General features: G+C 33.2%; 7 protein-coding genes across 7 annotated transcripts; 3 read left to right on the top strand and 4 right to left on the bottom strand.

Annotated features, from left to right (window-relative positions):
- Positions 1-810: 810 nt before the first annotated feature.
- LOC139093782 (MATH and LRR domain-containing protein PFE0570w-like) lies at positions 811-4,677 on the bottom strand. The gene is made up of 2 exons (XM_070644609.1): positions 4,383-4,677; positions 811-1,681 (listed from the first exon to the last, which is right to left on the bottom strand). Exons 1-2 carry the CDS (start codon positions 4,457-4,459, stop codon positions 811-813), a joined length of 948 nt encoding a protein of 315 aa, XP_070500710.1. The 5' UTR covers positions 4,460-4,677.
- A 3,105-nt stretch (positions 4,678-7,782) lies between these two features.
- LOC139093781 (repetitive organellar protein-like) lies at positions 7,783-11,867 on the bottom strand. The gene is made up of 2 exons (XM_070644608.1): positions 11,827-11,867; positions 7,783-8,371 (listed from the first exon to the last, which is right to left on the bottom strand). Exons 1-2 carry the CDS (start codon positions 11,865-11,867, stop codon positions 7,783-7,785), a joined length of 630 nt encoding a protein of 209 aa, XP_070500709.1.
- A 715-nt stretch (positions 11,868-12,582) lies between these two features.
- Positions 12,583-17,286, bottom strand: LOC139093779 (uncharacterized). Its single transcript, XM_070644607.1, has 3 exons — positions 17,242-17,286; positions 13,462-13,517; positions 12,583-13,396 (listed from the first exon to the last, which is right to left on the bottom strand). The coding sequence occupies exons 1-3, from the start codon at positions 17,284-17,286 to the stop codon at positions 12,583-12,585; spliced, it is 915 nt and encodes a 304-aa protein (XP_070500708.1).
- A 2,916-nt stretch (positions 17,287-20,202) lies between these two features.
- Positions 20,203-22,312, top strand: Art3 (arginine methyltransferase 3). The gene is made up of 4 exons (XM_070644437.1): positions 20,203-20,297; positions 20,351-20,580; positions 20,638-21,440; positions 21,501-22,312. Exons 1-4 carry the CDS (start codon positions 20,279-20,281, stop codon positions 21,994-21,996), a joined length of 1,548 nt encoding a protein of 515 aa, XP_070500538.1. The 5' UTR covers positions 20,203-20,278; the 3' UTR covers positions 21,997-22,312.
- A 2-nt stretch (positions 22,313-22,314) lies between these two features.
- Rpn11 (regulatory particle non-ATPase 11) lies at positions 22,315-23,816 on the bottom strand. The gene is made up of 2 exons (XM_070644438.1): positions 23,608-23,816; positions 22,315-23,379 (listed from the first exon to the last, which is right to left on the bottom strand). The coding sequence occupies exons 1-2, from the start codon at positions 23,630-23,632 to the stop codon at positions 22,472-22,474; spliced, it is 933 nt and encodes a 310-aa protein (XP_070500539.1). The 5' UTR covers positions 23,633-23,816; the 3' UTR covers positions 22,315-22,471.
- Positions 23,817-24,108: 292 nt separating this feature from the next.
- On the top strand, positions 24,109-27,568 carry Ced-12 (engulfment and cell motility Ced-12). The gene is made up of 3 exons (XM_070644486.1): positions 24,109-26,347; positions 26,891-27,042; positions 27,107-27,568. Exons 1-3 carry the CDS (start codon positions 24,358-24,360, stop codon positions 27,131-27,133), a joined length of 2,169 nt encoding a protein of 722 aa, XP_070500587.1. The 5' UTR covers positions 24,109-24,357; the 3' UTR covers positions 27,134-27,568.
- Positions 27,569-28,003: 435 nt separating this feature from the next.
- On the top strand, positions 28,004-28,934 carry LOC139093634 (TBP-related factor-like). Its single transcript, XM_070644403.1, has 2 exons — positions 28,004-28,173; positions 28,245-28,934. The coding sequence occupies exons 1-2, from the start codon at positions 28,126-28,128 to the stop codon at positions 28,845-28,847; spliced, it is 651 nt and encodes a 216-aa protein (XP_070500504.1). The 5' UTR covers positions 28,004-28,125; the 3' UTR covers positions 28,848-28,934.
- Positions 28,935-60,948: the final 32,014 nt, after the last annotated feature.

The raw sequence follows: 60,948 nt of genomic DNA, 5'->3' as shown, positions 1-60,948 counted from the left end.
TAATAATGTTAAGGGCATGAATCTTAATTGACCGTGAATTTTCTTTACTTTCGTTGGTGCTCATGCATATGGATGAATGAAGTGATTAAATGCAGAGTTGGAATTGTGGGAATTTTGGTGTTTTTGTGAGTGTAGGCTTGAAGGGCACAAGGGGTCGCGAATAAAGCTAGAAATTGGCATGGATTTGGTATGGAATTGAATCAAAATGATGAAATCTAATAGATAGGCATCTGATGAACATTGAACCTTTGTTGTCGAGAACAAGATGATGAAAATAGACCTGTAATGATCAGTCTGATACATTAATATATGGTGTGCCTATCCCGAATAGCACAATTCGACTAATCGATCTAAACTTCGACCCCAACCCAGCGTGACTATGATTTAGTGTCAGATTTGCTTTGAATCAAGTACTATGTCACAGTCAAACCAGCCTGATGTTGGATTTTAGATCGATTACAACCCGATTTGCTCTATTGGAGTTTATGACTCAATACACAACAATTTGCTGTATTTCGATACTTTTTTTGGTTCAATTATGCGAAATTACTCTTCGTAGAATGATGAGTTTCTAATGAATCCTAGTACCAACCAGCATGAAGCGACAAATTTCATTTATCGGAACAATTCAGTATCTAGCATCTATTACTAAAGAGACACATCCAGTAAAGTGTGAATGGAACAATTCAAGTCACAATTCCCAACTCTGTAACACAAAATAAGCATTTAAAATTCAACATAATTAAGTAACCATAATACAGCAAGTCAACATTCAATTGTACGCAATGTAAAACTTAAAATTAAAACTTTTTATTGTCCTTTTCTTTTTTGTAATAAATTTTTGGTCTGCTGCTTTCTACTATAATTAATATCAGCTAAAAGTTTCGACTTATCAGCTATATTTTTATTAAATTTTTTCGACATAAGTCCGGAATAGATATCATCTTGCCTGCTCACCTCTGCATTTTTCGGCAATGTACTGTAATAAGCTGGATTAAGTGACGTTGGATCAACATTCAAAAATTGTTGATGAACATTCGATTCAACATCCACATTCGATGTTCCATAAACCTGAAATTTTTTCGAGTCATCATGCGGATTCCGTTGTGATGGCCTAATTGGACGATTGCTCGATTTACGTGTGGGAAAATTTGCGTAGACTTTGTCAGAATTTGAGGAATCATAGTCTTGATTATAATTGTGATTTCTGTGCTTTTTCTTCTCTTTTCGACTGCTTAGTGCTGATGAATTTGCTTTGTTTGCTTTATGCTTCTTATACAAATCTTCTTCATAATTTATGTCTTGTTCCTCATCTTCAATATGCTCGTCATATTCTTGATTATTTACATTTTCATCGTCATCATCATCATCCGGCTGATATTGTTGCTGTAATCGTCTACGCTTCTCAACAGCTTTTCTCTGCTGTTCATGACGCCACTTCTTGAAATCCTCTTCATCGATTCTAAACTCACTTTGATGTTTTTTACCAGTATTAAGTAGTGGCTGTGGATATCCGCCGTTAATCAATCCAATATTCGGGTCATTACGTGCATGCAAATATGAAATGGAATGTTCGGGAATCTCAGTGTGAACGACCTTTGGATGAAATACGTGAACATATTTAGTCTTTATATGTTTATGTTTATGAATTATATCCGGCACATGGATTTTTAGATGAACACTAAAAAAAGAGATTGAGAAGAAAATTGAGAAATTAGTTAAATGTAGGTGAAATTATGATTGTATTGAAGGTGTTGAGGATGGATGAGGCGCATATTTGATGGTCAATGTCAAGTGTTGAGATGGAAATTTGATTGTTTTGATGGATGGTGATTCAACTGACCCAGCAGTTAAAAGTAATATTATAGGACAGTCGGGATGTGACTGCATACGTCATTGTGTAAAAATGCACAAAATTCTATTTAAAGAGATGCCAAATTTGATACTGGATGCCGTCAAACTGGTGATTCAGCCCTGTGGTCCTGTAGACCAAGATGCATTACCTTTAATGAGGTCCTGTGCACAATTCATCTCTTAATGAGAAGCAGAGGCTGTCAAGAAGTCGATTTTTATGTCGCGTAATAAGTAAACGACCCTTAATTAGTATCTAAGACCTCAAACTCCTTGCAAATCCCTCACAAAAGCAACCACAGCTATGAACTACCCAACAGAACAAACTGCATCAATATTACCTCACTCATATTCGCAAAAAATCTGCCTGCTTCATAATTAATCCGAATTTATTACTCTTATTGACCCACTAATATCCAATGAAGCGCACGTGAGATAAAGCATAAAAATTTTAAAATTTTGAGAGCTATTGTGACGCTAGAAATTTCATTAAACTGAAAATCCACAAGAAGAAAATATTTTCACTGATCGGAATGGGCAATAGCTCATTACATCCACAACGTTCACAAACAATAAAATTGCTTTAACTTTAACTAATCTTCTTTTGACTGTTTTTCCAATGAATGGATGGCTTTTTCTTCACTTTATTATGCTGTAATCATCTCTACGTCTATTTTCGATGACCTTATTTTTGGTCTAAACAATTTGACTCTCAAATTATCTCCGGATTTCACTTGCTTCTTACTGTTGACCATGATTTTGGCTTCTCTTGTTGTGACTTTTCGGGTAATTCAAGCCAAAATGTTATCATGGAGGTGTACTTTTGTGATTTTGGAGAAATTTATTGTGACTATGGCTTATTAATGCATTCATTTATTATTGTCTAATAGAAGACATTATGGCTAATTTGATCTTTAAATTGTTATCATTTGTTAAAATATCTCTACATTGATCAGCTGTTAAATGAGGTGTTTTTATGGAAACAGCTATTATGTTGAGTTTATGGACAGTCAATATACATATTTGTGGATATTAATCTTTGGATCAGTGCTGTACAAACTTTTTGCGTTATAGTACAACTTCATGGTACGCCCTGACCAATGCCAAACATGACATACCGTTCATGGCAATTAAGAATGTTCACTGACGCAATATTGTACCGCGACACACAGTTTAAACAACACTGCTTTAGTTCATTTGTTTTGAAACTTCGAGAAAACTCCATGCTTCTACTTTCGATCATCAACTCATTATTATTGTTAAAATTTGGAATTGTTTAAATACATTGCAACTGATATCCGGAACTGTCAAAGTAATTAGTCTGGTAGGTATACAGAAAATGATGTATTGTTGACTTGTGAATGAATGTGTGAATGTGATGAATTGACTTAAGTATCGATCAATTTTAAAGCAGTAAGGAGATGTGCATGATTTTTGTAATAACCTAGGCTCCAAGTCAGAGCATGGTTCCAGTAAGTAAATAAATAAGAGATGAGCATCGTAGCAGTAAATAGATGCGCAGCATTGATAACCATACGTGATGATGGCTACGTGACTCGCTATTTTGGCCCATTTTTAAGGCGAAAAATGAAATTTGCTTAATTTTGTTTACAAACAACTGACTTAATTCGTTTGTTTTTATTCAATAAACACGATTTCATTTAAATTGGTCCAATTTAATCAACTTAAGTAGCATCAACAATTTGAGCATTTAAGTTTCTCAAAACAATTTGATTTCAATTTAATTGTGGACTTCCTCATTTGATTTTCACAAATTTTGTAAAGAATTATTTTCTAGAAATATGCCATTTCTCTGAAATAGACCACAAAAATCAATATCCAACATAAATCTAACGGAAAGCATTATAATTTCAATTTGGTAAATTCACTGTTGCTTGTAAGTAAGCTTGAATTTTGAATGACCAAGACTTGAATCTTTTTAAAAATTCTAATGAACATTAAATGAATCAGATATGACACTTGATAAGAATGATTAATGCATTTAAGACTTTTTTCTATTTGTAGAGCGACTACTATAACTTTTATGCTGCATTGTGTTGAAATTGTGCATGTTAAGTCAGTGTTTTGACTATTTATTCTATGTAAAATTGATAAATGCCTAGTTTGGTAGCTTTAATAAACTTCAACGTCTGTATTTAGCTATGAAACATTTAAAAATGCCAAAATAACTAGAAATTTAGTGATTTTGACTCATTGCTTGAACTTTTGACTAAATCAAGTCATTCTTGTATCCACAAAATTGCACACAATATTCAATAAGGATTATTCAATTTGAAAATGTCCACACTGAATCTCAATAATCTCCAAAAAAAATTCACATTCTAATCATCAACAACACAATTTCTTCTGCAACAAACTTCTCAATATCCAAAGTAATTCCATCCATAGACACCCCATCAATCCCATCTCTTAAACTCCTTATATTTGTTTCTAATTTCATCTCAAATGCCTCATGTAGTTTATTATAAATTATAATCAATTTGACATAAACCAAAAAAATATTCACTCACTGATCAGTTCTTCCACATTCCATAGGTGCAAACAAGAATATTCCGACAATAACTTGAAACAATTCATTTAATCTCATGATGTTCTATGTATATATATATTTTTTTATTATATTTTCTCTTCTTATTCTTATCCCGAAAACAAAAGAATCTTTATTTATTTCTCGTTCCTTTTTAATGTTTTTTCTCTTTCACTTAGAAATGGAATTTTAATCTTTTTCAGAATATTCACTTTTCAATTTATCAACTCAGAAGGCAAAAAACCTGCTTTACAGACTCTTATTTTCTTTATCTCACATCAGCGACTTATACGCTACAACTTGCTGTAACCAAATGATTTTGAGTGAGTTTAAGATTTTCAGTTTTATATCAAATCATAAGAAATGCTACAACGAATGCAGAAGAGACACAAAACACAAAAAAATACTTTTTTTCTATGTGTAAGCCTTTTGAATGCGGCAGTAGAAAATGTAACAACGGAGAAGAGAGTGAGAAGAAAAGACGAAATAAAGACAGACCACAAGCATGAAAACGAAACTGATACTGTATATTATCGTTCGTATCATGACTTTAACAGGAAAACCCTATGAATGAAGAAAAATTTTGCATTTGTTAAGCAACTATTAGACCAAATCGATGTTTATTGATGGAAGCAGAAGCAATATTGCAAGAACTATATTTTATTCATGCATTATGAAATAGTCTATAGTAAACAATTTTTCCGTTATTGAAGCTTCCGTCTGGAAATAGCAGTAAATCTATCAATTTCCAATAACTTAATTAATAATAGTATTAATGTGTTGAAAACCTAGCAAAAGTAATAATAGTGCTTTGATGGCTCACTTCATAAGGCGAGGATCACTAAAGCTGGTTGTTCAATCCAGTGGCAGGTATCTTAACCTACACGAGATATCTTACTCGAGACTGTACTCGGATAGACAAGGCTTTCCTTTGCTTTGCTATTCTATCCTATCCAAGGTCCCCTTAAGCTGAAGGAAGAGTAGGGTAAGTGGAGTATGCTAAAATATTCCTGCCTATCCGTATAAGGCCAGAGGTAGGGTAGAATGACACATCTCGAAAAGGTTAGGAAACTGACTCCAGCTTTAGTCATGACCTACGTTTCCATGAGTTCAAATGTCATCGGTCTTTTTACGCCAACAAATCCTATCTTAGAGATCCTTGGGTGAAGGAGGAGTAGGGTAGAGTGGGTACGCTAAAATGTCGCTGCCTGTCCGTGTAAGGTAGGGTATATTATTCCGGGTAGAGTGAGGTAGCATATCTTGCCCTGAGGTTAGGTAACCAGCATTTACATCAGACAAAACCCATGTTGGAATGAGGTCAAATTTTCCGCTAATCCTACGCCTTGTTCCTACATCAAATTTAGTTAGAATGAGGAAAAGTACGGACATCTTTAAATAAAATTGTGGGTTCTTATTAAACAGACTATGATGCACTGCTATTAATTCCATATGCAATTGATTACTTCATGCACAAAAAAAACAACAAAGCCATCAAGAAAGTTGCAACAAAACGTTTTGTGGTATCAAATATTATTTTATTCTATTATCTCAGCAGTTCCGCAAAATTAATATCATGTAAACGGTAGCATGATTCACAATATTGTGTAACATGAATAAATAACTATTATGATATACTTAGTCATAACATAATTGTGATGCCTGAGAGCACATTTCAACACATGATAAGAAATTTAATAATCTTTCAACCATTAACAGTTCAATAACCATTAACAAGATAATCTTTTGTTTAATTTCGTAAGGATTTATGCGATTAAAAGCCAATAATTTATTTTGGGTATGTGAGAAACTTTCACAAAAAGAAGGGAAGGGAAAACAACAGCAAGTTTCATGTCGAACGTAAACCATCAATTTTCGATATGTTCGCCAAATTCCGAAAAAATAATCAAGAAGCCAGAAAAGCATGAAAATTTTCGATATATATGTGAAAAACTTTCATTTTCATCCGTGTGTAGAGCTTGAGTGCATTAATTGAAGGCGGAAAATAATTCATTGATTCATGAAACGCAAAAAAATCAGTTCTTTTATTATTGTTATTAACATCTATCATAGTTTCATGTTATTGTTAAATCATACGGAATTATAGACCCTTGGACAAATGTTGGGGTGGGTTTTTGGATGTGAAACTGTTTACAGACGTTCTTTAAACGCGGCAATAGGCCCCCATGCGCCTCAGCCAAGGAATTAAGGCAGTAAGTTATGCTTGGAACTCTGTTGGTTCTGACATATGTTCAGTTAGGCTTGTTGTTTGCATCAATTAGAAGGAATTGGTCTCATCTTTGAATGTTATGAGTTCGCAACTAATGCCAATTGAAACTGAATGACTCGCGAGCATTAAGGATTGGCAACTTGTGTCCAATTAGTTCTCTAAATTTATCTTTTAGAAGATTTGAAGTCATTGAGCTAGAACTGATGATTGATGAGCTTATATTTAAGTCTTTTACCCAACTGAGAAACTCAAGTGACAAATAACTGAGTCATCTTTATGTTAAGAGCATTGTAAGAACGACTGTGTATTTCGGCACACTAGTGTGACATGAAAAGTCTCAGGTATGTCTCAACAATGCTTCCAGAAACCCAAAATTTGATGATTTTGTAAAAATTTATTGATTTAATTTGAAAAAAGTTAATGAAAAATAACTAAAATATCAAATTTAGAGCTACCTTTTTTGAGATTTTGGAGCTAAAGAAGACCTTTGCAGTCAATCATTCACAGAGCATGAAGTCCACTCGGATTTTGTATTGAAAAGTCGACTCAAGTGGATTCCAGTCCATATCATGTTGACTCATTCGAGATCTGATCATTCATTGCATAATTTCTAAGATTCTGTTTAATTTTTCAATTTACTGAGTAGTCCCTGAACATCCAAGACATGTAATGTCCATTTGGACAACCTTTGAGTTCTATTGAATGATTCAAATCGCTCTCAAACTAATGAAAAACCTAACAATCACCCCAAATAGCACAAGTTGGATTATCGATTCAAAATCCGACACTAACGTAAGTCTGATGTGACGACTTAACGTTTATTGTTACAAATTTGAGTTTGTGACACAAGATTCAAGATCGATTAACCAATTAGTGCTATTCAGATACTATATAAGCATCAAAAGATCATCATAAGATCATCAAAAACCTAACAACATTTCCCCAAGGGTCGTTATTAACATTAATTTAAATGTATACAAAAAACAATACTTTCAGCACAACTATCAATTACTTATCATCAATCAGAATTCATATTATACTTATCACCTAGATACCTGAACAACACAAACATTTTCAGACAGTAACTTAGTAACTTTATGATCATTGATCATTTCCTCATAAAATTACGCAATACTGCCTTGTTTCCTGTTATTTCTTATGGATGTGTGTTTTGGAAGGAGTAGCTACCATGTTCGCTTCCATGACTGCTTCCATGGCTGCTTCCATGTTCGCCTCCATAACTGCTTCCATGTTCACCTCCAAAATCAGATGATGAGTCTGATGATGAGACATCAGGATGAACATGCTTATAATGATGATGAAGATGTTCATGTGAAATTTCCTCTTTGTAGATTGGCTTTGGCTTCTTAATTTCATATTCTTCGTGAACTTCTTTGTGGATTTCAGCAGGCTTATATTCCTTATGAATCTCTGGCTTGTGATGGTATTCCTTATGAATTTCGGCTGGCTTGTGATGGTATTCCTTATGAATTTCGGCTGGTTTATGAATGACTTCCTTATGAACCTCTGGTTTATGATGGAATTCCTTATGAATCTCAATAGGCTTATGATGATATTCCTTATGTATCTCAATTGGCTTATGGATTTCTTTAATGATTGGCTTTATTTCCTCTTTGATGATTGTTTGCTTATGATGTACATGAAGTGGCTTAATTAAAGTATGGGTGTGCTTTTCCTTCTTTAATTTCACTGGTACATGGATTATGATTTTTCTATGACGGCCACTGCATACATACGAATTACGTACAGATGAGAATTATGGAAAAGATAGCAAAATGTCAATTATTAAATTGCAAATTGATTATAATGTGTAATTTGAAACTCACGCTTCTGTCTCAGTTATTATTATACATAATATAACGAACAGTGAGATCAACTGGAACAAAATTAATCATTATTTTGTAGGCATTGTATCGTTTTTGTAATTTTATATCATAATATTTTATGTTTAATAAGACGTGAGGAGATTGATTGTGGTTTTCTGGGAATTTTATTAGAGAACTATGGATTGAGTTGGAATTTTTATTGCTTTTTTAATAGGAAATTAAGGGGTTTTTTCTAAAATTTCCAGAAACTTTCTTAATATGCTCTTAAATGGGTCTATTATGCCTTGGAAGCTTTGGAATATATTCACAAATATTCACAAGCAATCCCAAATTTGTATGAATTATTCTCAACATTCCAGAGTATCCAGACATGGTTTTCTATTAATAGAGACCTTGTACAATCAATAGGCAAGCAGATGAGCGATAGAGCTTGCTCCAGACATCATCAATGGCATGTCATGGCTCACAATCGAACTGGTAAGTAAAGTCTTTCACTTATTGGTATAAAATATTGAAAATTTTGCTTAATTTAGCATTAATTCCAATTTTTCAATTCATATTCTTCCTTTTTTGTTAATTTTTAATCAAAATTCATCAACAGCACTAAAATTCAGTCCATAAATTCCGAACAATTCACAATAAACCACAGCGTTATCTCCTCTTGTCTTTCACTATAACTATAATATCACCATTAATCCACTGCAATTTAAATCTTACCGTAAATTTTAATTCCATATTTCCTTTTGTAATATTAAAAATATCCGATTTTAATGAAAATTAAGCACCAAAACTCTATAAACTTAGCCACGTTATTATACTGAAAGTTGGATGATTTGTAATTGCATTTTCGGAACTGCACAGGCTTTTATGAGAAATCTACAAAAAAGTGCATTCGCGCTCATCTTCAATAGCTATTCATATGGTATGTGTGAGTCTTCATCCCCTCTCTTGATGATGCGCTAAGTACTTGTAATTAGAAAATAGCGTGAGTGAGAATACAAACACAAAATGTGTATTTAATATTTTTAGGAAATTTTTTTTCGCGCGCAATTTTGCTGTGTGATTGAAAATGTTTTTTGTTTTGTTTGAAGAAAAGTAAATAAACAGTGAAGTTGTGAGAAGAGTTTGAGGTTTGATCACTTATGGTTTTGAACGATTGGGTTCATTAGCATGTTAAATATTGATGTCTATTCCATTTTAAGTCTCGAATTTCCGTATCAAATTCATGCTACGATGACCACCTCGTCCTAAGAAGTCATCTCGTCCAGCTTGTTCATTGACCATCAAACTTTAGAGATTATAGTCACTTATTCGCAGGGCATACGGTGGAGGAAAAGGGAAACATCTAGCCCAAGCTGACATGAGTCTAATATGACGTCAATTTTCACCAAATCTGGCCTTAGATTAGAATCATGTCATTCTGGCTTGGGATTTTCCGTCATTTTCACAAAATGTGCTTTCTGGACAACTAACTGAATTTCTGCATGTCTAGAAAATTTTCATATAACTTCCCGAATCAATTCAAAAGTTATCAATAGGCGATGAATGTAGAATTAGCTTTTTTTTGCCCACTTGTACTTGTACCGACTGGATTCTTAATTCAAAAATCTTAAATCCACACTAATCGTCCTATTTATCTTCAAAATCTCTAACAAAAGACATAAACCTTCAATATTTCCCATAATTATCATATTGTCACAAATTTAATGCCAGCCTATTAAGACTGAGACTCTTCGCTACGCATTCCACGCATTCTTCTCATTTTAAAATACATAATATGAATGCAGATAATTGTGGCATGAAAAACATAAACAATTGCACAATAGTGTAGTGGCATCTCAAATATTACAATTTTTTTTATAATAGACATGCTGAGAAATTGGAACAGAAAGAAAACATAAGTTAGTAATCGAATCATGTACATGTACATCATGATTATCATAATAGTAGTTGCATATATGCACAAATGTTGCATTTTTTTCTGTTGATGCACAAAGCTATTCTTTAATTGTGGGGTTGAAGCATGGTGGAAACATTTTTCGTAAGGTTGGGTGTGAAATTTTGAGTTTCTTTGTGGTGATTTTGGGAGAAATTGGATGAAATTTGTAAGAATTTGGGAATATTTCGATAATTTACATGAATTTGAGCCAACTTTTGTATGAAACTTATGTTCAATATTTAGCCCTAGCAGACAAATAGCTTATTGACAAGATATTTTATGGATTTACAGTACCTAAAATCGGTCCCTTTGCCTGTTAAGTCAGGAAAAAATTTGTAACTTCAATTGTGATAATTCAAGCATCTTATTTCATCAACTGATCAACAATTAATGCTCTAAAATTGAAAATATTTCCAAAAATCCCTAATTACTACCAAAATCATCGCAATTTAATTTATTAAGTAACAAAATGTAAACATCAGTAATAAATTGCTGTAAAAAATCAAATATGAATAGTTAGTCGTTTTGTTGGCGTGCTTAATTTGCGTTTTACTGCTCTAGATTCATGCAAATATGGAATAAGTACAAAAAAATTCATTTCTTTCATTTCCATGAATTAATTCAAACAGAAAAAAATTAAAGAAAGGCATTGAAAGTGCTTTTTTTTTGAATTTTAATAAATTCATGATTAATTCATATTCATGTTGCACATTTTAATGACCGAATGTCATTCAACTTCAAAATATTATTTCATGTTTTCAATCCGGAACCTTGAACTTAAAGGAATATATTAAAATGCTTTAATGATGTAATTGAAATTATTTTTAAAACATTTTTCACGGTTATTAAAATTTAATTAATTTAAATAAGAACAACGGAAGTGGTTGTAAGTTATCTATCATCACCTGCAACTGATGATGACTTGTGTGTTCAAAATACTTTAATATCCAGTTAAAAGTTTCTTTAAATTTGATAAATTACTCTCTTCAAAAATGATTAATTGTTATTTCGAACCCTCCACAAATTAATCTACGAACTGGCCACTGATGTAGTTTTTGGATGAAATATGATTAAGAATTAAAAAGGCTTCCAGTTACATAAGTATGTAGATGAATAAGATCAGTGGTTTTTGATAAGAATTGAAAATTAAAGTCAGAAACCCGTGACATTCCGAATAGTACAAATCGTTAAATCAACCCAAAAATCGACCTTAAGGGTGTACCTGACTTGGTACTAGCAAAACAAAACCACTTTGTATCCGAAATGTGTAATTTGACGAAATGTGCTGCTTGGGAATAGCTTGCATATTCTAATTGTCATGTGACATCCAAAACACGTGAATTGTTTAACCTATAATCAATTTCTGAACCAAATTCCACAGAGAATAGATCACCAGTAATCAGTTCCAAATTACCATAAACAAATTATTCCCAAGAAGTCACTAAACATTCCCATTCTCACAAACTATTCCGCTTATCTCCAAATGACACAAAAATTCAAAAGAAGTCATCCACGCTTTTTCTGTTCTTCTTGCAGCTCAACATGAAAAATGTTCTACACGCGATGCGACAAACCCAAAAAATTACCATACAAGATAAAATGGCTTGAGTGTGATCATGAAAAATGAGTTCCAGTTCTGAAAACAAAAGTGACTAATCATGGAAATATTTTGGAATTTTAAAGTTGTTTTATTCATCGTTTTACAAAATATAAAAATAGCTTCTGTGATAAGACAGAAATGTCTCTTATTTTATAGTTCGGATTAAGTTTATTAAGTTTTACATCTAAAATGAGAATTGTTTTCAGTCATTAAATTCTTAGTTTTTTGTTGTTTAAGGTTAAGTAGAGTTTTTTGGGATTTTATGGAAGTTTTGGGGATTTTTTGGAGTTTATTCAAGTGTAATTATATGCATTTGGCCGTGTGACAGTGCTACTAAGTGACAGGAACTGAAGAGCATAGCTAGATAGCTTCCAGAATGAAATTCAAGGTTCAATACTGGATTTGGAATCACACTCGTGTGATTTGGGTTGTATCAATCGATAAATTAGCGATATTTCCTGTCTAATGGCTCAAATTGCTTCAAAATCTCTTCCATTCCATTTTCACCTAGAATACCCCACAAAATTCTAATCTACTCTAAATCTAATCCAAATTCAATAATTAATTCTATTACTTTGCTTCTTCCTCAATATCATCAAACACTAACGGCGTTGCCTGCGTTGTTGTAGTCGTGCTACTCTCAGTCGTTGATGCTGCAACCGGCAAACTCTCATCGGCTCTCTTCTCAGCTAAATTTGGTGAAACTTGAACAGCAACCGGACACATACATGGAACGAATTTTACACTATTTTGTGGTGCAATTGGTGTGATGGATGTTGGAATGAACTGATAAGTCACTGGATCAGCTGTATATTGTTGGAATTGCTGTTCATTGTTGATCAATCGTCCTGAGAATTGATTTGCTGATGCGTCGTCATATCTGTAGTGATATTGTTGATTATTGTAGTAAGGAAATCCACCATAATTTGAGTTTTGTTGTGGCAACTGTCTCTGAATTGACTGTCCATAATCACTACGTGAAAATGCACCGTAATCGACTCTACCGAATGATTGTGGAATTGGCTGTGAACCAGAAAATTGAGGTGATTGTGTTGTAGTCGTTGTGGTTGTTGGCTGTGGCGTTGTTGTAGTTGTCGTCGTTGTTGAAGTTGTTGACGGACTTGTTGGAGCCTGAGTTGTTTCAAATTCTTGTGGAATTTGAGTATTTGGTGCTTGTTGCTGTGACAATGACTGGATGGATGATGAGAATGGATATGAGCTTCTTTGTGATTGCTGATTTCTTACTTGATAAGTTGTAATTGGTGCTAATGGTTGTGGGAAGGCTACTGGATGGTAAGCGAATGCACGGATATATGAGACTGGATATTGCCGAAGGTTTGGTGGAAGTGGTGTGGATGGATTTATTGGAAGTTGAATTGGTTCTCTAGATTTGTTTAAATAAAATGAAATTTAGTTGCTGGATTTAAGTTGGTTAAGTTTCGTGCTTACCTATTCTCTCGACCCCACCAAAAAGCATCGCACATACTTAGAAATCCGATGAGAAACTGTAAAGAAAAATATATTTTTAATTTTATGGATTTGTTATAATAAATTAAAGTAATAAAAATTAAAAGGAATTATGATTCACATGAGTTGTTGATAAACTTCCAAGCGTTGAAGTTAAATCGACATGATATATTTTATTAGTTTTTTTATAGTCTTAGCCTCATTGCACCTTTTTGTTGTAGGAATGAATACGTTTTTATCGTGTTTGGAAGATTTGGCATGATTGAATGATATTAAGGTAAGTTTGAAATAAAGTTTTTGAATTTTAAAAAAGATGAAAAATTCGTTAAAATTTCTATTTTTTTGCAGAATGAAAAATTAAAAGTGCTATTAGAAACTATTTTGAAGATCCAGCTTTCGACGAATGTATTAATGGACAATCATTTTCAAAAAATTTCTATTTTGAATGCGGCTGTAATTTTTTTTTTTTTTTTAAATATGAAATGGCAGAATGGCGTGTGTAAGGGTATTTTAAGAGTTTTTGTCTAATTTATAATAAACCGAAATTCTTAAAAAAAAATGACGAATTCCATTTGAGATTTTATGTGATTTATATCTAATCTTAATTGATATTAAAATGCCAAATTTCAAGAAAATGAAGTAAGTTTTACTGAATTTTAACTAGAAATTAGAGTAAATTGAGAACACGCTCGCGACATGCTTAACTAGTATATTTAAGTAGAATAAGATTTTGGAATCATGTTCATTGTCTATTAGAGTCGAGTTTAATTTGGAATTGAGTCTCCTTTTTATTCAAAATTCGAGTCGACTTCGAAATTTTCCAAAGTCTTGCTTTAAGTTTATCATCAATTAAATTAAAAATTGATGTCTTTTGGCTTAATTTGCTTTAAAGACTTTTTAAAAAAAAAACCTTTTAAATTATAAGCCTTTTAATAGCTTCTTAATATTTTAAAATTTAATTTTCATTTTCATTAAAATTTATTTTAAATCTTTTAAAATTTATTTAAATTGGAATTGCCGATTTCGCAGAATCTTCTGATATTATTTTTATTATTTTAAAGCTCTTTATTCAGTTTAACTTCATATTCATGATCTATGAAAATTCAATTCATATAATTTTCATTCATATCGCTTCCCATTTCACTCTCATATTAATTTCATTATTTGCAAAAAAAAAAGCTCATAATTATTCTAAATGATCGGATTTATGCTCGATGTAACTTAATCAAAGGAAATTGAACTATTTTTTTAATCGCACGTCTAAGACGAACCGCGGATTGTGTAATCAACATATAGTCTCTGTAGCTCACATGTGATTATCATGTTTGCTGTTTATTTAATTAACCAAATCGCTTCTCATTACACAAATTGTTCGTTTTGGATTAAAAATAACGCTTATGATTCCGACACGAAAAAAAAACTTTTTCTTATTGCCTTTTTCCTCTTTTTTTTTTGCTTTCTTTCCATTTTTGCATAAATTTTAAAAAAAACTGCTTTTTAATTTAACTAAATTAAAAATTCACACACCACAAATTTTAATCCAGACATTTGAATTTTGTTTATTTTTTTGACTAATTAAAAAAAAATCTTTTTTTATGCACTAAATAATCCAATGAATAAGTCTCTGCTGCTGCTGCTGATGTCCAACTTTCGTCTTCACTTAATATCCACTGAATTCACACTTGTAAAATGTTGAAAAAATTATGTAACTAAAATTAGTTAGAACAATTTCTTTTATAGTCGAAAAAGACATCTCTCCCCACCACATTTTATATACTCATTGTTCTTATGGTGCATTAAGAGATATCCCTTAACCATTTCCCTGCTTTCTTTATAGAGAAAATAAGAAATGATAGAAAAGTAAGTTGAGTTAAAAGAGTGAACGAAGCGCAATTTTGAGAAAGTTGGTTTGGAGAGCTTTTGAGTTGAATTTTTGTCGGATGACACATGAATGGCACACTTTGAGGTACTGACCGGCTCATTCGACCCTACCAATCAAAATATAATTCTGAATTATCTGTCTTATTGCTCAACTGTTCACTATTGACAATTAAGAGTTGTTACAATGGCCATGGAGCTCTTGATCGGAATAATATAGTCAGTAAGTACCGCTACGACGTCTTCTTGACAGCAAAATGTATAATTATCGTGAAAACAATCTCAGCTCTCACCGTGATAGCTAGTTTTGATCCATTTTTTATGGCCTGAAAAAAATTTGCTAATTGCGCTCGAGGCATATTTTTTAAGAACCGATTCTTTAGAATAAAGTCTTAATGAAGTAAGATATAACTTCATCACTCCCCAAAAACATTGTTTGAGTATGTTCACCATAAGACCAGAGCCAAGTAAGAGTTTAAGATTGAGAAGTGGAGTTTAACGTGAGTCCGTCATAACGACGAAGACACAAGGTACATTTTTAGTCTTTTTCATGAACAGCACAATGCGTAGGGCATCGTTTCGACCATATTAACAAAAAATTGTGATGTTGCTCTGGCTAGTCACGGTGACAGCTGATTTCGACTCATATTAACTGCGAAAACGCAATTCACCGCATTGTATTGCTTGGTTTTGACGTCATATGTCATCTTAGTCATCCGTAGTTCTACTCTGCCAGCCATACAATACCATGTATCAGTATCAAATAAGAAAAAGAGAAAACCATCAAAAGACAAACTGCACTCCAGTTCTCAACACAGCTTAAGTTACAAAAGAGTGAAAGAATAAAAACAAAAAAACAAAATTCTATCAAGCTAGCCAAGTGGTTTCTTTTATTCCTCTCTTATTTTATTCTGTTAATTTATCACACGCATTGAGAACATTTTCGTTCTTTTTATTTCTTTACATGAGATACATAGATATGAAGAGAATAGCATAAGACTTTAAAAAATACATGATACGTACGCCCGAAATGCATTTCGTAAAAAAATATTAAAAAACTTCATAAAAAGAACGAAATTCTTGTTGGTTTATGTCATATCAATCAATTTCGGACAGTATTTTAATTATAAATGTCATCGGAAAAAGTCATGGATCAGAACATTTCTATAATAATGATTCAGGTTCCTTTAGAACATTTCAGACTTAAAGAATCTTCGGCTTGATTATGCTTTGAAGATTAAAATTTCAAAAAAAAAATCTTTAAGGGAGTTGAATAGAAGCAGAAAGTGTTTGTCGTTGGGCGGATAAAAGTCATGGTTGGCTGTGGAATCTTGATAAGAATTAAAATTTTTAAGACCATAAAGAATTTTAATTTGGAAAATGAGTGATAAATTGAGTTTTTGAACTGTAGGCTGTGGTACTGAAAGTTCATGTTTGTGGTTGGCTTTGGATGTGTGCATCTTCATGGTTTTTGTTGATAAATGGTGATTACACCCACGAGTAAACAAAGCTGTTTTTAAATGACCGCAAAATAATGTAGAATTATGAATTTTCTCATGAATTTTGGACATAATTTCTTCTATTTCAAATAATTCAAAGCTTCCTACATTAATTGTTCAATATTAGCATCCAATAAATTATTTATTAGTTACTTTAATCAGGAAATTCAATTAAATACATTCTTTGAAACATTTTTTGCAATTTAAACTTACAAAATGTAAACAAAAAGGGTGTGAAACTATGCCTGCAAATTAAATTTGAATCCTAAATGTCCGTTAATTTTGAAATTGTCTTCAATTATAAAAATCATAGCAGAAAAGCATGAAGAAGTGAAAATGACACTTCTTTCTGCGTCAGTCAACAAAAGACTATCCAAGAACTAACCTTGCGTGCAAATAATTGATTCATAGGCTTTTCTAAAATTTTCATTTCCGCTAAGCACACACTGCTGATCACCAAAATATCCAAAAATTTCACCTTTCTAATGAAGATGTCACTTGCTTACATGTATTCTATCACATTATGTTGAAGAATGCAGAGGAGGAATTGAGACATGACATGTCAATTGATGTAACAAGTAAATTATAGAGCACAAACCATATACTTTTTATGTCAAATCATTGCCCTTCGGCATCTTGTTTGATTCTTTCTTTAAAAATGTCTTAATCATGATATCAACATAAGAATTACCTGTTGATGATGATTTTATGCTTTTTGTTTTATGTTTTTATAGAGTCAACATTAATTTGTTCTACAGCATTAGCTCGAAATGAATGGAAATTTCTTGGTTTGAGGAAGTCTTTTTGCTTGATCATTTTGAGGCATAGAAATGTTGACTTTATTTGATTATGGATGAATGAACTGTAGAAATTGATTGACAATGTTTTGGTGAATTTTATTAGTTACGGAATGTGTGTGGCTTCTTTTTGGATGATTTGCTTGGGTTGCTTGGATATTACACACAGTTTAGGGACATTGAAGTTGATTTTAACAAACAAATGATTAATTTTTGATTATTGTAAACAAACTAAATGTTTATAGGAAAGGGGTTTGAAACTACACTTAAAAGAGGAATTTAACTAAGCAACTTCGAATTCAATTTAAAAATCCAATGACCGTTGATATATTCTAAATAATTACTGTAATAAAATTCATTTTAGAGGCATTCTGGCTAACCAATAATAATCCTTGTCTACAGCACCATCAAACCACATCCACTCGCACATGTAAAGCACTCCAACTCACAAACGACCATGACCTTTCAGTTTCATTTTCACTTCACGCATTGAAATCGATTGTTTTTCCTCATCGCGATTTATTGAACATCATAAACTCATTTATCAAAACCTGAATGGACCAGAATTAGTAAATTGATAGCTTCTATTTTTCATCAGTACAAATACAGCTTCCAGTTGTATGTTATATGCATATTACTAATGATTTCAACCAAATTTCAAGTGAAATGATCTTTTTTTTTAAGCATAACAAAATGAATTTGAGAGCAACATGGTGCAAACACAATCAAATAAAAATCATGCAGTTGGAAATCAATCAGTAATGTGAATGAAATGATGTCTGGTAATGGATGAGGTTCCTTGTGATGGTTTTTTGGGAATTATTGGGTGTTGTTTGCTTGTTTGGAATGTTGATGAATGGATAACTTGTTCTGTTCATGAATCCTAGAGTAGACAATGATAAGGAATGAGTTTTAGTACTCAAAGTAGATATTCAAACTAAAGAATTCAACTTCCTTCAAATTTACAACCAAAACTTCAAAAATCCCACAAAATTTCCCCAAAGAACATCCACAAATCTTCAAAAATTCCACATTACATTACCCCACAGGTGGGTGATCAAATTGAATTTGAGTAGATTAATGAATTTTCATGCTGACTGCTTAAATTTTCATTGGTCCGAAACAAATTCTTTAAAGATTCTTATTTTTTTTGCCTTAATCGAACACTTGCGGGTGGCGCTGAATTCTTCATTTGTTTTAGAATCAAAAAAAGCAATTTTATGCATTGATGACAATGGATTGTTTTAGGGTTAGAATTCTTTACGGTCATGGCTGATGAGTTTGTTTTAAGAATATTTTAACCTTTTTCCTTGTGACCGTGGCTTCTTCTTGTAATTGTGGACGGCACGCAACCATTCTAACACATCATTATTATTACAGTTCATTCTTAGAAATTACATAACATTATTTTTCGATTTTTATCTATTTTCAAACTTTAAGAACAATGAATGATGGCTGAAAAGCTAATTTGCTGATGAAGCTAAGCCCGAGATGGCCATAGCATGGTTAGTTCAATCTGTAGTCGATTTGTGCTCTAATTTAGAGCTATTAATAACATAAATTCACAATAATGTTTATTCTTTGGAGTTTAACAACAGACTGACAAAAAGGGGTCTTCAACTATGTACAATAAATATTATTCAAATCTCAAATGACCGTTAAAGCATATTTCAAATGATTTCTCACTGAAAATCTCAAAATAACCATGTAATGTGCTACCCGGCACTAAAGCAAGCCCCACAAAATGTGAAAGAACTTTCATCAGCACGCTAAATAATTCTAAACAAGAATGAAAGTAATTTTGCTTTTGGCCATTTCATCGTCATAGAATTGTTATTAAAATCTATTTCAAAGAGAGATACCCAAAAAAGAGACTCTAATTAACTTGCAATAGAAAATTATAGGTTTTTGGATTTCTTTTCTCCTGACTTTTTATTTTATCAACACAGTTTATTCATTAGCTTCTTGTTTGTAGACAAAGGGCTAATGAACTCTTTTGGATGATTAAAGAAATGAAGAATTCCTGTGGATTTTAATTCATAATAAATAGTATTTACAGAACAATACGCATTTAATTCTTAGAAATTTCATGTTAAGCCTGGAATATAGTAATTTGAACTTGAAAAATTGAGAGTGAAAAGGTGTTCGATGTCATGGTGGGAATTGAGAAATTTTTTAATAAATTTTGTCTCATTTATCAATTTTTTATTGGGGAATAGATAGTATTGTGGATTAATGTCTTTCCTTGAATGTGTAATTATGTCATTTAACAATGTAATCAATTTCAAATATGTTTGAAAGAAATCAATGTTATTCTTAATTTTTAGGACGATAAAATTGCCAATTTTCTTTATACTCCTGCATCAAATTACATTTTTGATATAGTATTTCCAATTTTCTGCTGATTCTATATGTAAAATTCATGATTGCATCATTTAAATCCATTTAAATTCAATTCTTTACAATTGTTGATATAAATTGTTTCATTGCTATAAAAATCCTCCAACGTATTTTAAAAATTCAAATTTAAATGTTTATAGCAAATCCATGTGTTAGCAAAACAGTAAACAAAAAAACTTGGAAAATTCTCATCTCCTCAAATATTTAATTAACTAAGCATTTACAATGGCATCTGATGATGATGGTGAGTAGATAACTACCCAATACGTAACATCCATTAATTAATTTCCCTTACAGATCTTCCTGAATTGGTAAACGCAGACAATGTAGAATCTTCTGATGATTCGGACGAAGAGAAATGGGAAGAAATTAAAGATGACAATGATGAGGAAGAGACAGTCTGTCTATTCTGTGAAACCAAGTTTTCGTCAATAGAAAAAGCAGTTCCTCATTTGGAGCAAGTTCATCAATTTGATTTGAAAACTTTAAAGGCAAAATATTCTATGGATTTCTACAGTTATATTAAGGTATGGGCTTATAACATTCTTTATCATTGGATGTACTGAAAATAAGAATACTTTTAGCTAGTAAACTTCATCAGATCCAACAAAATCACAAATCCTAAGGATTTAACGTCCACAGACAATTCTCCATTGTGGCTGGATGACAAATACATGAAACCGGCTGCAGACTATGAGTCATGGCTGTCATACGATTTTGATGAACTTGAAATAAGTGGACCAACTTCAGAAAATGACAAAATCATTGAAGATTTACGAAATGAGTTGAGAACTAAGGATCAGTTACTGCAACAAGCACTTGATGACATGGAAAAGATGAAGGAAAGCTACAAAAGATTAATAGGAAAAGAAGAACCAACCACAATTGTACAAAAGAAAAAGAATCATGGAACTGGAGTTGCTAGTGTAAGCCTCGATGCTGACAGTTCCTATTTTGAGTCTTATTCCCACTTTTCCATCCATCACTCAATGCTCAGCGATACAGTCAGAACCGAAAGTTATCGTGATGCAATTTTGAAGAATCCTGATGCATTTAAAGACAAGGATGTGCTTGATATTGGCTGTGGAACTAGCATTTTGTCACTTTTTGCAAGTCAGTCAGGAGCCAAGAATGTCTATGCTGTAGATCAGTCAGACATTATTTACCATGCGATGGAAATTGCACAAATTAACAATTTTAATAATGTAAAGTTCTTAAAAGGACGATTAGAGGATATTGAGATGCCATTTGAGAAGGTAGACATTATAATATCGGAGTGGATGGGTTACTTCCTGTTCTTTGAAGGCATGCTTGACAGTATCATTTATGGACGGAAAAATTATCTTAAAGAAGGTGGACTTATATTGCCGAATAGATGCAATGTTAGGTAAGAATCGCTATGAATAGCTATTAAGCATAAAATATCTAATGCCTCTATTAATTCCAGCATCGTCGGCTATGGATGTGAAGACCGCTACAACAATTTCATCAAATTCTTTGATAATGTCTACGGCTACAACATGAAATGCATCCTTAAAGACATCCTTCGTGAAGCTCATGTCGAAAAATGTCATGATGAATTCGTGCTGACCAAACCCAACATAGTTTGTGAATTAGACATCAACACATGCGATTTAAGCTACTCAAACTTCACATACGATTTCTCACTGGAAGTGACAAAAGATTCCAAAATGACATCAATTGTTGGATATTTCGATACATTCTTTGATCTGCCACAAGAAAATGTCTCATTCTCAACATCACCGGCTGCAACTCCAACACATTGGCAGCAATGTGTATTTTACTTGGACGAACCTGTCGATGTGAAAGTTGGGGATGTTGTGACTGGAAAGTTTATTTGTCAACGAGATCGAAAGGACTTGAGGTCGTTGAATATTGAAATTAGGGTATTTGATAAGGTGTTCAAGTATGAATTGAATTAAATAGGAATTAGTTAAAGAGCTTGAATTACTATTTTTGCGTACAAGTTTTACGTAAAAGTTCTACGTACAAATTTTACGTAAGAATATTTACGCACAAGTTTGTGTAACTCAAATTTTTACGTACAAGTTAACGTTACGTAGAACTTTTACGTACAACTTTTTCATCCAAGTTTATACATTTACGTACAATTCAATGTTACGTAAATTGCTTACGTTTACGTACTATTCTTACGTATAACTTTTACGTAAGCATAAAATACTAAAAATCACCAATTTATATCCTGAAATTCCCTGAAAAATCACACAATAAAAACAATATTTTCATCTAATTTAGAATTTTTTATTCACAAAATCATAAATTGCATGAGACATGGTTGTTTTTAATCAGTAATGGATTAATTAATGTATAGTTTACCGAATGAATTAAACGTTCACAATTTGAAGGATTATCATCCAAGGGAGATAGAAAATAGACTTACTTAAATACGACAGTGTCAAGCATAGCACCTAAACACTGAACAATATTATTGGACATGAGTGTATCGACTTTCTCCTCTAAGTGCCGTTTTGGATCCTGTTTGCCTACATTCTTAATTGCCAATTGTTCAGGTGTCATCTTCTCTTCCTCTTCTAATGCCTTATTGTAATTCTTTGCTAGATCAAGCATCTCACTTACCGTACCTTCATTAATGCTACAATGATCCTCATAATTAGCAAGTGTAAGTCCATCCATCCATGATTTCTTGTGCAAATTAAGGAGCATCTTTTGTTCCAATTCATTCTTTCTATAATTGATGCTTATTGAATAATAGTGACGATTAAGTCCATGAATAAGTGCTTGTACAGATGGCTTCTGTAAATGTCCCAAATTTGATGTCGTTTGTCTAGGCTCTTGTCCAAGTACTAACATGTTTGGATTAATCAGACGAAAAGCATCAATTACAACTTTGCCTTTAACTGATTGAATTGGATCAACGACAACAGCAACAGCACGTTCACTTAATGCCTCAAATGATTGTTGAGTATTAATATCGACACCTGATAACCAACATCCAAAACCAGGATGTGAATGATACCATCCAACGACCATTTCCGGTCTTCCAGTCTGTTTAAGCATATCCAACATTTTAGCTTGAAAAACTGGATCTACAGCTTCGACTGAAACACCTGTACCGGTTTGTGGCATTGCAAATACGTCAATAACTTGTACTGTATAGTCATCGACAAATTCTCCTAACATAAGACCCATTACTTCCATTGGAACTCCAGCTCGTCCGTGCTTTAACATTTTCAATAAAGCTAATGATGAGATATAAACTTGTTCTGCTGTGTCTACAACAGGAGCATCAGTCGGCGGTGGTGGCTGAGATAAACCAGGTAAGCCTTAAATAAGGAAATTTGTTGTTAGACATAGATTCAAGGGATTTTATGCAAATCATTTTCATTGTTCCATTAACCTCATTAATGACTACTTTTTTATGCACTTTTTAGGGATTAATTGTGAAATTCCTAATTATATAACTAGATAGTTCAATAAAATACCCATTAAGCAGTCAGACGAACTATAGAAACAATGAAAATTGCACAAACTTAACACAAAAATTAACTTACGTCCTAAACTCAACAAACGATCCATTTTTCACAGTTTTTTGATACTTTTAACAATGTTCTTGATGAAAATTCAATTGATTTTGATGTAGCACTTGGTTAAATTGTAGATTTATTAATTGTTGAACCTTCACACAGCACTAAAACTAATTAATTTTAATAAAGTTTACTTCAGATACGGTGATTTAGCAGAAATTTGTAAGTTTTGAAATAGTCGGCTAAGATGGCATTTGTTTTGCATAAATCGGTTAAATCATTTTACATTTCAATTTTATTTCGACCGTTAATGTTATTTACTATTTGGATGCTGGATATACGTTTTGTCGCTAATTCTGGGAATGTCAGTGATCCAGCAGAAGCTGATGTGAAAACCTAACATAAAAGCTGATAATAATCAATATAATGAATGTTTTTCATGATATTACATGTAAAGCAATTCCGTGGATAAAATGATGAGTTACCGACGTCAAGCAAGTCCATTGGGTAATATAGCAGGTCTCCCAAAGAATCATAACAAATAGTTCTTTTCAGTATTAATTTTTATCAATTTTTGTGTGATTTTAGTGTCAAATTCCTACTAAACTAGCTTATTTTTATCCTTAACTTAATTAATTAGTGTTCATCAAGTGAAATTACCAAAACAGCACTGCTCAAACAGCACAAAATTGACAAAAACAAAATTTTTATCATAAAAAGCCAAACCCAAGAAAAAAAAACAACAAAAAAAAAAACATCCAGCATAAATCGTGATTCATGCTTCCGCCAAGAGCAATAGCCGTAAAGGATGCGTCGATAGTAAAGATAGCAGTAGAGCCGCTATCTTCCGACTATCAACCGCAATTAATAGAATTCGATCAAAAGCAACCACTTGCTAGTATTATTAGTGATTTATGCACCAACTGGAATATTCCGGATTATGAGAATTACTCATTAAAATTTACAGAGCAAACAAATGCTGGATTTGTGACAGAAAAGAATCGTACAGATGTCAAGAATGGATCTGTATTAAGAATTAGTTTTAGTGCATCAAAAACTGTAAATGATTATCTTCAAATACTTCGTACTGGATCATTAATCGAACATACAAAATGCCTACAAAAACTCTCAAATCTCTCATCCGATTTATCATTTGCAATTGAGTTCATCAATAAATCGGGTCTCGATCTACTCATCGAAATGATTGAAGATGAAAAGTGTTCAGGCGAGAAACTTGAATTTGCATTAAAATCATTTGTTGAATTAATGGATCATGGAACTGTATCATGGGGTATACTCAGTGATGTATTCATAAATCGTAATATTGCCTTCATTAATCCATCGCCAACATTTCTCTCGCATCATATCATTGAATCATCGTTATCAATACTTGAGAATATTGTTCAAAATAGTCCAAGACGTTCACTTGTTGAGCATTCAGTTACATTTGAGACATTATTGAAGCTCTTGCGTGAATCGTCGCCAATCATACAACAGAATACAATTGCACTTGTTAATGCTCTGTTTATGCAAATGAATGAAGCAAAACGTCGTGTTATTGCAAGTACATTCAGCACAAAGCAATATCGTAGCGTAATTCTTGACAGTTGTGTATTAAATGCTCAAAATCGGACAGAAATGGCTCATCAATTAAGCATCTTACAGTCATTAACACTTGGTATGTTGGAACCGCGTATGAATGATCGTAATGTTGATGCTGATGCTCAGGAAAAAATTAAGGAATTGAGAAGAATTGCATTTGAAAGTGAAGGAATTGAACATGATGCGTCGTCAACTGGTCCAAGACGACAAGGACAACAGACACAACAGCATTACAAGAAACTTGGATTCAAGTATGATGTCAATCCAGTCCAAGACTTTGCAGAATCGTCACTTTTAGCACTTGATTGTATGATTTATTTCGCCAGGAACCAGACACAACATTACACGAAAGTTGTGCATGAAAATAGCTGTCGATTGGATGAATATGAATGTCCATTTGGACGTACAAGCATTGAACTTGTTAAAGTACTTTGTGACATTCTAAGAATCGGTGAAGAACCGCCAGCTGGTGAGGATCAATTCCATCCAATGTTCTTCACACATGACCATCCATTTGAAGAGTTCTTTTGTGTCTGTATTGTTGCACTCAACCGAACATGGAAGGACATGCGAGCCACAAGTGAAGATTTCTCAAAAGTCTTCGATGTTGTCCGTGAGCAAATTGTACGTTCACTAGCAACACGTCCACGTGATTTTGAAAACTTTAAGATACGAATGGCTGAATTGTCATATGCGAAAATTACTGAGATGCGACAACAGGAGAGGACAGCACGTGAAGAATGTGAATCAACAGCATCTGCAATTGTATCACTTAAGGAGAAACTTCGTCCTGAAATTATGGCATTGATTCGTGAACAGAGACTAGGATTTCTTGTTGAAGGAACTAGATTCAGTAAATTTGTACGTGGAAATCGATCAAAAGATAAGTTTTGGTATGTCCGATTGTCACCAAATCATAAAGTTCTTCATTATGGTGACTGCGATGAGAAAACAGTTCCAACACTTGACGAATTGAAAAGCGAGGTTCGTGTAAATGACATGAAGCAATTACTCGTAAACAAAGAATGTCCACATGTGAAGGAAATTAAGACAAGAGGCGGTAAACCAACAACTTTATTCTCAATTGCATATGACGATGGTGGAGAACAAAAAACGCTTGACTTTGTTGCACCTGACGACACAACGTTTAATTATTGGATAGATGGTGAGTTTCTATGGCTAACAGATGTGGAGCGTTATGAATGCATTGCATTGTTGCTCTTGAAGGTTGTCATATTACGTAGTTCTAAACATTTAACTCTGCTGACTTGTGTAACAATGAGTTTCTATGCTGAAAAGCTTTGTAGGCATCAATTTGTTGTATAAACTTTCTGCATCTAAATTTATTTTACGTAACTAAACTGTTTGTTGCAAGATTTATGCTTATGCAAGGTAGACTATGAGTTTTGAACATCTGGGATATCATGTGTAGCTATGTGTGAAGCTGTTATCATATCTTATGGTTTTTCAATGCTGTAAGAATTGTTGTCATATTGACATAACGGCCTGAAACAGCATTAATTACTGATTTGATTGCTACTTCAAGGTTGCTTAGATTCTCAGCTTCAAATTGTAACGTTCATTTGAGATTTGAATAATAATAAGTTGTACATAGTTGAAAACCCCTTTTTATACAATAGTTCAGTCTGTTTTTGAACTTCGAAGAATAAACATGGTAAATAAAATAATCCGTAACTCTCTTTTCCAGGAATATCATGTCTTTTGGAACAAAAGATGATTAGTAAGCAGATGGAAGAAGACTTTGAAACTCTATTGTCTGTGGAAATAAAGTTAAGATTACTAGATACTGAGGGAGTTGATATTTCCAAAGATGCACCTGAAATTCCACCGGAACCTGAGGTAAATATTGTCAGATCTTATATACTGTATGTTAATCCTTAATTCTTCTCATTCTATATTCCAGGACTACGAATTTAACTTTGAAGGCTAGAAAGTTGGGTGCCAACACGTGAATCTTTTGATGCCAAAGCAGTTTTTTAATTTTATTTTTAAAATTTCCTTTAAGTCATTCTTAAAATTTAGTCAAATAACAAGACAGTTGAGTCAACAGGAAGTGACCATACACGGAAAGAAAAGACAACAAAATTTTCGGTTCTTTTACTTCCATTAATTTTATTTTTATTGTATACGGCCAGTGACAGTTGAAGATCATTGGATAATGTGAATGACAAAGTATATTCATTTTGAGATTTTTTTGTATGTCTATTTTAACCATTTTAATGACTTCCATTTTTAATTAACTATAAGTAAGACATTATTTCCACTATTGAAATGATTATTTTAATCAAATTTAGACTTTATGTAGACTTTTTCTCGTGCAATCAATGTCCGATTAATAAAATTATCAATTTTTTTTATTCAATAATACTTTGTTGTGTCTATTTTATTATTGTAGATTAAGCTGAATTGTGTAATTAAGGATTATTGCTGTTCTTTTTCATAACGGTCAAAATGTATTTGAATTTCGTAACAGTTGAAAAGTTTCTATAAATGCAAAACTTTTGTTTACACGCTTTTGGTTGCTCTTTGCCGGCTCTTTTATAATGTCTAATCAAAGTTAGTTCTCTTACAACAATTTGTGCCTATCAACACCTAATTTAGTGCTTAATTAACAATAAATTTGAGAAAAACATAAAATTTAACATTTTTTAGTGGATTTTTATAGGAAATTGGTTCATAATTGACTTCAAATCAAAATTATTTGTTGTTACATTTGCTATAAAAAGTAATTTTCTTAATTTAAGTTAATTAAATACCCGGCCAAGCTAAAATCATCATCAACCAGTCGAAATATTGATTGCCGACAATCATATCAACATCCAAGCAACAGAAGTGCCACAAAAGCGAACAAAAACAAAAAATTCTTTATTTACATTCAAAAATTTTCACGAGTTTGTAGTTTAGTTAATTTATTTATATAAAATGGACGTTGATTCACCATTAAAGCAGATCCTTGGAAGTCCTTTAAAGGTAATAGCTTACACAACATCAAAAAATAATTGAAATTGGCAGTAAAAAATACAAAACATTAAAAATTTCAGATTCCACAACAAAGTCCAGCAGTTTTACATCATCAATTAGCACCAAGCGGTCCACAAGAGGCAATAAATACAATTAAGATACAGAATTGTGTAGCAAGTGTGGCTCTTGGCTGTGAACTGAACCTTCAGATGATAAATTATCGCACAAGGAACAGCGAATATAATCCACAAAGATTTCATGGTGTTGTAATGAGAATTCGAGAGCCTAGATGTACAGCATTGATATTTAGATCTGGTAAATTAGTATGTACGGGTGCAAGGAATGAACATGATGCACATTTAGCAGCTAGAAAGTTTGCAAGAATCATCCAGAAGTTAGGACATGAAGTGAAGTTTATTGATTTTAAGGTACAGAATTTAGTAGCAACTGTCGATCTCCGGTTTCCAATTCGTCTTGAAAATCTTAATCAAATGCACGGACAATTTTCATCATATGAACCAGAACTGTTTCCCGGACTAATTTATCGAATGGTACGGCCTCGAGTCGTACTACTGATATTCGTTAATGGCAAGATTGTATTCACAGGTGCAAAATCCAATCAGCAGATTGCAGAAAGTTTAGAGAATATCTATCCAATTTTACAGAGCTTTCGAAAGAATTAAATTTACCCAAAATGTTATTATTAAGCTTAATCTACTTAATTTAATGGAATAATAAAAAATTATTTTCACGTATGATAAGCATATAAAAAAAAATATGAAAATGTTTTTCCTCAGCAGAGCTGTTTCTGCCCACACAAGAATTGCAACACCTACACGAGAACTGAAAACCAAACGATGGAATCAAGCGAAAAAATTAAATTTTTTTTTGTGTACATGTTTTTTATTTATTTTAATTAATCATAATGAGAATCGCATTAAGTAATTAATTTTGAGCTGAATTTTGATCATGTTGGTGTTCTGTGGGGCTCATTTGCGAATAAATTTCAACATAAAATGATAAATTGCTAATGGAATGTGGACTTTTTCATGATCCAGGACACGTATTTGAGGAATCATCATATAAATGCATTTGAGGTGCTACATACGGATTTTCAGGATCTTGGGAAGTTGGTATGCATCAGACTAATGAAGCTCCTGCAAGAATCAAGTCAACAAGTCATTAAAAGCTAGATACAGTGCTGCTGGATTTAACATTCAATTCAAAATGCAAATTAACAGAGTAAATGGCATTATTGAGGCATAAATACAAGTTTGTTGAGCTGCCATAGACTTGATTGCTCAATCCAAAGCAGGATCCTACATCAAATCAGTCCTGAAGCTTCGATTTTGACATTAGAAACACTTATCTGGATCTCAAAAATATGCATCATGAAGAACATAAAATTTAGAAAATCCAGCATCACAAGCAGACAGAGAATATTTGCAAGCTAACTGACAAGGCAGACTAATATCAAACAACTACAAAAAACAAGATCCAGCACTTTCCATCCAATTAATATATGAAATTTAATCGAAATCCCACACAAAATTGACCTCAATCAACAGACATTATATGACATAACTCATTATCTTTACAGCACACAATTTATATATCCTATTAAAAGCTGAAAATGCCAAAAATAGAATTCCCATATAAACAATAAATTTAATCTGATAACAACAAAAGGATGAAAATTGTGTTGGTTGAATGAACTTGTTTTTTTATGAATTATGACCATATACATGCTGCATATGTCACACTAGTAGGAACAGAAATATAAGAAACAATACACAATGAAATAGAAATTGAATAATTTATTTTTGATAATAAAAAAAAACCCAACAAATCATATCAAGCTCTTCCTTCCTTCCTATTTTGTTGTGTACTTCCTGCACATTCTGCTTTTTTTTCGTCAAGAAAGCTATTAAGTTGAGAGGACAAAGATGATTTTATTTTTTGCATCCACGAGGACATCCATATCTCTGTGCTGCTAGGTGTACTTCCATTAAACTTTACTTCTTCATTAAGAATTTTATACTTACGAAAATATCAATTGAACCGTCATTAAAGTGGGCGACAGCGACAGCAACATTACTGTAACTAGGCAAATCTTTCTCATTAATCAAATGTCTGAATCAAAGAGGTTTGCATATCTATCTCAATTCATTCAGAACTTTCTCATTTACTTTGTGATGTTTGCTTGTTACCAAAAGAATCTTTACCTTTGACTTTGTGTTATTAAAATTTTATTTCATTCAAAGACGGCATTTACTGCAAATGCGTTTTCTCAGAAATCAAGTATTCATTGAAGTTTTTTTTCTATCTTTTCATTCAACATCCTTTCGTCTTTGAAAGTTTGAACATTTTTCTTATAAAAGAGCATCTTTGAATCGTCTAGGAAATTTTACCGGTAAATCCTTTTTATAAACAATTTTAAATTCATGTTTTACGGAATTTGATTAGTAAATGGATAAATTGTACCGTGATTGACGCAAGTTGGAAAGTCAGCTGTAGAATAGTAGTTAGGGTGTCGGCTACTGAGTCTGGCTTGATTTTTTTGATTGCTTTATTAATTCTAATTAGATTTTTGTGAATTTCGATACAAATGATGCTTATTGTTCATTGTAATTGTTGTATTTAAACTTATTTTGGCATTTTAGTACATTTGGTTAGCATTCCTTACGGATATTAATATAATTCTTCTCTTTTCTCTTCTTCGATGGCCGGAAAGATCCATGACCTCCTTCAGATGTCGTCTATAGCAGGTTCTATCGCCGGCTTTCGCCTGCGAATTGCCAGTTTTATAATTCTATGATGTTTATTCTTCGGAGTTCAAATGTAGACTGAACTTTACTATAAAAAGGGGTTTTTAACTATGTACAATTAATATAATTATTATTCAAATCTCAAATGACCGTTAAATAGGCAAATTGTGATTCATTTTGTAATTTACTTTTACTCACCGCTTCCTACATTCGAAATCAGCATTCGTGTTAGTTACTGTCAATTTAATGATCAATTTGAAGCTGTTAAGTAGAAAATGTCATCTATTCATCAAATTCCCCAAACAAAACTAAATTTACAACAATATAAAGGACTCTATTATTAATAGACATTCTATTTCCAACTTCAGCTTTACACTTGATCACTCTCATCAATCAAATGACATACAAAAATAACAAAAAATAAATATAGATCATATATAAAAGTCTAAAATCAGCATCCCTAAAGGCACACTCAAAATAAATCCGGCATCAAAACGGTAAGTAGCCATAACAGCAAGTAAAAAAAATTCCAAAAGGAAACATTCTAAATTTGTCAATTTCAAGAGATTCCAAAAATACACGACAATTTCAGTAATGGGGTATAATTTTAAATTCTAAAGAGAAGACGATGTGTACCACTTTTATGTAATTTATCACTTTCTATATTCGTCTATGCTGCATATAAAAAAATAAGACATTTTTGTGTTAAAAATAGTATCAGTAATTTAAATATATTGTTGCTTGTCGACTAAATTTATAGCCTTCCGACATTTCCAGCAATTGAGTGTTATGTAAAAAATAATAAGGAATGGATGTGGCAAGAGCATTCACATTAATAACATTCACAGACATAAACATCAACAGTAAGTCTCTCTTAGCTTTTCCACAGCTTCCGGGTCAACACTGTTGCCAAGAACGATAGCATCAAGGCATTATATCATGTAAAAACCGCAAAATTACAGCATCTTATACACTATTATGCGAGTAGTAGAGCAAATCCAAAATGCAATAAGGATCTGAATTCTAGGAAGATATTAGAAGTTATTTCAACTTCTCATAATATTATTTCGGCAGACATGATTGCTTTTGGCAAACTTGATGATTTTTCATTCTGTTTATGGGTGTTGGAATGCTTTTTCTCTTTTCTTTTTGTGAGAAGAAGCAAGTAAACATTATTGGGATGTGTGATTGCTGGCAAAACGCATGTCATTTAACTGACCAATGCGTAGGTAATCGTCATAATGTGAGAATTTATGTTGTTTGTTCAAGATTGATCGTTTGAATGACCTTGACTGTGAAAATTAGAAATGTTATTGTTTATATGATTTATATTGTAGAATGTAGAGATGATTTGATGTCTGACGAAGTAGGATTGTATTTTGAACTTGAACTAGACCCGATTGGACAAAAAAACATTGGAAATAGTCATTAACTGGACATTAACTTGTCGTTAACTTGTTACAATATATTTTTGTCCAATATGGAGAGTTGCTGTAATCATTTCTGTAACTTCTAAAAGCAGGAAATTATAAGTTTTAACAGCAAATAAGAACTAGGAGAATATAAGATCTTTATTGTCTGAAAATCGAAAACAAACTATTTTTGTAAACAAAGGGGAAAATTAACTACCAGCTATAAAAGGGGAATATCAACTTATTGAAGTTGGATTTATAATTTGAATTTAAAATAGCCGTTAATATATTCTTAACAAAAGTTCAGAAAACTCAATTTATTAACTATTTTATTGCACTGAAGCTTGAAACAGAGCACGAAGTCGACTTATATTTTGTATGAATTCGAGTCGACTTAAGTCGGCTTGTCTATAGAAAATCCGAGTCGATTTTAACCTCTGGTTTGAAGACTACAACATCAATTCTTGTATGATCTCTTCCTTATAAACACAAAGACATGAATCTAATTCAGTGATGGACAACCATGACATGTTTTTTCCATCACACATCTTAGTAGTAAAGACCGAAGAATTCCTGGATTGGATGTGTTGAAAAGGACGCTTAGAAGAGTCCTTAATATCCCGAACAGCAGAAGATTTCGAAGGATATAGCTGTCTTTAGACATTCTCTCATGCGCTCCAGCCAAGAAAGTAAGGAAGTATCTTAGTAGAAAGCCTCTACCGATACCATACACGATATACGGTTCACCCGAGTGTGCCACGACACACAGACTCCCCACCACTGATCTAATCATTACCAATACTTAAGCATCATCTCAAAGAAAAAAACTTTTCTTAACTTTTCGTAGAATCATAAGTGCTTATATATATATTTTTTTCATGCATAAAATATAAATCCGTCATCTTAAAGGAAATGTTTCTTATAATCATGTCTCAAGAACATAAACAAAGAGATGTGCAAAGGAGGAAAAGTTGCTTGGTATTTGCAAAAAAGTCGTAGGTGTTGAAATAAAATTCAGCAAAGCGATACTTTTCTTGTACCTTGCAAATATAATAAATTTCTCAGTATATATTATTCTATTTGAATATGACTTATACACTCAGGGACTGAGCTGTATAGCACAAAAGAGATCGTCGATGTGGGCGTTAATATGAAACTTGAGATGATAGGTTTTTCTAGCTACATAAAAGGGGTAAAATCTTCATTCAGCAGTTCGTGAGCTTCTTGATGGATTAAATTCAGCAACAAAAAAGAAAACGAGGTGAATTTTCAAAGATTATAATTATTAATTGATAAAAAAGTTGTGAATAAGCTCACAAAGAAAAAAAGGATTAAATTTCATATAATCCTTAATCATGTCTTAAACAGGAAATACAATAAGATTTTGTTAATTCCTTTAAAGAGTTTTGAGTTAATTAAGAAAATTGTTTTAAAATTGTGAATGGAGTCGAATTTTAAGCATATGATAAGCTTTTATCTCTACATGATGGATTATTAGAAGATTCTGTAGAGCTGTAGATGCTTTAGAGACAGTAATTAGAGGATAAATTTGAATGAGATATAGAGTTTAGAAGAAATAGAAGAAGAGTTAACCCTCCGAGTGATCTAGGAGATTAAATCCGATTTATCATTTGATATCGCCTAGACTAGTCACACTGAGGTGTGCTGGTGGTGGTGCTGATGCGTTTGGGCTAAGGTGTTTCAGGGCGCATAAATGGTTGTCTCGCACTTACCCTAGACATTAATTTGTCATTAACTAGTTATAAAAACACTCGGTAAACTACACGCTGCAACTGAATTAGGTTTATATCGTAAAAATGATCAAAACAGCTGTCACTTGACTGTGAAAGAGCTGTCAGCTTACCTTCAAGTCTTGCCGTCAATGTGATGACGTAAAAGTGTCCTAGCCACTACCTTGTGCTGCTCTAGATTATTATGATTGCTAATGGTCAGATATTCTTGAAATTTTATCAAACTTAATTCAATTTCAGCTAATATTCCTAAAAAATTCATTAAAATGCATTGAGTTTGCAATGATCTTATTAAAAACTTATGTTTCCAATACTTAACTGGTCGTAAAGGTCAATTTTGATGCCAATCATCCTAATTAAGTAACTTAAAATTGAGAAAACAAATATAACCAAACATTAAGTTACTTAACGTTAACAATACCCCCTGATACCTACACTAAATGCCCTCATAATCATGCTTACATCTAAAAGTTTATAAAAGAAATTATGAAACGCATAAAATAAATTGCGTGATGTAAAATTACGTGCTGAAATTCTTTTGTCAAAGAATTTCTTGATTCACATTGTTGTCCATGCTTTTTGAGCATAATATAGCAAGTGGCAACACATAAGACTTAACATTTGATTTCTAGATCGTATTTCAATAGAGTTGATTCTTGGTAAAGTTTGTTCTATTTTTAAGAGCATAGGAAACTCGAATAGGATAACTTGATCGATAGGGCATGAGATAAGTAGCTGTATTTACTGCGGTTTGGCCACATTGTGTCATTTGGGAAGAGTCCTTACCAAATGTTACTCGAATCGTTATTTTCGACCTTAAAAGTTGAAAATCAGGGTCAAAATCAACCGTCACGGTGTCTTCAGTGCAAATTTAGGTCTTACCGTTAACACGACGACGCTGTGGTGCCCTAGTTAGCACGTTATGTTGCTAGGTTATGAAGATATCACGGACATAATGAAGGTCAATAATTCTGTTTCAATATTTTTCTAAGAATCAAAACCTTGAAGAAGATCTGAGAAATTTTAATGGACTCAAATCACTTTCAAGTGAAAATGTCTGAAAACTACTTAACTTTGCCTTTAGTGACAACTTTCCTTGACAACATCATTTAAGGAAAGGAACTTGGAAGAAAGAGATAGTTTAGCACTTGGTATTGGTAACTGACAAATGCCAACCAGCGATACAGGCAGTATTAGACGTCAATTGAGTGCTCAGCGAAGTAAATAAGTTAGTCATTTGAACAGTTTGTTAGCCAAAATCATGAAAATCTTCAAATGGACCAAAATGTACTTCAATAATTACAAGATAGTTTCCATAAGAACCAATAAATTAATTAAAAATTGAAAAATGAAACCAAATGTCAAAGCAGACACTCTAAGTCGTATCAAGCAATTATTTTCGCTCGCCAATTGACTGTAGGTGTCAAATTAAGCTTATTACACCGTCCATAATGTTCAGGTAGAAAAATTAATTTATAAAACTAACTTTTTTTTCATCTATTGCGCAAAATCTCTAAAGACAATTTGATTGAACGAAATTGTCTTCCTTTCATGAATGAAATTTGACTTTTTTATGGTTTTATGTGCATAAACATAAGGATTGAAGGTTTTTGTTGACAAAAATAAACATCCAGAGGTGGAAATTTAAGATTATATCAAGTCTTTAGCAACAAACTTCATCAAATAATGAAAAGTTTCTCAACTTCCTACATTATTTTCACACAATACATCATAATCACTTCAATGCCGCACCATAAGTGCTCCTGAATTCATCATCAATTCATTTTAAACATGGAAAGAAAATTAACTCAAGGAAAAATTTCACCTACACTGCTCAATTCCACTCTAACTTGTCTTCACATAAGCATCCAGCCAATGAAAATCAACCTTTTCTTTTATTTGTCTTGATCTGCAAAGCAACAAGCAGCTTCCATTCAGTCAACATCAATTTACTGTCTTTTATCAAGGACTTTGTTATGGATGTGTAGGTGTTGTGCTTGGGAAAACAATGAATAAAATGTGGGGAATGCTTAAAAGTGTTTATCTCGAATGAATAAAAGGACGAAAATTGAGATAAAAATATTACAAAAGAGTTTGTTGAACATACAATGTTGGATGTTAAGAAATTTGCTAATTTTGGACTAGATACTTACACTATCTCTGATTCTCAGCACTAAAAACGACAAAATGAAGCTTATTGTTTCACTTTGATCAATTGGTTGGCTGGGTGACTGAAACGCGAGTTCTTAGCAACCAGACATCTTAGAGAACTATAAACTGAAGTATTAGCTCCATCTAATCGAGTTACTGACTTATTGCTTGTTCTCGTAGCTTAAAACTATCTCTAAAAGCTTTAATTGTTAATTTTTCAACGAAATTTCCATTTTGTTTACAAAATCCATCGAAAATTCCCCCTCGTCAACGATTTGAATTCATTTTGACCGTTATTTATCATCAGTTACTGTTTTCTGAGCAAAAATGCGCTTAAAACACCCGATAACACTGCTTATAATCACATTCATTCACTGATATTCATAACTCTTAAATTGTATATCTTGAACTGCAATTTAAATCATAATACTGTAAATAAATTAAATTCCTTCAACTGATTTACATCAACGTCATTCACTCAATTTCACTTTAATTAGATTCAATTTGCGGAAACCTATTTTCTGCATACATACTGTAATATTGTGTTCTCAACTTTTAATGCTTCAAGCTCATTTCATATAAAAAAAGTTGTAGAATAATTCTCGGAATTTTATTTTATTATTATTAGAGACTGCAACTTTTTATTCAATATTCATTTGTGGTTTATTATTCTGCGAATTTCAATATAGCATCTGACCTTTAGTAAGGCTAGCAATTTAAATTCCACTGCACAATTTCCATTAAATTGTATTCTAACCTTTAAATTACTGTTTACAAATCCAGTATTGCTTTTTTAATCTTTTCCAGATAATCTATAGAATTCATCTCCCTTATAGCTTCTCATTGACCTTTGACATTTTGCTCATTTCATTCTGTATTCCTGCCTCCTTCCATTTTACCATCTCATCCACCTCATAAAACTGTTTGTTTTACATTCATTCCATTCTTTATTCACAAAAAAACAAGAGAAGATAGGTTGTTGTATAAGAGATACATGGCAGCGGAGGCTGACATAAAAGTCCTTGAGAAGAGTCGCTTGATAACAATGTATATTTTGCTACAAAATATACGGATATAAATAAACGAGGATTTGAGACATCTTGAAAGTCATAATTCTAATGAAAAAGGAAATTTTTTTGAGTATAGAGCTTTTTTGGTGGCTGATTTTCTTCTTTGAACTTGATTGTCAATGGCAGCTTGAAGGAAACAATTCACATATTCGATATCATGGCATTTTTTGGAAAGCTGAATGACTAAAGAGTATGTGACTTTGTTGTGTATGTTAAAGGGATTTTTCAAGTTTATTGGTGATGTTAAAGTTGCAAGAGTGTTGGTGTAAAGCTAGAGTGTTTCCAAGACAAGTGGAAATTCCCAACAATTTCTAACCGTGGTCGTCAATTTTCACCGATTTCTAACGATTTTCAATTTAATTTGTGAAGTTGATAAAAATTTGCATTTTGAATTTGTTTTCTGATTGATGCAAAAGACTGACTGTTGGATGTTGTGTCTTAGTCAAATAAACGATAAGAGCTGTGCAATCAACATGAACATTGTATAGAGAAAGAAGGTTTAAGTGAGCATTGTGTCACACTCTCTAGCAACCCTCGGTAGCTAAGTAGGTAAGAGCACTTGTACATTTACTTAAGAGAGCGTGGGTTCGAGTCTCACTCGAAATATGTTATGGAAAGTGTCATTTTTCTCTCCTCTTCACTTTAGTTGTTCGAATACCGACTTCGGGTAAAATAACTTTATGTGACTAGAGCAGAGCTTAGGGGCATTTTGGGGGTATAAAGTGGCTTTGGGCTTCGTTATTTTTGTCCAGAGCTTAAATTCGACTTGGATTTTGTATCAAAAAGTCGATTTAAGCTTAAGTGGACAAAAATACATTAGAACTAGTCATCAACTGGACATTTACTTGCCATCAGCTAGTTATAACGAATTTTTGTCCACTTGGGAAGTCTCCTCGACTTTATTTAAAATTTCATGTCGACTTCCAGCTCTGCTTTTGTCTCAAAAAATCCCAGAATATTGAAGAATCTACTAATAGAGTCATTCAGTCTCTCTCCCTGAATTCACCCCTGGATACCTGGCTAGAAAATAACCCCATTGAACAGCCTGGTATGAACAACAAGAGTATTTTGAGCCATTTCATGTAGGATACTTAATAATATTTTAGTCATATTACTATTACTTACGATCCCACATATAATCATCAGATGAAATTAAATCTTACATGACATTGTGATTTTATTTCTTCTATTTTTATTAAAATAGAAAATAAATCTTATATTATTACATCCTCAAGTTCAACTAAGTTTCACACATTTTCAGACAGTTGTCATTAAATCCATCACGTGGATTACACTCATGCACAATGCTATTAAACACTTCAAGTACTTTTCATATCCATTTCCCCACATAAAAGTATTAAATTCCCCGAATTTATTGTGTTGGATATCTTGTGCAATTCAGCATGCACCCACGCTCCCAAGAGGTGGATTCTATTCATTCTATTAGGAAATGAAAAAAGCTTCGTTTTATTTGTTATGGATTATGCTATATACATTTCAAAATGATAACATGTACACGGCATAAATGCTTTTGTGAATGAATGAGAAGTATTGTTATGAATGTGCGATGTTTTTTCATTCATTCATGGACATTTCCAGCACAACAAACTAAAATTCATCCTCGTGCGTGGGTATAACGGAATGAAGAGCAAAATATTCGCTGGCGTAGCTGAAAAAATCCCAATTTATGGCACGTTCATTGGAATGCAATATTAAACGACATAACTTTTGCTGAAGGTGGACGTTTATGCATTTTAGATAGTCAGGAATGAATATTCGTTAATATAGATTCAATCTGATTGGAATTTCGAAGTCAAGAACAATCTAGAATGCCTAAATCTATTGAAATTTACCCCAAAAAACAAAAAACTTTCCATCAATTAAATTTTTATGCTTCAAAAAAGCTTCAAATTTTGGAAATTCCGAGTTAATTACTTCAACGGAATTCATTAATGTTGATTTAAATTATTATTTTTTCCACGAAACATAAAAGTGGGTTTGTCTTACTAATTGCAGTAGTGATTTCACTAGAATTAATAAAAACAATGACTAATGCCTAATTAGCATATGGTGAAATTCCACTGTTTATGTTGTGATGTTGCACGTCACTTTTTATGTGAAGAATAAGAATGTGTTTTGTGTGATTCATAGTATATTTTGATGGGATTCTGAATGAATGGCTTTACTCTAACAGGCAAAGAGACTGCTTTAAGGTACCGTAGTAGTATTTCTGTAATATGAAAGCATGCCTCTTAGTGTCAGTGACTGTAAGCTGCAGTGCATGTTAGACAAGAGTGATTAACCCGAGTAGTATAATCTAGTGAACCGTATTCCCTCCTAAAATTTGGTCGAAATCAGCTGTCACGACTACCGTTAGAGCAACTTTGTGTCTTGTCGTTGATACGGCGACGAAGCGGGGTACCATAGTGAATATATTGTCCTGTTTGAGTAGCTTTCTATCCAGGATGTGAACAAATTGTTCAAAATTGATGAATATGTGATTGAATCTCTCCGACTTAGAGCCTAGGTTATTATAAAAGGCCTCTCTGACTCTGTTCCTGGTTACATCACAAAGTTTGTATAAATTCCCTGATGTCAAATCTAATTGACATTCTCGCATTCCTGTTCTACGACAAGTTGCTTTTGGATAGCCATCTAAATGCTGTATTCTAAGCTATATTCCAAAGTAAGTCTTTTATTCATTCTATAAAAGCTAAGGAACATAGAAGCAATAACCTACAAACACATGTACTGTCCGGGCTGTTGTGCTCAATATTCAATACTTGTGAACTAGAAAATCGTTTGATTCTTAGATTCCTATAGACCTCCGATTGTTCAAAAGTACGTTATAACTGTTGCTGGAGAAATGCCCAGTTAATGACTAGATCTAACGTATTTTTGCCCACTCGGGACCCTAGTGACCCTATTAACACTACTGACCCTACTAACAGCCCTTCAAGAGACTCAAAATATTAAGTACCAAACCCAATCTAGTCAATGATCTCAGACTTTTACATTTATTGAATAATACACATCAAAGCTTACATTCAAGCTCACTTTAAGCTCCTACATCCTACATGATACACACCAAACGTTCATCATCAGCTTTGTTTTAATGATAATTCAACTTAAAACTCAAATTATTTATTCCACCTGAGCAACTTCATCTACGCCATTTGTTTTACATGTAAAAACTTATCAACAAGTTAGAAAATTAATAATTAATTTTTCATAATAATCATTACCGGTTGAATAAATATTTTATTGAATTTATTTTACAAGGGAATTTCCTAAACAGCGATTTAATCGAAATAAATATTTTTTCGATGTTTTACATTTGGGAATTTCCTAACGAATTATGGAAAAACAGAAAAAAATACGTCGAAAGTGTGTGGGACTTTCATGAAAAAATTAACATTCAACCATAAAATATTTATGTAAATGTGATGTGAAAGTAATTGGCAAAAAGCAGCAAAACAAAAAAAAAAAATGTTTTCCATCCACAGTTTTTCTTGGATGAAATATTACCGTGGTTTTTTTGAGAAAACAAGTTTTTCCTTCTCATTTTCTTCATCAAACATTGAGGAAAGTTACATTTAAATGAGAAAAAGTTATGCAAATTTTCGGTGGTTAGTCATCGTATTTGTTAATAATTTTGAAAAAGGAAATTGAAGACTTGACTGTTTAGGTTTGTGAAATTGGGGTATGTAACGCTCTTCAGGGGGAATGGCGGGTTGTGATTCTGGTAAGCCAAAAATTGTCCAAAGCCAAAGTTGTTTGATTTTCGTACGGACGGTTGGAGTGGCAAGGGACCGTCCAATAAGTGAACCTAACGGGACCATCCAATAAGTTCGCCGTAATGAGTGAACGACCCCTTGGCACAAATCGGATGGTAATCGATCTATAATTCGACCTCAGACCGGTGTGACTCTGACTTGGTATCGGATTTTATTCAAATCCCAGCAAAATTGCATCAAATCCCAGTCAGAGCAACATGTTGCTGAGATATAAATCGAATCCAGAGCCACGTCAAAATCAAAAAACTGTCTCAGTGCTAGATTTGGGATCAATTATCCGACCTGCTCAGTAACTTTAATTTGACACTTTTGCAATTTCATGTATTTTTGAAAAAAGGAGGCAGGCAAATCTTGAGTAAATCCCGACTATCTAAGTTCAACAAGCGACAGCTACAACTTGCTAATTAATTTGACAAAATGCATTTGAAATTAGCAAAATTATAGCCTAACTTACCTACTTCACATGGCCGTCCTTAGTTTGTATCTGATGGTTCTGATGCTGGTCTTATTGCTGGCTATCGGCTGTTAATTCCCAATGCCAAGTGTATTACCATCCCTAAACCAGTCCCTATCCAACATCAATCCATAATCATCCTAAATAACACACAGCCATAGAAAACAGCAACTAAAATAATTCTGTCCTCGTTCGGTAATTTACACACCCACGTGCAGCAAATTCTAGTGCTTCTATATTTATTAAATATTGAATAACCTAATTCAAAAAATTTCATATAATACCGTTATATTTATAATGAATTTCTAGTAAACCATGTTATCTGATTTATCATGTAACTAGATTCAGTACGGTAAAAAATTTCATAAGAAAATTGAGCAAACAGCACGAAATTCAATATCGTGCAGCATCCAAAACATTATTTTGACATTTACATGACTCAAAGTATCAAAAACATGAGCGATGTATGGCAAACATTTTTTGATGTTTATAATCAAATATTGCACAATATTTGAATTTCATGAAAGGTCATAAGTCATACACATATGTTGATGTTTGCCTTAAAAATTAACTACACAAAAAAATGAAGCATTCGGCTTGGCATTTGAGTCAAAATAAGGAAGCAATGTGGGTGAGAATTGTTAAATCGTGCAAAAAGTTAATTAATCAAAGCTGCACAAGCGCTGATAGAGCTCCTTAATTGATGACTTTTGAGAGGTTTTATTAGGAAATTTGCTTTGCGGCGGTTAACATATTTATGTGATTAGATTGAAGATGTATGTAAATTATTGGATATGTTTTGAGAGATTTCATGATTATGGGAGGTTGTAAGTAAGCCGTAAGTTGAATTTATTGGACTTGTAGACTAGTTATGGGACTTGATGAATGAGGCCCGAGCAGAAAAATGTTGGATTTAGTCGACCATTTAATTCCTTACTTCGCTGGTCATACAGATCAATTAAGATCCATGGTCTTCAATAGTTTGCACCTGATTCTGGCCCTATCGCTGGCTACCGCGGGCTAATTATTGATTACAATGTCCATTGCTATCTCTATCTACAGATTCTTTCCATGAGTTCTTGGGTCATCCACGTGATCGCTTGCCTTCTATAAAACCAAACATAAAGGCCCTAAAGAGGCAAAGATTATGCTATCATGGTACAGGAAGACAACTAGGGGAGGTAAAAATGGAGTCTTTGCCAATTAGGGGACATTATTAATTGAAGCTTCAACAGGTCTCTTAATAACATGTTCAGCCTAACGGGGAGCGGATTGACCTTGATAATTCGTACAATATCCGCTTCTCTGTAAAGCTGATACAATCCTGTGGTGATCCTGATTTTGAAAACGCTCCCAAACAAGGCAAAACATGAGACACGAGGACTGTGTCGTTCCGAATTGATGCTGACATTACTTACTTTACTTACTTCCTTGGCTAAGGTGCACTGGAATCCATTGCCGCATTTAAATAACGTCTGTAAACAGCTCTATCTTTCGATAATTTCTGCAATTCTGGATGATTCCGACATTAGCGTCAAAAAATTGATTTTTTGCGTTACATAATCATTAAACAGCCCCAATCATATTATTGCCAATATAACAGCATTCCATCAATCCTTATCCTTTGGGAAAATTTTTACTAAAATATTCATAAAATTTCATACAGCCTTACATTCCACGAATCATCCCAATTATCTCCCACGCGCTGCAAATAAGGTTACACAATTCCTTTCCTTATTTCTTCGCGTCTTGTAAACATCAAACTTTTGTTAACAATCTTTTTTTTCGTCTCAACTTCCTGGGTTGTGCAGCTTCTTGATGGGAAAAATTACCCCAAAAGGTCTCAAAGTGAGAAAAAATTCTTGAGCTGTTAACGATTTGTTGTCCCATTAAAAACAATGACTGCGTCATAGCTGACATTTTCGTGGCTCAAAAATTAAGTATGAAAGCACGAATTATGTGGGATTTTTAATCCCATCGGTCCTTCGTCTATTATCTAATTGTTTCTGTTGTTTAGATCTGAAAGTTTCGCGGTATTAACTTTTCGGACGGTTTATTTGATTTTGTGTCTATTTGGGATGATAAAAATAAAAGTTTCATGACGCATAGAGAAGTTGATGTCGAGAAACTTGATGCAGCTCTAATTTGATTATGATGATAATGGAACCAGACTAGAATTTTCAATTAATTGCTGAAGTGAATGAGATAGTTGAAGGATGTTGAATGTTATGGATATTCAGAATAATAATGATGCTGATATGGAATTTTTGGATGTACTAAAAAATTATCCCGTTGGTCGGGATAAATATTTTTGAATTTTTGGAAGTACTAAAAAATTATCCCGTTGGTCGGGAAAATATTTTTGAATTTTTGGATGTACTAAAAAATTATCCCGTTGGTCGGGATAAATAAAATGTCAGAATCATAGCTGAAATGCTGATACACTAGGGATCATTTCAGATATCTTTAATCCTAAGCAACAAGCAGAAAATCTCTTTTGAAATTTCGCTTTATCTGTTACTTACCGAGATTATATCCATAGCAACCAGTTTCTTTTGCGGTATTTCACATAAAAAAATATTAAAATCCCAGACCTTAATCTTAGAATTTATTAAACTTCATCAAAATGTCTCGAATGAATTGCTATATTCACCGAAATGAGCAGCTTTACTTCAAAATTTAATTTTTTTAAACAATTTCATGGCTTTTTGTTGTCCTAATGAAATTAAGAGTCACGTCTGTTTCTCATAAAACCTAATTTCCTGAAAGTATGAACAAAAAAACAATTTATTTTCAATTTTCACAGCACTAAGCAACAATGCAACACAGTTGGACTAGCTAAAGATAGTTTTCGACGAACTCTGAATGTGGCAACTGACCCACGTGCATCCTCGACACGTGGATACTTAAATTTAATTTACCTTTCGACTTTTTTCAAGTGAAATTAAGAAAAATTCCGTCCAAGCTTGAAGGAATTTCGGAGAAAATTTTTCCTCCTCTACCTTCATCCTCATGGCCATACTTTATGTCACATAAGCATTATTTTGTCATGAAATTGTGATGAAATCAAAATTTCTGTAAAAGTTTGTCATGAACACATACACATCAGCCACATATAGAGTTGAATGATTGATGCCTACACTGTTGGAAATGCTTTTTTTGTTGTTGTTGAACTTTATGTCTGTGACACAAAGAGATGAGATCGCGCGTGTTTTGCCATTGTGACCTAACCGATAATAAACCACAGGAATAGAGCTTTGAGCTTTGCTTTGTTTCATTACCATGACATTACAGCATTAGGAGCTATGAAAGAGAAGCTTTCCTTTTTTGTAACATTTTCTTAGGTTTTTGATACGCTCTTGTGTGTAGGCGCAAATAGATTAAATTGAAGATTTCTTGTCGAACGATGATAAAAAGATGAGCAAATTGCGGGCTTGAATAATAATGTAAAGATAATGATGTTTCGGTTTAATGAATGGAATATGAAAATTTTTTTTTTCCTTGTGATTATATTAATTTCACTACAATTATTTAACCTCAATAGCTGGTTACTCATGACAGTTTATCATAATATGCTTGAGGCTAATAATATGATTTGAATAGTTTATAGTTTTTAGATCAGAACTGCTGTTGTAACAGGTTTTGTTTACAGACTGATATTAGTTTGTTTATTTTCAGTTCCAATTACTGTTTACGTGTGTCTGGTGATGAAAATATTATTTTAATTTTTGAAAATTAGTACATTGTATGGACAACTCTTTAATGGTGTGGTAGTGGTTTTGGAACTTTCAAATGAAAGCTTGGTTAAGGCCCGCTGTGAAGTTAAAGCTCTCGGATCATTTTCATTCAAATGCTAAGTTTAAGCATAGGTTTTTGTGTAGCTGTAGACAGAAACTCTTACCAAAGTCGACAAAAATACGTTAGAACTAGCCATCAACTGGATATTAACTTGCCATTATCTTGTTAGAACGTCTTTTTGTCCATTCGGGTTAAGCTGTCCTTAAGAGCATTTTCAGCACCTTTTCACACAATTGAGAAATATTTCTCTTGATTTAGATTAATTTTTAAGGATTATACATGATTCTAGCACTTAAAACCTTAGCTAGAATGTTGAAACAGAGTCAATGACTTATTAAGAGGGCGACGAAGGGGAGTTAGGAGAGGAGGAGACAGTAGGAAAGGAGAAAGTGGGAATTTTGAGGGTCAACGCCTACAATCACCTCCTTTAACCTAAATTTTGGCGATTGATTTCTGGCTACGTACCTGAACAGAGGAATTGTGTGTCATAGTTCGAACCAGAACAAGAAGTCAACTCAGATTTTGTATGAAAATTCGACTTGAATCGATATGACATTCGATACGATTTCAAGATCTGGTTTGAACATCACTTACTACTTACTTCCTTGACTGCGGTGCACATAGACACATTGCAGCGCTTAATGAATGTCTAAAGCCGGCTCTATCCTTCAATAACATCACTAGCTCAATTATAATCAATTATAATTTTAATTCTCTTCTGCTTTGCTTCTGCTCACAACCTAATGGTTCATGATTCTCCAAAATACCATCCCACTCACGTGCAAAATTCACAGATGAATGAACTGAAAATAATCAAATTTCAAAGTAATCAGAATTGGCCTAAATTTTCCCACGCCAAAATAAAATGCATATTCAGAGATTGTTGAATCATTATTATTATTAGCATATTAAGAAGGAAGCATGTAAATCTAGGAAATAACATATCAGATACTGAACCAAAAATATTTTCTTGCCATTTTCATTCTTCTTTTAGACTTTTTTTTTTTCAACATTCAAAATGAATAAAAATCTCCTCCCATTTATCCTTGAGTATAGCAACTGCTCGGGTGCTGCAAAGAGCCTAAAATATGTGAACTTTGACATTTGAAGTAAATATATAGACGGAAATGTTCGAATGAATCTACACGCGCAGCTGTGAAGTACGAGATACTTGGCAAAAAAAAATAAAAGTTTGATAATGAAATTCCCGGGAAAATTGAATGTTGCAAGAGAACTGATTAGAACTAGCAATGCATAGGTATTTTCTCATTAATATGTGATGATTAAGAATAGCTTTTATTGAATATTTTCGATGATTGATAAGATAGATTATGTTTATGAAGCAATATGAAGGCTGTAATTATTATTGAAATGTTGAAGGGGATGCAAGCAGCCTTAAAAGTTGATTGAAGTTCAAAATATCTGACAATCCTAAAATTATCCTACGGAAGTAAACACTGTTCATGCTAATGCCATCAAAGAAGCCATTTTAGTGTCATCCTTAGCGGCATTAATAGGGAAACTGCATTTTTGACTTGAAAATGGGTCGAAATCAGCTTTCACGGTTCCAGCCTCTAACAGACAAAGAGAATGCTTTAGAGAGCATGCTTCCTTTTAAATATACTAGATGAGCATGCTCGTTACCGTTCCTCATACTTTCCTATGCGCTTGAGTGCATCCCTTTAGCGTTACGGAACACCCAAACCTTCCCACATTACTAGTTTGATGTCTGTTGATTAATATAAGAATCGCTGCTATGAAGATAAGTCCAAATCACCAAAATACTCTCCTTTTTGAAGTAAATCATTCTCAACCAAACCCCAGATTTAACTGCAAATCATAATACCCAAAATTTGTCAAGCAACAGTCTTCATAATTCCCACGAAAAAATTGCAACAATGTATTTCATTTATCTTCATGTAAAGTACTTTTTAAGGAATTTAATCATTATGGAAACATTTAATTGTGCAAACGAGGCATAAGCCAAAGTACTTTGTTAAGATTTTAAAGCTTCTTTGCTCCTACTTTCTTGTACTCGAAAAGAAAGAAGCTTTTAGGTTTCAAGTGGAGCAACAATAAAAGCTTCTTTTTAGACTTTTTTGTTGATAAATATAGATGACAATGAAGTTTGTTGGAAATAGAAAATGTTTTTTGGGTCTATGATAATGTTTATCTGAATTTTCCAATACAGATCTCATCCTTGTCAGTCAAAAACATTCAACAATGGAGTATTTAAAAGTGGGTTTGGTGAATCCTACTCTATTTTGGACAAAATTTTGCAATTGGCTATTTAAAACAATTAGTTTGAATTTTTGTGGATTCTTCTGATTTTGTGATTAATCCACAGAAATTCAAACAGAATCATGAGACAAAATTCATGCTTTTGCCGTAAATTTGAGCTTAAGCATCAGTCAAGATGCCAGGATGTCTTGATTGAAGCATCTACAAAGTGCTGTTCGGGAAAGTTTATCAACTGCTTTCTAGCGTAGTCACTAAGACTCTGCATCGTTGCCATTTTGACAGTTAGATGTGAAGGTGCCCTGACGACACGTTGATTGCTGTATTACGATGTAAAGTGAATTTTGCTGCATCGTACAGCTTAGATACTTATATTAAGAACTCGAAATTGTCTTGAATTTTGTATGGAGTCGAGTTTTCCTTTGAAAATGCAAAATTTGAACTTGAATTTGGCCTTGAGTCAATTTTTCGTATTTTGTAAGGGAAAGTCGATTCAAGTCAACTCGATTCCGTTGAAACTTTGAATTGACTTCAAGCTCTGGATACATCTCCAAATCAGACTTTTTATTCATTAGAATCAGTTTTAATCGTTTCAATGCATTTTCCAAGAAGGAACTGCAATAAAGAAAATTCTCAAAAATCAACAATTTAATAAAAATTTCTAAATTTCTTGAATCCGACTGACTTAGCATTTAAATTGCAATGCTTTATAAAATGAGAAGAAATGAGGCACGAAAGAATTTTCATGATCCTCACATTTATTCCGATTATTTCATCAAAAATCCTTAGACGATATGCAAATCTTATGCTCATAAAACCATAAAAGTGAAACAAAAAAGTATAAGCTGAAAATAATTTAAGCTTTCTTTCATTGTGCCGTAAAGCTTCCTTGACATTTAATTTTCCGAGAATTTGCAGACAATATAATGAAAATCATCTCAAATTTTAACAGATTCCTTTTTTATCTTGTCTCATTTTACACAAAGTCAAGAATTGAGCAAAAAATTCAATAAAATTGATTTTTGTACGTTAAGCACCGCTTAAATGTCACTAATAAGATCATCTTTCACACATCACTTTGAAAGTTGATGAAAATAGAAATAAAAGCGCGTACAAATAACAAATGATGAAATTCAATTTTCATCCAATTTTCAGTCATGATATGCCAGTCTATGCTATGTGCTGTTTTATTGAAAAAAAGGCCATGAAATGAAAGAAAAAGTTTGTTTTTTTCATATGTGTGTGGAAATAAATGAGACGATATTAGGCTGATGTGGTTTGTCGGATCATGTTTCATTTATCTGATGAAAATTCATTCAAAAAAATTAAGGCTTAAGGTGGTAAATTAAGATATATGAATGAGGGTGTTAGTCGAAAAATAATGGATGGAAAATTTGGAACATTAATGCTTAAATTTCAATACAAAAACAGCTTTAAGCACTTTTGATGATTTTATTTAGAGTAGGACTTACAATTCTAAACTTTTTTGCTGTTTTGTAGCCCACACTTGTGTTTTGAGTTAGTCAGATAGGTGGATAGCTTTATCGAAGGAGCTTTTGTTATTGCTTGTGTCTAGGTAAAGGTATTGTCTGGCTAGGTTTAGATATTTTTTGACTAGGGATGCCATTGTTTCGCTTGACATCACCTTTCTCTAAACAAACCCAGCTAGATGTGCCTAGAGCTAGATCATGCTTTAGTTCTTAGATAATCCGGAAACCAAAAGTCGATCAAATAGACGAAAATGCAGCTTCAAGCTAGTACGAATGGGACCTAAAGTCAGATTTGTTAAAATCCAGCCTCAAGTCAGAGTTGCGTCGACCTGGAGCCGAATTTTCAGCCATATCTGCATTATGTTGGCTCCTTCCAAATGGACTTGGCTTGTCAATGCTTAAAAAAGATAAAGACAACATGTCTTTGCCAGAACATCAGTTCAAAAATTAACTCTGCCTCAGACAACTTTTGCTACTCATGATAAAGCCAGCATTAGACCTGGAGAAGCCCCACTAAATAAGGTCTTTAAATCAGACTTTGTTGATGGTAAGAGAACTCGTAGTAGACCGAAGAACTCCTTAAAGAAAGCTGTCTATAGAAACAGCATTGCATTTGGTTTTGGCAATTGGCAGGCATAAGCCGGCGATAGAACCAGTTTTAGGCATCTGAGGGAGGCCATGGATCACAATTGATCTGTATGACCAGCGGAGTAAGCAAATAAGTAGATTAAAAAACACTAAACTTTAGTAGGTATTCCTATTAGCAACTACATGACAAGATGTTTAATAAGGTTGACATATCAATGTCAATATACGTCCATTACGTAATACAAAGATGCATTGTCCACCAGTTCCAAGAAATATTGTCAACAAGGCAGATTGCCATAAAATGCTATTGTTGGATATTTGTTATGTAATTTCGCTTGTTGTCGGCAGCAATAACAGAAAATTAAAGCAGATTGATGCAATTGATGTTGTTATGGCAATTGAAATTGACTTGATGTTCATTTTAATGATATTCTAAAGTAAACACGTGGATAGAAAACTTTATGTGTCTCATAAAATATCAAAGCAGACATCGTCACATGAAGATATCTCATTAAAAAGTTTTAATTTTCTATTAGATTGAGTGGTATGAATCATATTTTAATGATAAATGTCAAAAGTATCAGAATTGAGCTTCTAGACATGATGTAAGAATGTTCTGTTAGGTAAATTGTCATGGATATTGGCTTTAAAAGTCTTTTTTGGTGATTCTTTGAATGAATTATGGAAAAATTGGATTCGCAAAGTCTAACTGGATTGGAAGAAGCGGCAACTAGTTGACTGTACATGAAGGGCTATCTGTGGTGTCTGATCAGAGTGGAATCTTGGGTATCGAGTCATATATAGGCGAATCTGTCAGTGTGAGAGTAAGGTCCATGTGACCGAGTAATTTGGCAACAGACTGGATATCTGAAGCACTCTCTTGTGAGTTCGTGGGTTCGATTCCCATCAAAGATCAATCAATTATATGGAGTGCTGTCGATATAACACAATCCTAACGACATTACAATGATTAAGAAGCAATTGCTCTTTATACCATACACTGGAAGATCAAACAATACTCCAGAAGCATACAAATACTCCAACAGAAAGGGTTAGGCTCTAATTCAACGAATACAATGCCAAACGTATCTCCAGCCAATACACACAATCAAGATAACGTCGTCAAAAGGTCCAAAACACATCAAAACTCATCTCAAATTGTACAAAAGTCTAACCAACATTTCTATATATTGATTGATCATGATTTACAGTTCAAAGATGAAGAAGAAACCAAAAAAATTGAAAATAAATTTGATTCTATTTCTCATCGTTGCCCTTTTCAAATATACCAAAAATAGCCAATATAATCATCTGATGGTTATGAAGTATTACATGAAAAAGGACTGAGATGTTTTGATAACTAAAATTAGTTCCATCAGACAATTTATGCCATCCTCCCTCCTCAAAAAAAACCTCTTATCACCAAGAAGCCCATAAATATTATGACGTACAAATAAAAAATTGCTGTCTATTTCGTACTTTTTACAGCCTTATTTTTGTTGCCAAAATTCCACATAAAAATTATCGCATCGCCTCGGCTTGTAAGTTTCATAAAACTTTGATGTGCTGACGTCATTGAGACACTAGTTAAAGGTAACAAAAATTGTAATTTATGGATATTTGATTTTTTTATTTTATTGAACAATTAAGTTGCTATAGCTGTTCTTTTGCGTACGGAGATGAGAGTTATTTATAGATTTGACTAGAAAGTAATAAATATTTTGAATTTAATTAACTGAATGGCTGTGAAGCAAGGAAGAAGAGTAAAATGATGGTTTTGTGATTTTCTTCATTTATCTTTCAAGTGACTTGAAGTCTTTTGGTATTATTACATTGTATGCTGAATTTATATTGTGAGTTGAAGTGGATTGGTGGTGTAGTGGCTTCGCTCTTTGGGGCTTAATCATTACACACCGACCCAGTGATCATGGGTTCGAGACTCGACATTAGACGTTCTTTTTCGAATTTTATGCACTAGAAACGCAACTGTCAGTCCTCTTATCATCAATATCATCAAATGAAGTAATTCGTTTATCCTTTCTGATTACAGGGAGGATGCAGCAATAAGGAGGACACAGAAAATGCATGGAACTTTGTCTTAATGTCAAACAACTCCCGATGACCTAGTAGTAGGAATATGCGTCCAGAAATCGTAGAATGTGGGTACAAGTCCCTACTCTGGATCCATTGTTTAGGAATGATACTCTCTCTGCTAGATCAAGCAACAAAGTGTTTAGATAGTGTCAACATCTTCACACAACCCCCAATCCTTTCTCATACACACATATTGGATGCCATAAATCAGTAACTATTCATATAAAATCTAAAAATAGAGAACAAATGATGAGAATAGACATTAAGGCTATATTTTGACATTTTTGGTACTTTTACTTTCCACGAAATGATGTATTTTTTCTATCAATTTATAAGGATTCTCATAGAAAAACAACTCAACTAAGGATTCATCAGAAAGACCCACTTGTGTGACATAACAACAGCAGTAGATGGTAGCCTGAGTAGACAAGGAGCATGCTGTAGATGAGTATGCTCATATTGTTAAGCTATATTTAGACTTGATCGAGACTTGTTCTGTAATTTAAAGCTATCCAAAAATCAATATCCATTTAATTAACAAAAATAATTATGAACTTTACTAATAAAAGCATCAAATTTATTGTCCACTGTCATAAAAAGCTCATTTCATACTTAATTTGACCACATGATAGCCATTCATCAATATTTCATCATTATAGCCACCAAAAACTGTCGATAAATTATTCAAAATCCTCCAATTACATTTTCACAGCATCTGCAATTTATAAACTCAATCCAGTCTGTCCCTATTTGCACTAAAAATCCCTTCATCCAGTCTCTCAATCAACATATTGCATCAATAAATATTTCCTTTAATCGTCCGGATACATTTGAGACAATTTATCAACTGATAATTCAAGTATCATTTAACACAAAATGCACATTTTTTTGCTTTAAAAACCTCAATTTTCCATCGACTGCAGTCACGCCAAAAAAAAGTAGATTTTTTCCCACTTTTCTCATATTGCAAATTGCTATACTGGGGAATAAAAATGTGTGGAAGAGCTCACTCCAATTTTTTGGTAGCTTTTTATGTCTGATTGTTATTTGTTATTGTAGAGAAGCAGCTGAAGAAGAAGCAAAATTGATGGAAACTTCTGGGTTGGAGTTTATTGGGTTGGCTGGCCAGGTGGGCATTTTTGAAGGTTTGTCAAAAATGCTGTCAATTTTCAAAATGATCTTGAAGGTAAAGCAGTGCTGGACAACCTTTTTTGTGTCATGGCACACCTTGGTACCCAAAATCGTACATGACATAAGGTTCATGGCATTTTTAAACACTATCGTGACGCAGCACGCAGGTTGCGAACCCCTGAACTAAATCAAGAAGCAATTCCTTACATTTTAAGGTTCAGCCCAACCTTACACATGCTGCATCATACATTAAAGGTCACAATCCCCTCAAATTTCATCTCCAATCAATCATTAAACTTCCTTCAAACTTCCAACAAGATAAATGATCAAAAAACTTTATCAATATTTCATATTTTATTGACTTTCCACACTTCTTAAAGCCCATTTCCAAGAAAAACCAGTCATCGATAGACTAGAACTTTCTCACTTATTTGTCATTGATTCGATTATGTGATCCATGAGTAATATGTTGAATAGCTACATCAATAAGTCTATATTTTATCCTTACTCATACAATTTCGTACCTGAACGACACGTGTCATTAGCACAATGAGAATCGAGAAAATTCTGCTGTGCTGAAAATTCGTTCGTCAATAAATAACAATTTTTTTTTCACTTAATTAGCTTGATAAACAATTCCAAGATGAACAGGAATAATATTGTGTAATAGAAGTAAAAGTTTGTAGGAAGCATGAAAGTTATGTTACTGCTATATCAGGAGTATAAAACCTGGAGGGAAGTGAAGTTATGGTTTCCAAGGTGAGCAACAGTGTAATGACATGTATAGCATGGTAAAGCTGTACATCTGATACTCTGGAGTAATCGGCCTCTGGATATGTTGCTTGTAATTTTCATGAGGATTGAGGAAGGTCTTAACCTTCCGTTACCTTAGATTTCCCAAATGATAAAAATGAGCTGGAAGTCATCAACTAGACATTAAGTTGCCATCAACTAGTTATAACGTATTTTTGTCTATTCTGGTTTGTTTCTAGTGGGAATCGAACTCACGTCTTCACTAAAGAGAGGGTTATAGTGTTTTGGTCTGTTGCTTATCCACACTAGGTCAATGGGGCGCTCATCTTGGATTGATAGATTGGTCTAAATAAAGATCGATTTCCCAGATTCTATTCTATTTTAGCATCCATTCCTTAGTCAAATGATGAGCTTCTGTTTAAGTGATTTGGTAAATCACCTTAAAATTCCAAATATGCTCCTAAAGTTCATGATAAACAGCCCTTAAAGTGTGTAGGGGTGTGGGAGCAACTAAATTCTAAAACCTGAAGGTGCTTCTTGTTTGAGTGACAAACTGTTGGATATTCTTCTGTATTAAGCAATCAATTCCCGAATCAACAACTTAAGCTACTTAACCCACAAATCCCCATCTCCTTTCCTATCTTAAAATACATCGACTAAACCACTGATCCCCGTGATTCCCGAACAGACAGAAGGCTTCGAAGGATAGAGCTGTCTTCAGACATTTCCTACGTGCAGCAATGGGCCCTCGTGCGCCCCAGCCAAGGAAGTAAGTAAGTAAGTAAACCACTGATCAACATAGTTTATATAAGCATTACATTCTATCCATCGAATAGACTTCCGGATGTTGAGTTTCTTAACATCCCATCCCTTGCAGACTCTAAAAATAAAACTGACTGCTGGAAAAACAGTTTCCAAAGAGCAAAACTTTTCATTTTTTTTTAAATCCATTTATGGTTTTTCCATAATATAAAAAAAATCTCTCCATCTCTCTTACTGCATTTTCAGCTATGATATTTTTTGCTCTCCATAATAGCAACAACCATTTTTTTGGTGAATAACTCGACGACACAACTATTATGTCCTCTCATAATTCATTCCATATTTTTCTTGGCATTTTTTCTCATCTTTTTGTTCTTTATGCTTTGTATTTTTTTTGTTGGTGGTGCTTTTGTTGAAAATTCTTCCACTCAAAATATTTGAAGAGAGATGAATGTTGGTGGATGGAAAGTTTGGGTGGACTTTTTTGAGGAATTTCTAATGGAAAAATTTTTATGAGAGAAAAGGATGATAAAAAAATTTATTTTTATCAAGACGCCTGTAGTTTTCCCAGGCAGCACAGGGTATTTGCTTGGGCATGGCTACTTTGCCGTATTAACGGCAAGATGCATTGTTCATCTAACAGTGCCGTGACAGCTGATCATTCTGGCACTGTGAAGGCTGATTTTGTCCGATTTTTACGACGAAAAGTGCTGTTTACGGCAATGTGATACTCGAATTTTTTGAAACTATGTAATGTAATCTTGTAATCTACTTCTCATTGTAGTGCCATAGACTATGGCTTTGCCAAAAAGAGTTGCACATATTCCATTACAACATGTACATAGATCTAAGTTTAACTGCACTGTTTTGAACAAGTTTTGATGAATCCTTACTTGTTAATCTATTATTAACTCCTTTTGAGTAGTTTTGGATTTTCTAGACATGAACGACGGAAAAAAGTCAGAAGACACACGGCGGACATAGAGGTGATAAATCCGTACACAAGCTGACATGTATCATAAGACCAAATTTAACTGAGTCGTAAACTAAAATAGGATTTTTCGTCATTTTTACTGTTTGCTTTCCGGAATAAAGTTTGAATAAGTAAATTGCAAATCTTTCTTTTAGTATCCTGAAGACCCTTAACAGGCTAAGAGCAAGCTTTTATGATCTAGAAAAACCGCTGCGTTATTTTTGCCTGATTGGGTACAAACTGTAGATCTAGATTTAAGCGCAGTATTTGAGCACGTCTTGATGATTCTTGAGCAGCTTTAGATCTTCTAGACATGAACAGCTAACCTGGAAGACACAAAACGTAATCTATGACAAAATTCAACAACAGGCTCTCTGAGGCAGGATTTCAGAGAAACTCGACGCATGCTAGAGTCATGCCAGCTGACATCATAATTTTCGTAATTTTTAAGCTTTATTATCTCCGAGAATAAGGTTTGTTTAAGCATTATACAAATCCTTCTTTTAGCTTCCTGAAAAAGTGTTGAACATACAGATATGAACTATATCAACCCTAATATCATCATGATCTCACGTCTTTAATTTCATTTCGAACAGTTGCATCAAATTCAATAATTTAAATCCAACTCCAAGCACCAAAAATTAATCCAATTCAAACCCAACAAAACCAAACCAAACACAAAAAAAGTCACTTTTGCAAATTGTATCATCAATCTATTAAAACTACAAGCATAAAACATCCATTCATCATTCCCATCAAATTGAATACTTCCGCTTGTGTGGACAAAAATAGTCTGAAATGATTTCAAATTGCTCCCGCTGAATATTTGATTATGCGACATCATTTCATCAATCAAAATGCACAATCAACAAATAATAAAATCCATGAAAATGCGCTAAGAGCTATAAAAGCCATCCGACTGTGTTGAAATTTATTTAAAAACATGAGCACGAAAAATAAAGTTTATTTTCCATCCTGATTCCTGTTTTTTTATGTGCTGCTTCGATATCCTGGATAGAGACTGTATATACGTTGAATAGGTGAACGAACTATTAGGTAATCAGACATGACCTAGATTGAAAAAAAAACAGCTATTTTTCTCTTCATCCATTGAGTGGATTGATTTTTTATTTTTTTATTTTTACTAGCATTTGTCTGGTATAGTTTTCGTGTGTTCCCATGCCACAATACCTTTTTCTACTGTCTTCCGTCTCAACTGAGACATCTCCAGACAATAAACAAACGTATAAATTTCCAGATCATATTTTTTTCATCCTCAATCGTTTCCTTTAGTTCTTTTTAGCATATTTTTTTGGACTTTTTAGTTTGAATGGAGTTTGGGAGCTACAAGTTGTCTGTGTTTTGGATATGTCTGTTTGTAAAATGTCATAATTTGGTAGCTTAAAGTGTGTGTCTTAATAACATTATTAGCCAGGCATAAATATTAAACAAGTTTAAGTCAAGTTGTGAAAGGTTCAGGAATATCTCTTCATATAGTCATAACCAGATAGGAATGGTACATTAAATCTCATCAATCAAGACTCCGATCAGTCGACTGTAAGGACTTCCAAACCTAACAATTGTTGAACTTGCCATGATCCTTCAGGCTTACAACTAGCCTGTTTCATTAGGATCACTCAGAAGCCAGAAATGGCTGTGTGTTGCTTTTGGTCTTAAAGTCGATAGATATCCAACTCCACACATCAATCAACCACAATTTGTGTCTCGCGAATCGGGCAAACTAAGTCAAAGTGTTTAGATCAGCCGAAATCTTCCCTAATTCAACTAGACATCCCCTAAGATCGAACTCAAGTTGTTAGGATCAATTGACCGACATTCTTACCATTTCGTCACTGCTGCTTTTCTGCTGCTAATACATTATTCAGAATATCAGACAAAAAGTGTGAAGAATCCAACGATCAATACATTGATTCCAATTTTCATACAAAAATCATTCAGAATTTGATGTTTCCAGCTAATTTAAGTCGAGAATTGGACTTGTTATATGTCAAGCTCTAGTTTGTCATCCTCAGGACTAAGCAGACCACTAGTTACATACAGACAAGTTATAATTAGTCATCCTTAGTCCTACTTGTCATAATGTGTCTCCTCGAGTACCCTAACGGAAAAATTGAGCGCTTTTAGGTATCTTAGTAGTATTTTAGGACCATGAAAGAATGGTCTGTGCATGTTATGACTAAATGTTCTTTGGTAAGTCTTCTTCAAGACTTGCAATTCATTTGCATTCTCAATATTGCGTTTCATTCCCAAAAGCTCCCTAACAATCCTCAAACAAAACTTTCTTCCTGTCTTAAAATAACAATTTTTTTAACAACTCTTTTTGCAAATGAAGATAAATTTTCGTTTCTCGTTTGGCTGCTTTTAAGAACCTAAAATGCTGAGAGAAAAATATGAGCAAATTCAAAAAGTTTATGAAGAAGTTTAATGTATTATCGAATTGAGTTTATTGATTGCAGTTTCAAGTTTCGATGCTTGATATTTTTTTTATGATTCTTTTCTTTTATAATGAACGAGGAGGAACAACAATTCAGGATGCATTAATATATAAAATGAAAGTTACACAATCTAAAATTTGGGAAAATTGAAAATCATTGACCTGGATATTTCCCATAATTAAAATTTATATTATGGTGATTTATGTCGAATAATTGGAAATTCCCAAAAAATATTGGACATACTACATTGTATGTTAGACCATTAGATGATAACAATCGACATTATTATAATAATATAAGCACCTGGCAATGTCATTGAACGATATGTTTTGCTTAACCTTTTTATTTTTTCGATGGGAAAGAGAAATCTGGTGCCGGAAAAGTTGCAGAATAAATTTTACATTTCATTTTTTGTTTCGTAATATATTTATTGATGTGAGAGACGTGCTCGTGGATGAAATTGATCGTGTTATTTCTGAATCTGGCTTTTTTTTTCATTTTTAATTTAATTGATTTTTTGGGTATTTAAATTTTAGTGAGTTTTAATTGAAAATTGGTGGTGTGATAAAGGAGAGCACTTGGGGGGAGTGGATGGATGACAATTCACAAAAATGGTTTCAACCATCCCTCTTCTTTGACTACACCCCCTTTGTTGGAACTTTGACAATTCCCCTTTGCTATCACTATCCCCCTTGGCTACACCCTTCTTGGACACACACTCCTTGCTTACACCTGCCTTTTCTACAACTTCCTTGGCTACACCACCTCTACATGGCTATGCCCTCCATGGTTACACCCTTTGTATTCACTCCTTGGCTCCAACCACCTTGGCTACACTCCCCTTGGTTGCACCACTCCCCTGGCTACACCCCCTTGGCTATACTCCTAATGGCTACACCATCCTTGACACCACTTCACTTGGCTACCCCTATTGTTACTATATTCGATTCTCTCCTTGGATACACCCCCATGGTTATAGCTTTATTGGCTACATTCTCCTTCTTTGCTACACTCTTCTTGACTACCCCCTTTGGCTACCTTCCTTTTATTACTCCCTTAGATATGCCTCAAGGCATTGACAAACGTTTTATCTGAATGAAATATTGCATGGACCGGATGAAAGCGGATGAAGAGTGTCAATGTCCTGATATCCTTTGACTAAACTACTCCTGAGTACATCCACCCCTAGTGCGACAAAATCAACACAGACAGACCCAACCAAATTTAAAATTTAATAAAAGTCATTCATTTGCTCTCTAAAGTCACCCAGGTGAATCAATTAAATTGAAAGACCAAAAAAAGTTCAAATATTTACATTGGTGTCAAATGCCAAAAGGACGAGACAACATCTATAAATCATATAGTGCTGCACTTAGACACTCAGTCATTAAATTTATAAAACAATTTTAAAAATTTATTCAAAAATTTATTGTCTTGATTCATTTTTAAAAAGCCAAAATTTTCCTCATTTTTATTCATTCTACATCCTTTCATTTATTGTTTATGGAGATGATGTTGAAGAGTTAAATGAAAAATTGTTAAATAATGCATCTCTGATAAATGACCCATGTCGAGAATAACCTTATTTTAATTTAAATGGATGCAAGTTTAATGATAAACAAGATTTTCCTCTTTCTGCATCTACATGTGGATTGTTGGGATGAGTTGTGCAATTGGAAGTTTGAATAATGTGGAAGAAGTTGGTTGAGAGTTGTTGATGTTGGATTTGAGGTAAGAATTGATGATTTTTTAGAGTTCTGGAATTTCTGAGCATCTCAAATGACATCGTGTGGCGATTATGTGCCTTCCAACTGGATGCTGCGGCTTACCTTTAATGTTATGCCTTTATAGAACCTTTTCTATTTGTATCGCTCGGGAATGAGCAGTTAAATACAAATATCCAGGCTGATTTCTTCCCAATTTCCCTCAAATTCCTTCAAAATTGGTGCAAGGCATTAACATGACATTAACCTCTTCAATCAGCCTTCCTGAGCAGCCTGATCAATATCAAATACCCTCATAAATACTCAATAAAGTCATGACATCACACTAAGTCCCAAACAGACAAATGCAAATAAAAAGGATTTTACTCTCAATAAACAAAACATCCGAAATGTATGGAACAATGAAATGTGTTTTGTGGATTCTTGGAAGGGAAATTAGTGAGATTTTTATGGAACCCAAAAGGTTCTTGTTATTTAATCCAATTTTACTTTCATGCTTTGAGGCTGGGGAGGATAATTTTAAAGGTCAGCAGCTCCTTCATGGAAATAATTTCGATTCTTTAGTTTGCCTCATTAAAGTTTGTAAAGCCGCAGGGGATGCTTCAATTTAAATTTTATTTGAGTCTGAATTAAATTTAATGGAATTAATTTCCGAATAATTTTAAAGTTTAATGAATATGATAGCTGGATGGTTTTGATTCCCAACTTCTATGAATGAATCTGGGATCGACTTGCATATTTTATTATTTTATGGGTTGTAATTTCACATGAAGGACGTAAGATATATTTAATGAAATGTTCATTCATGAAAACATAGGAAATATCATTCATAAAATATTGGAAAAAAGGTAGCTTTTAAACCTGATTTCCTGAAACAAGACTCATTTTAGAATTGTAGACATTTTATGATTTTCCATTAAAATTTGATTAAGATGTGCTATTTTAGTACCGTTAAAGCAAATTTAAGTATTAGTCTTGATGTGCTGTTCAGGACGTATGCTGTTAAGCAACAATTTTTGCAATTTTAAATGATGTCCATCAACTCTTCGTGGTATATACGAGCGAACAATGACACAACAGTGATATACAGTATCCAAAAGGAACAGGCTGCAATTATTCGACAGTATGCCTAGTGATATTTCATGGCAAGTTGTCAAGTTTGCTAGCATGACGTAAGGTTAGAGTGGCCAGAAGTGATGGTTACAATTTTGACACAAAGTACAAATTCCGATTGATGATTTTGTTACATATCATTACGATGGGGGAATTTGAAGGGTCTTAAAACGATGTATTAAACGTCCCAGAATTGCCAGACAGTCCCTTACGATCCTTCATTGATATATCTCCTGAATTAGCTATGATCAGTATGAATAA

Source organism: Chironomus tepperi, unplaced genomic scaffold, assembly GCF_022539635.2.
Source record: "Chironomus tepperi strain 1889 unplaced genomic scaffold, CSIRO-AGI_Ctep_v1 contig_337, whole genome shotgun sequence".
NCBI lineage: Eukaryota > Metazoa > Arthropoda > Insecta > Diptera > Chironomidae > Chironomus > Chironomus tepperi.
The sequence above is the reverse complement of the archived record's forward strand: the minus strand, read 5'-3'. Positions and strand labels throughout refer to the sequence as shown.

Coding starts and splice junctions, on each gene's coding strand:
- LOC139093782 (XM_070644609.1), bottom strand. CDS start 4,459: ATGAGATTAAATGAATTGTTTCAAGTTATTGTCGGAATATTCTTGTTT. Junction 1,682..4,382: donor GAATGTGGAAGAACTGATCA/GTGAGTGAATAT, acceptor CTCTTTTTTTAG/TGTTCATCTAAAAATCCATG.
- LOC139093634 (XM_070644403.1), top strand. CDS start 28,126: ATGGACGTTGATTCACCATTAAAGCAGATCCTTGGAAGTCCTTTAAAG. Junction 28,174..28,244: donor TCCTTGGAAGTCCTTTAAAG/GTAATAGCTTAC, acceptor TAAAAATTTCAG/ATTCCACAACAAAGTCCAGC.
- LOC139093779 (XM_070644607.1), bottom strand. CDS start 17,286: ATGAAAATTTTAGAAAAGCCTATGAATCAATTATTTGCACGCAAG. Junction 13,518..17,241: donor ATCAATTATTTGCACGCAAG/GTTAGTTCTTGG, acceptor TTTTCTTTACAG/TTTCTCATCGGATTTCTAAG. Junction 13,397..13,461: donor TGGTGGGGTCGAGAGAATAG/GTAAGCACGAAA, acceptor AAACAAATCTAG/AGAACCAATTCAACTTCCAA.
- LOC139093781 (XM_070644608.1), bottom strand. CDS start 11,867: ATGGGAATGTTTAGTGACTTCTTGGGAATAATTTGTTTATG. Junction 8,372..11,826: donor TTGGGAATAATTTGTTTATG/GTAATTTGGAAC, acceptor GTATGTATGCAG/TGGCCGTCATAGAAAAATCA.
- Ced-12 (XM_070644486.1), top strand. CDS start 24,358: ATGCTTCCGCCAAGAGCAATAGCCGTAAAGGATGCGTCGATAGTAAAG. Junction 26,348..26,890: donor GTTTAATTATTGGATAGATG/GTGAGTTTCTAT, acceptor TCTCTTTTCCAG/GAATATCATGTCTTTTGGAA. Junction 27,043..27,106: donor AAATTCCACCGGAACCTGAG/GTAAATATTGTC, acceptor TCTATATTCCAG/GACTACGAATTTAACTTTGA.
- Rpn11 (XM_070644438.1), bottom strand. CDS start 23,632: ATGGATCGTTTGTTGAGTTTAGGAC. Junction 23,380..23,607: donor TCGTTTGTTGAGTTTAGGAC/GTAAGTTAATTT, acceptor TCCTTATTTAAG/GCTTACCTGGTTTATCTCAG.
- Art3 (XM_070644437.1), top strand. Junction 20,581..20,637: donor ATTTCTACAGTTATATTAAG/GTATGGGCTTAT, acceptor GAATACTTTTAG/CTAGTAAACTTCATCAGATC. Junction 21,441..21,500: donor CCGAATAGATGCAATGTTAG/GTAAGAATCGCT, acceptor TATTAATTCCAG/CATCGTCGGCTATGGATGTG.